The sequence below is a fragment of the Carettochelys insculpta genome, chromosome 1 (genome assembly GCF_033958435.1).
Source record: "Carettochelys insculpta isolate YL-2023 chromosome 1, ASM3395843v1, whole genome shotgun sequence".
In the NCBI taxonomy this organism is placed as follows: Eukaryota; Metazoa; Chordata; order Testudines; family Carettochelyidae; genus Carettochelys; species Carettochelys insculpta.
In genome coordinates this window covers 188,351,056-188,423,144 of record NC_134137.1, presented here as the reverse complement: position 1 = coordinate 188,423,144, position 72,089 = coordinate 188,351,056, and the positions used below count along the sequence as shown (strand labels likewise).

Sequence of the window (72,089 nt, the reverse complement as noted above, 5' to 3'; positions counted from 1 at the left end):
TGCCTGGCTTCGAAGATGGTGTCACCAGGAAGGCTTTGGCTTCCTTGACCACGGGATGCTATTCCAGGAAGTACTCTGGGCAGAGATGATGTTCACCTTTTGAGGAGGCGAAAGACCATATTTGGACACAGACTGGCTAACCTGGTGAGGAGGGCTTTAAACTAGGTTTGACAGGGGTAGGGGAGCAAAGCCCACAGGTAAGTGGAGAACATGGAAACCTGGGTGATGGGTCAGAAATGGGAGGCAGCATGGGCAACAATGTCAGAGAAAAGAGGGTCAGGGCAAAACAGGGAGGCAACATCAAATCAATATCTTGGAAGCCTATATACAAATGCAAGAAGTATGGGTAGTAAGCAGAAAGAACTGGAAGTAAATAAATATAACTATGACATCGTTGGTGTCACAGAAACTTGGTGGGATAATACACATGATTGGAATGTTGGTATTGAAGGGTACAGCATGCTTAGGAAGGACAGACAGGGAAGAAAGGGGGGAGGTGTTGCCTTGTATATTAAAAATTTACACACTTGGACTGAGGTGGAGATGGACATAGGAGATGGATGTGTTGAGAGTCTCTGGGTTAGACTAAGAGGGGTAAAAAACAAGGGTGGTGTCCTGCTAGGTATCTACCACAGGCCACCTAGCCAGGTGGATGAGGCTTTTTTTAAACAATTAACAAAGTCAAGCAGGGCCCCAGATTTGTTGGTGATGGGGGACTTCAGCTAACCAGATATATGTTGGGAAACTAATACAGCGGGGCACAGACTGTCCAGTAATTTTTGGATTGTATTGGAGACAATTTTTTATTCCAAAAGGTTGAAAAAGCTACCAGGGGGAAGCTGTTTTAGATTTGATTTTAACAAATAGGGAGGAATTGGTAGAGAACTTGAAGGTGGAAGGAAGCTTGGGTGAAAGTGATCATGAAATCATAGAGTTCACAATCCTAAGGAAGGGTGGAAGGGAAAACAGCAAAATAGAGATAATGGATTTCAGGAGGGCAGATTTTGGTAAACTTAGACAGCTGGAAGGTAAGGTCCCATGGGAAGCAAAACTGAGGGGAAAAACAGCTGAGGAGAGTTGGCAGTTTTTCAAAGGGACATTATTAATGGCCCAAAAGCAAGCTATCCCACTGTGTAGGAAAGATAGAAAATATGGGAAAAGACCGCCTTGACTTAACCAGGAGATCTTGCATGATCTCAAAATAAAAAAGGAATCGCATAAAAATGGAAACAAGGACAAATTACAAAGGATGAATATAGACAAACAACACAAGAATACAGGAGAAAGATTAGAAAGGCTAAGGCACAAAATGAGCTCAAACTAGCTACAGGCATAAAGGGAAACAAGAAGGCTTTTTATAAATATATTAGAAACAAGAGGAAGACCAGGGGCAGGGTAGGGCCATTGCTCAGTGACGAGGGAGAAACAGTGACAGGGAACTTGGAAATGGCAGAGATGCTTAAAAACTTTTTTTCGGTCTTCACTGAGAAGTCTGATGAAGGAATGCCCCAACATAGTGAATGCTAGTGGGAAAGAGGTAGGGGTAGAAGTTGAAATAAAGAAAGAACAAGGTAAAAATCACTTAGGAAAATTAGATGTCTGCAAGTCACCAGGGCCCGGTGAAATGCACCCTAGAATACTCAAAGAGCTGATAGAAGAGGTATCTGAGCCTTTATCTATCATCTTTGGAAAATCATGGGAGACAGGAGAGATTCCAGAAGACTGGAAAAGGGCAAATATAGTGCCCATCTATAAAAGGGGAATATGAATAACCCAGGAAACTACAGGCCAGTCAGCTTAACTTCAGTGCCAGGAAAGATAATGGAGCAGGTAATTAAAGAAATCATCTGCAAGCACTTGGAAGGTGGTAAGGTAATAGGAAACAGCCAGCATGGCTTTGTAAAGAATAAATTTTGTCAAACTAATCTGATAGCTTTCTTTGATAGGATAACGAGCCTTGTGTATAGGGGAGAAGCGGTAGATGTGGTATACCTAGGCTTTAGTAAAGCATTTGATATGGTCTCTCATGATATTCTTATAAAAAAACTAGTCAAATACAATTTAGATGAGGCTACTATAAGGTGGGTGCATAACTGGCTGGATAAACGTACCCAGAGAGTAGTTCTTAATGGTTCTCAATACGGCTGGAAAAGTATAACAAGTGGGGTTCCGCAGGGGTCTGTGTTAGGACCGGTTCTGTTCAATGTCTTCATCAATGATTTAGATATTGGCATAGAAAGTGCGCTTATTGAGTTTGCAGATGATACCAAGTTGGGAGGGGTAGCAACTGCTTTGGAGGATAGGGTCATAATTCAAAATGATCTGGATAAATTGGAGATATGGTATGAGGTAAACAGGATGAAGTTTAATAAGGACAAATGCAAAGTGCTCCACTTGGGAAGGAACAATCACTTTCACACATACAGAATGGGGAGAACTGTCTAGGAATGACTACAGCAGAAAGGGATCTAGGGATTATAGCGGACCACAAGCTAAATATGAGTCAACGGTGTGATGCTGTTGCAAAAAAAGCAAACGTGATTCTGGGATGTATTAACAGGTGTGTTGTGAACAAGACATGAGAAGTCATTCTTCTGCTCTACTCTGCGCTGGTTAGGCCTTAGCTGGAGTATTGTGTCCAGTTCTGGGAACCAAGTTCAAAAAAGATGTGGAGAAACTAGAGATGATCCAGAAAAGAGTGACAAGAATGATTAAATGTCTAGAGAATGTGACCTATGAAAAAAGGTTGAAATAATTGGGCTTCTTTAGTTTGGAAAAGAGAAGATTGAGGGGAGATATGATAGCGGTTTTCAGGTATCTAAAAGGGAGTCTTAAGGAGGAAGGAGAAAACTTGTTCTTCTTAGCCTCTGAGGATAGAACAAGAGGCAACGGGCTTAAACTGCAACAAGGGAGGTTTAGGTTGGACATTAGGAAAAAGTTCCTAACTGTCAGGGAGGTCAAACAGTGGAATAAATTGCCGAGGGAGGTTGTGGAATCTCCATCGCTGGAGATATTTAAGAACAGGTTAGATAGATGTCTATCAGGGATGGTTTAGATAGTACTTGGTCCTGCCATTGGGGCAGGGGGCTGGACTCGATGTCCTCTCAAGGTCCGTTCCAGTCCTAATGTTCTATGATTCTATGATTCTATGTGGGTGTAGCATAGTTTTATAAAGAGCAGTAAAATATTCTTTATCTTATTTTCTATTCCTTTTTAAATAATTCCTAACATCCTATTGCTTTTTTGACTGCCGCTGCACACTGTTCGGATGTTCTCAGAGAACTATCCACAATAACCCCAAGGTCTCTTTCCTGATTAGTGGTAACTAAATTAGCCCCTCCTCATATTGAATGCAAGCTAGGGGTTATTTTTTCCAATGTGCATTAACTTACACTTATCCACATTAAATTTCATTTGCCACTTTGTTGCTGTTGCTTTGCTCTCTTCTTGTTTCACTATTTCTTCCTCCATAGGAATTCTCTGGAGAGGTACGATTTTTTGTAACTGAGCGACATTTTTTTCTCTTAAGGTATACTGCCTCTTTATCTTTATTTGTGTGAAACAACAGTGATGTTCAATGGCAAAGAAGGAAGATTTAGCATCCTTCATATGTCTCTGGGGACAAACCCCTGCCCCTTTCTCCAGTTAAATAGTTTCTCTTACATTCATATCAGCTATTGATGACTGACTCACTGACTACTATTCAAGGTCTTTGCATCTTTCATGAATTTATTTTAAAGCAAAAGAATGTAGAATGTATTGAAATGAAACAAGAGGTATGTAGTGTTCGTTGAAAAGTGTCACCAACTTAGAACAACAAATAGATTTAAAATGGCATAGCAGAAGTCACTGACAAATCTGAATGGTTCAAGAAGTGTTTCTCAATCCTACCAGGTTTATTCAAAGTCAAAACTTTACAGATACAGAAAGAATACAAAATTATTGATAACCATGGTAAGTAGTGTGTGTGTGTGTGTGTGTGCGCGCGTGCACACGCACACATGTGCTGAATGTAATTTACAGTAGCAGTGTTGCTTGGTGTTCCCTGTGAGCTGAGTGCTTTGGTGGGCACCCAGGACATATTCAATTGCTGTTCAGCTGATCAGAGCACCCAAAACCACCCAAGCTACATCTACCCGAGAAGCATATGTCGACAGTAACGTGTCAGAGTAGTGTCAACAGAAACTCTGTCGACAGAGTGCATCTACACACAAAAGCAAATTGACAGAGCAGTCTGCTCTGCAGACAGAGAGCAGCCAGACTGCCCGCCCTCTGACAACAGGTGTGTCTACATTACACTTCTGTCAATAGAACTCTGTCGACAGTGTTATGCCTCAGATTTTCAAGGGATAACTCAGTCAAGGCAGAAGCAGAGTTCTGTCGAGACTGTCGATGGAAGGCTTTACTCTTGTAGACACTCCCTGAGTTTTGTCAACAGACATGGCCTTCTGAACTCTCCAGTGTAGACACAGCCACAGTGGGCAGCATGTGTTTCTATTCATGGTGCACATCCACACATGACTTCATGCACATAACAAAATTTATTCTGCCCATGAATGAGAACAATTAGAGGGAACCATAGTGTTGCTGCTTTAGAGTAAATGAATTGGGGGGTGGGAGAATTTGATATTTTCCTATAGGCAAAGCAGAACAGCATTTTAGAAGTTGATGAATAACTGTGGACATTCTGGCAGCTGGGTTGAGGACAGCTGTGCCTTCAGGAATTGGATCCATAATAGGTGATTAGTAAATGTTCTGCTAAAGCTATCAATGGTGAAATAGTTCAGTGCTATTAGAGTCGCCCATTGAAATCAGTTCAGAAAATTCAATTTAGAAAATTGCTTAATAGGATCTATGCTGTCTTTCTTTGTAGTTCAATAAAAAAAATACAGGGAACACTATGCTAGATCAGACCTAAGGTCCATGTTGTCCTAGCATATTAAATCCGACATTTTGTGCAAGTTTTCAATGTACAGGATTGGATATTTTATCTGACAATATTCAAACACATCTTCTTATGTCACCACTACTTTTGTATTTATGCATATTTTAAGTGGTGTGTGTGGGGAGTTTATACTTTTTCAGGGCTCTCTCTTTATATGCATAGGTGAGGGGAGAAGCCACAAAATTTTGTGTGTATGGACCAGTCCACACATCAGTAGTGTATTGTCAAAGAGCAATTGCAAGTGTTTCATAAAAGTCAGTTTTTCCCCTCTAAAAATCCACCATGTGCCCTTTGTCCCACTTCCAAAATATGTCCTGAAATAGCACTCATAGTCAGAGAAGACTGAAGGGAAGCCAGTTTCAGGAAATCAGCTATGTCTGTATCAGAATTATCAACATGAGCAGCAAGTGTTCTGAATGTCCCCCTATTGTGTGCCATGAACAAAACAGTCTGTCACTATGAACTACTTCTCTGTAGCAGATGAATCAAGTGCAGAGTCTGTGTTGACTTGCACAGTTAGTAACATTTTATGAGCAGTGAAAAAGGAATTCCCTCTGTCCGTGTCTCATTTTAAATTTATGCTCAGCTGTACAGTTGTCCGAAATCTGCTGCGGCTTTCAATCATCACTTTGCATTTATGGATCTTTTTATAAATGAATATTCAAGCTGAGTGAATCATGCAGAATACTGAGTTAGTATTCATTGGGATTCTTAAGTGCATTAATGTCAGCCATTTTGTGATCTTTTACTTTGTCTTGCCATCATACATTTGAGTGATAGCTATTTAATAATATGACTGTTAATGGAAAACAAAGTTCAAAGTCAAACACACTTGGATTTGTGGAAGCCAAAGTTTTAAATTCACATACATTCAAACCAAAAGTGCTTGAGCTCTCTCGTAACTAGGGAACACAATGGGTGTCTTCTAGCTGTCCAAGGAACACAGTAAGAATTTTGAACATGTATGCTCAAACCACAGAATAAAAAATTCAAATTAATATTAAGAACTCTCAAATGAAACTTCAAGGAAATTTGAGTGGCTATCCCCCAAGCAGAAGCAGAGGCTTCATTTGCCAAAATAAGTTATTATGGGCAAATTATTCATTCATCTCTAATGAACACAATGCACCAATTTAACTGCACAGAGAACTCATGGAAAATACAGCTAACTGTTTTGTGCATAAATTAAATACAGTGACTAGCCCCATATAATTAGACACAAGAGCTCTTCTGTTTGGGATCCATTTTTTAAAAAAAAAAGCTTTTGGATAAAACTATTTTACTACTTGACTTACAATTATAGTTCAGTGCCTTGATACTGCCTTGCTTGGAAACAGACTCTTACTTGATCGTGGGTCTTAATCTCGCTTGAGTAGCCTGCTCTCCTATATTGCATAGGTCAATCATAATTTTCCCCCTGGGCTATAAAATCTTTTTTAAATCAGAGTAGATAGACATTATTTAATAAATGTGAGCCTTGGAAATTTACCACTGGAAAACATTTTGCTGGGGACATTTTAAATAGTCTTGGACATGCTTTCTCTCAAATCATCATAAGGGAAGCAATGGCTTCATGCAGATTCTGGTGGATAAATCAATTTCATGGCTTTTTGAGGACAGAAGCAGAGGGCTTATTCAGAGTCTGTGTTGTGCTGAGGCATAGGACAGAACTAATTTCAGATAATAAAAAATACTGTTCCTAAAGTTATATGAAATTATTGGACTGCAGTATTTCTAAATCTAGAAATTATATGGTCTCTGTTAGAGTCCCATCAGAGTGTTTCACAATCTAATGGATTTATTCCCATAACACTGCAGTAGGAAGGGAGTGCTATGACTTTCATCTTACGCATTGGGAATTGAGGCACAAAGAGGCCAAATAACTTGTGTTTGGTCATGAAGGACGTCTGAGGGGCAGAAGGGAAATGAACCCAAGTTTTTAGCCTTTCTCAAGAGCACCCTAACCATTAGTTAATTATTTCGTCACAATTATGTCCTTTGTCTCTGTTCTGTGTTTGTATGTTCTATCTGTTATGGATATTAATTAAGCGAATTCATCATGCAGTTTCATTCTGTTGTGCAGCAGTCTCCCATGGGGTATTTTAATTTCATTCTATCTGTGTTCAAAGGACTTGATCACTCCCTTCTGAAGGAAACCATCTCAGAGGGTGTTAAAGGGAAGGAATCTTTGCAAGCTTCTCACCAAATGTTCTCTCCACTTGTTCTCTTGGGTGGAAAGAGTTCTCTCAACCTAACAAACTGGGACTGGGGCCAGCTCTGAAAAAACCTACCATTTGAAGAATCTTTGGTATCTGTACAGAGAACGTGTGATTGCAGAGTCATCCCCAAACCAATCCCTTTGTCTCATAAAAACCAGAATGATGTAAGAGGGCTTTAACAGCACTAATTTTGACAGAGGGGGGGAATTCCCCAGTGTAGAGCACTGTGAAGATCCCAAGTAACACTGTTAACCACAGGGAAGCCCAGGAAAGCTTCCATAATTTAGGCCCAAAAGACAGAGCGAGAAAGACTTGTGGTATCTCTCTTGTCTTAAAAGAGGCTCAGAATTAACAGAGCATGCAGGTAGTTTAGGAGTCTAACAAAGAGTCTCGCTCTCTGTTTCCCCTGCCCCATCATCACTCTCTGAGTTCACAGCAGTGGAGAGAAATGGCAGAAAGTTATTATAATATCAGAAGAACCCATATGGTGATGCTAGGTGTAGGGCTGTTCTTAAGATTTATAAGGCCTTAAGCAGTAGTATTACACTTGTATCTATATGCCAGATACTGGGGCAGGGATGATTTTTTAGATATGTGATTTTTATAATTTTTAGTTACACAGTAATGAAATAGTTTAAAATTGGTTTTAAAAACAAGGACCTCTCAACGCGGTATGTTTAGAAATGGACAGAGGTTGGCAAATGCCTGTTAAGTGGTTTTATTACCCCTTTGAAAGGCTCTTTTGTGGGTTCTGCTAATAGCTCTGTCAGGCTTCTTCACTTTTAAGTCAATTAGATCTTCTCTGGAGGAGGCAGAGCCACAGAACATGGAGAGGAAGGTAGAGGGAGCTGGACACTAAAGCTGAGTCCACACTTGCAAGTACTTTTGGAAGATCCCTCCCTGCCCAGGAACTCCAGGACCTCCACTCAGAGCCCTCAGAAAAGGGTGCTCTCCTGGATGGAAGCAGAACTGAGGGATGTTCTGGAGCTCTGGAAAGAGCAGGTGGTCCTGAAAGATATGAGGACCAAGCAGCGCAATGTGGCAGCATTCCCCCAACTGTCCAAAGTTCTGGCCACCCAAAGACATGCTGCCTGCACCCCTGACCATGTACGGAGTAAGGTGAAGGAGCTGTGGCAAGTGTACACCTGGGCCCGGGACTCTACCTCCCATTCAGGGGCAGGTCCCGCAACCAGCCCTTACTACAGGGAGCACTGCAGCCACCTGGGGCCCAGGGACATTACCCCCTCCACCATTCCTCCTGGACACCATGACAGCTGATCTGCGCCCTAGGGATGAGGAGCCCAGAACTGACGAACACCCCATGCACTTGGAGCCAGAACTGGCCATCGAGGTCTCTAGTAATGAGGAGAACCTGGTGACTGGGTTCCCATCCCAGTTGTTGAGCTGGGCAACAGCCAGGTGGACATTGCAGAATCTTGGTGAGGGACCCTCCAGTAAGTACATGGTGGGGCACACACCTTGCAACCCCATCCGTGGCATTTCCTGCTCCACTCTTTCGAAAGAGTGCCTGTGGCTGTGTAGGAACTCCCTTTCAAAAGATCGGATTGCAGGCACCACCCACTTTTTGTGTGTAGCCACGCTCTTTTGAAAGGCATTCTATAGGATGGCGCCATTGGAAAATTGCCTTTTGAAAACACACTGTAGTGTAGAGGTAGCTTAAGATCCAGTGGTGCTCTATGCAACAGCATATTCCATGTATGGGTAAGGGTAGTTCTGGTGGGGATTGAATGTGTGGGTCTTCCCCTGGCCCATTGTTTACCCTTTCCTTCTCCTATATGGATCACAGAACAGTGGAGAACACTCTACTTATTCTGCCACTTGCACAGCATTTCCATCTTCCACCAGAGTCCCACTTCCCAGCTAGACTGGGGGAGCATGTGGGGTTCCTCCTGACTCTATGCATGGTGCTTCAATAATAATCTAAGTATTTGCATGTCTGGGTCTTAAAAAAGCTGTAACTGTACTTTTATTATATTATTTTAATGCATGTGCTCTTTCAGCTGTCATTTAACAAAATAGAATTAATTCATATTTTATTAAGAGACAATAATTTCCTTATTAAAGCTTAAAGGAGTTACTTAGGTGAAGCCAAGTATTATCTCATTGACTTACTGGGTTACAATAAAGCTCTCTCAGATTATCTCTCTCTCTCTCTCTCTCTCTCTCTCTCTCTCTGCACATCTCAGTTGTATTAATTCTCAAGCACTGGCAGGTCTCGTCCTTGCTCAGATTCTCTTTTCTTCTTTGAAGAGATCATTATTCTTCCATAGAGGTCACTCCCTTGCATCCCAGAGGGAATTCACCCAAAGAGAAGGTGATCTCTCTGGCCACCATGGCGATCAAAGGTCAGGAACACACCTCTGCAGCACACCTACTAGCCATGAGTTCACAGAGTCACAAAAAAGCCTTAGCATGGAGCCATCAGGAGATCTAGGACCTCATTGCTGTGTAAGTGTGTGTGTGTGGGGGTGGAGAATGTAATCTTTTGCAGCTCAAAACCAGCAAAATAAATGCCAATATTTATGCAAAGCATTGCAAGGCATGATTTAGAAAGGGTACAGCAGGGATGCTCAGCAGTGCCACGTTAAAATCAAGGAGCTCAGTCAGAATTACCAAAAGAGTAAAGAAGCTCATGATTGGTCTGGGACATCTCCCCAGAAATGCCGCTATTTTGATTAGCTGCATGTTTTTCTGGGACAGACCCAACTTCTTCCCCAACAAAAAGCATGGACTCTTCAGTACTTGTTGCTTGGCCGGATGATGAAGTGGAGTCTGAGGTGGTGGATGAGGAAGAGTTGGGCAACAGGGGGTGCCATCCAGTGCAGAAGCTGATCCTGCAAGCCAGGACATGTTTCCTACATTGGAACCTGTCCCCTCATTTCAAGAAGGTTCAGAGGTAAATCAGGGTGCTGGAGAGGGCACTTCTGATGAGTGTGCTTTTTTTTCTACTGACAATAGTATGGTGTAGTTGTTGAGGGATACGTCTATGCCTGTTCCCCTTAGAACAGCCTGTGAATATTTCTGATGATGGAGTACTGATCCTGTCTGGACATTTCACTGAAGACCTTAGACAGGCACTTTTGGATTCTCCTTATGAGGTTTTGAGGAAACCTGACTTAATCCTGGTTCCACGGTAAAACACCTTGCCATACCAAGCCACCAGTAAGTAATCTGGCATCATGGCACCATAGAGCATTCTTGCATATTTTCCAGCCTTGTACCCAGACAGAGGAAGCATGCTTTCCTTATCCCTTTTTCTTATTCTGGGGATGCTGATGTCTCCTTTGGCAACCTAGAGCACGTGGGAAATTTCATGTCACTGCAGTGACTTCTAAAGATTTTTTTTTTTACCTGTGACCCTTTGCAGAGCAAAACTCATGCAGCTTCACTGGCTTTTAAATCATGGCGCAGCAAGCTACCTGCCCCTTCCCTGAAGGCTGAAGAGCAATTAGACCCTGACCTGTTTCACATGCTTACCTGCAGAGGCTTCTAGTGATTATTTTTTTAAGTCCTCACACTGCCTGCTTTAAAATCTTTAAGACTTTAAGAAGCCGACATGGCAGCCCTCCACTCCCCGCTGGGCTGTCAGACAGTTGGACACATGGCACAATCTCCTCCTCCCCCAGCCTCCCCAGTGCTCAGTGCCATGGCCGAAGGGGCACATCCACATTATTTTTTTCTCATGAACCAAAGAGCGGTTACTATTGTTTTCAAGGTAAACATTAGCTGCAGAAGAGCTTGAATCATGCTGCCTGGATTCATGCTTTTTTCATCCTTAAGAGTCCACAAAGTGAAATTGCCGTAGTCGTATGTTCTTCCATAGAAAGAGACAACCATTCATTCTGTCAGTATGCTCATTGTTCTGAGTAATGATAAAAATGTTGCTATTGACAATACCCTTAATATTTCAACATGTATTTGTAATACAGCCTGCAAACAGGAGTCAGAAGATTTGTGGCCCCCTTCCCCCTGAAGTGAAAATACCCTAAATATGCAGGAGGAAGAACTGCCATCAGGAGCTCATAGCAGATTTTTTGAAGTGCCAGGAAAAGAAAGGTTGGAATTCTCTCAGGGAAGACAGGACATGAGAGATTGCAGGAGAATCATGATGGGCAATCGGACTAAAATGCATGCTTCAGTTCTGTCCTTGATGACCAGGAAGTTGGAGACAATGGAAACAATGCTAGAAAGAGCAAACTCTACACCCCCTGTGTGATGCATGCCTCATTCATGCCTCACTTTTTGTATTCAGTCCCCATCCTTGGTGCAGGATCTATAGCCCCCGCCCAGTTCAGGCCCCCTCATTTCAAATTTCCCTCCATGCATTCAGTCCCCTCCCCTTGTCAGGGTTCTGCATCCCCTGTCAAATCTATGCCCCTTCTTTCAAACTTCCTCCCTCCACATATTCAGCCCCCTCCCCTCATTGGGGCCCCAGAACAACAGGGAGAAGGTCATAAAGATCCCTACACTCTACTGACAGAGAATCGCCCACCAGCATAAGTTGAACATTCAAGCAACCATAACTTTATTATGCTTTGGTTTTCCCTATAACCACTGTTGGAGCTGAAAGGTTTTATTCTCTTTTATTCTCTTTTAAACTTTAATTTTTAAACTTAACAAGATAGCAATGTAAGGTAACATATTAACACATGTAACACTTATTGACTTAATTGATTAAGTTCTTTAATGGAATATATGCCTCCTGTTTTAGAGTTTAGTGAATTTAGTAAGTAAGTAAGAGACAGTTTGGTATTGTGTCTATGTTTGTGAGTATATAGGATTATTTTGAAAGCTGAAGCCTTAATTGTTTGATTTACAATGCCTTTGCTGTGCTTTTCTCTGAGAGTCCTTGTAAGAATTGTTTACGCATGAAAGTGGTGCGTCTGTGTTGAGATAAAGGTGTGAAGGTTATACCCAGAGCCAGATGGTCAAGGAAGGAGGTTGAAGCATGGGTGAAGACAGACTTCTCGACATCAGAGAATGACCATCAGTGCATACCCTGGTCAAGAAGCGATTGGATTGGTCGATTGACAATTCTAAAGTATGGAGCAGGAACCCCTAAGGACAATTGATTACAGGATGAGCCTTTTGGAGACGTTTTGAGAACGATTGGTGTCAAAAGATAACACACCAGTCACAGACTGACACAGCAAACCTCAACGGACGAAAGGATTATAAAAGCAGGCTGTTTTGCCTTGGGACTTTGGGTTCATCTTGCCACCAACTCCAGGAGAGTATCAGATTGTGACTGACAAGGCCCTTCTCCCACTCTGTGATCAGTTTAGCTGGCCACTAGATTGATCCGGGCTCTGGATTGGTAACCATAACATTGTTTGGTGAGGCTGTGCACATGATGTATGTGTGTGGTATGAGTAACTGAGGAGCATGTGCTACTGTTAAATTCTCAATAAATGAAGTGTACTGACTTTTCCCCTATAAATGATCTTGTGTGCTTTGTTTAAAGCATAACACCACCACTGTGCCATAAGGACCCTGTAAATAAAAATAATGTATGTTAGAAAAAGAAAATTTCATTTATTTGTTAACATGCTTCAGAGTTGCGTGCAGTGGTGATGGTTGTTATGCAGTTGGAGGCAGTTTCATAAAGGGCAAAGAAAGAGCATGGCTACAGTTAAACTGACCCGAACTGCTGGCAGCAGTATGCAAATGAGCAGTCTCAAAAATGCAAATGGGCAGTTATTTGCATATTTTCTCACCAGCAGAACTGCTGCCAGCAGAAAAAAAGCAGTGTACATGTGATTCTGCTGGCGAACCCCCACCTTTGATGGAAGCCTTTTATGTATGGAAAAAAATCATTCATAAGAGGCAGGGGGATATTTTGCCATCAAAACCACATTCACGCTGCTGTTTCTGCCAACAGCAGTCTCTGCTAGCAAGCAAATATGCAAATGAGTGGCTATTTGCATTTTCAAGACCATCCATTTGCATACTACTGCTGGCTGTTTGGGTCAATGTAACCGTAGTCATGCTGTTTCCCTGCCCTTTATGAAACTGCCTGCAACTGCATGACAGTGCTAATTAGGTCTCAGTTGAAGTATTATGTCCAGTTGTGGGCACCACATTTCAAGAAAGATATGGAGATATTGGAGAAGGTCCAGAGAACATGAGCTGAGGGAAGACTGAAAGAACTGGGCTTCTTCTGTTTAGAGAACATAAGACTTAGAGGGGACATGATGGCAATTTTCTAATACCTAAAAAAGAATTACAAGGAGGAGGGAGAAAAAATGTTCTCCTTGATCTCTGGGGATAGGACATGGAGCAATGGGCTTAAACTATAGCAAAGGAAGTTTAGGTTGGACATTAGGAAAATCTTCCTAATGGTCAGGTTGGTGAAACACTGGAATAAATTACCTAGGGAAGTTGGGGAATCTCCATCACTGAAGATATATAAGAGGAGGTTAGACAGACATATGTTGGGGGTGGTTTAGATGGTGCTTGGTCCTGCCATGGGGGCAGTGGACTGGACTGGATGACCTCTCAAGGTCCCTTCAGTTCTAGTGTTCTATGATTTCCATTTTGTTTGTTGGAAGCCAAGGTGTACTTTCCTTTAAAGGGATTTATAGATTAATCATTGGGTTTGCCCGCATGACTTGGAATGCAGAACTGTAGTTTAGATTATTAGTTCTTTAGGAAATCTCAGCTCAATGTGTTTGTTTGCTGATGAGTTTTTGATTGAGACCAGTGAAGGAATATGGTCCATTAAAATTACAGATATACTGGGTTAGTTTATGGATTTTATTTTTGCCTTTCTCGGCCATTGCTGTGTTTTTATGAACCTCCAGATGTTAAGATTATTAACAGGAAGTAACCTATCTATTGGTTCTGTGTTCCTACAGTGTTCAGGTTTTTTAGGTATGTTTTAGAGCTGGGCAAGGAAAAGCTTTCTGTTGCAATAAATATTTTTTGTGATTTCAGGGAGGTGTGTGTGTGTGTGTGTGTGTTCCATAAGGGAATGAAAACATAATTCTTAAATGTATTTTGTAAAGTGGTGTTGCCTATACTTTAGATGGTATAATTAATTGTACAGATTAATTATGAATTCCCAGTTATCATTTTGAGGGTTGACAGTGTCTTGTCCCAGGATCAGCTCACTATTTAAATATTTTACATTTTGGACCTCCAATGTGCACCACTTGAAAACTCACACTAAAGGAACATCTGTATATATTTACAAGTATAAGTTATTAATGCATTTAGCACATTTACAAATACCCTGATCAAACAAGATAGATAGACAACATATATCCACACTTGCAAATACTCACACTATCCCTTGCTGAACTGCCTGACGTGTTATCCATCATCGTCCTAATCACCATCATTTTCCCCCTCATCACCAGTGGACAACATTTTCACATTTCCTAAGGACTACATCATCTTCTTCTATTGCCCCTAGGCTGGGATGCCACTTTTATAGTATGCTGCGTTGATACTATGTTTGATGCATATCCAGTAGGGCTACGTCTACGCTTGCATTCCTTTTTCGAAAGAGGCATGCAAGTGAGGGAAATTGAGAATTCAAATGAGGTGAAAATTTACATAGCTGGTGCCTCATTTGCATATTATTTCAAAAGAGCTTCTTTTGAAAGAAGAAAAGTAGTGTAGACGCAGCTTTTTCGAAAGTAAACCCCATCTTCAAAAGAACCCTTCCTTCCTTTTTTTATGGGAAGAAGTGATCTTTCAAAGATGGGGTTTACTTTCAAAAGAGTCACATCTACACGGCTTTTCTTCTTTTGAAAGAAGAATATGCAAATGAGGCACCAGATATGTAAATATGCACCTCATTTGCATTTTGATTTTCCTCATTTGCATGCCACTTTCGAAAGAGGAATGAAAATGTAGACAGAGCCTGGATAATGTTTTCCTTTTCCCATATTTGTATTTCTTCACCTTAATAATAGTGAAGTGTCTTTTTTTCCTATAGTTCAGTGTATGATTGATGTCATCTTATTAGCATATATGTCAATTTGTTAACCTTTTGTGGTTAGGCTTCACATTTGTTGTTTCTGTCCTAACTTATTTTCAGTTTGGTCTTAAATGATTATTTCAGGTTATTCCAAGCTGTGGTATACCCTTTAAGTTTAAAAGGAAGGTAGTTATGCTACCTGCTTTAACACATCAGAAGTGGACTTCAGGCTTTAGCTCATCATAGCCTATTTAGTTGAACATTCCTGAACATACATAACCCAACTCTGCTACTTGGTTGAAAGGTCCCAGATATTTTTATGCTAAAATTTGCCTTAGCACAACGTACAAGATATGGCTTGTAAGTCCCTTGTATTACAGCCAAACCAATTTATTATAATAGGTTACAATGGTTTTTTACGACAAAAACATAAGGAAAAAAAGAAATCTCTAAGAAATGATATATCTATAGGCAAGCAAGCAGGTTAGCCCTATAGTCTACATGAGGCAGAACACCACTCTCAATAAACTAATAGCCTAGAGGTCAGGGCACTCTTCTGGCAGGTGGGAGATCCGGTTCAAGACCCTGTCTCACATCCCAGGTGAATGCTCTAATCAAAAGGAACTAGGATGTACTATTCTCCATATCTATTGTCAGAGCTGTCGCTCTTCATATAAATGAATAGAAAGTTAAGTTGAGATGGAACCTAGGTCTGCCTCTGGGAAAGCAGCTCAATTTCTCTCCCCTTCCCCCTGCCTCTGGTTTTGATTAGAAATTTTCTGGTCCAGAGTAACCTTTTCCTTTTTTGAAACTCTTAGGTTTATGTGAAAAGTTTTGTGTCTAGTAGTCATTTTCTGATTCCCCTCTATCCCTGCAATAAGAATGTGAGTAATGTCTGTTTTTAGAAATTTGGGGCAATATTCTTCGGTACAGTGCTCAGTACAAAAATGCTGACTTACAGCAGGAGAGGCTTTATTTAGCAGGACCAAATTTCTCTTTTGTGTCACTCATTTGAGTGAGGAGACAGACCAGTGATGTATTTAACCCATTGTACTTGTGCTCCATGATTATATTTTGCTCAAGTACTTGAAGGCCTTTCACCCCCTTCAGAATTAATTATTTAATCTCCATTTGTAAGAACTATATATAGAGAGTTTTGCATTGAACTTTTTCCCACAATTACTGTTGCACAATAACACCTGAGCTAGAAATGGCGTTTTTGAGAAGTAGCAGATATTTTCTTTGCCTGTGAGTCTTTGTCATGATTGAGAAAAAGGAGAGTATCTGGAATTTATTAGCACAATATCATTTGCTACTAATGGCATTTAAATAAACAAAAAATGTCCTTTATCACACTGTACCAGCACCTATTGTTTTACTTGACTCTTCAGCCCTGCTGGGCCAGCTGCTCAACAATTGTGTAAACATATAAAATCCCATTTCAGTAAGTATTCTCCAGAAAAAAAAATTAACAAATAAACAAATAAATACATAAACAAATAAATAAATACAAGTCCTGTGGTACTGATGGAGCACACCATCCTTGAAGTGGGGCTAAAAGAGTTAACCTTAGTCACCTAACAGAGGAGGGTCTGTCCCCTCAGCTCTGCTGGGTAATTTCCAGCTGGAGGCCAGGTATAAAGACCAGTAGAGAAGCTCAAAAGGTCGTGCGGGTGGAAAGACAGAACAGGTCGTGCGGGTGGCGGAGTGGTACTATATGTGAAGGATAATATAGAATCAAATGAAGTAAAAATCCTAAATCCTAAAGGAATCAAAATGTTCCATAGAATCATTATGGATAACAATTCATTCCTCTAATATGAATATGGCATTAGGAATATATTACCGACCACCTAACCAGGACAGTGATAGTGATGCTGAAATGTTAAGGGAGATTAGAGAGGCTATCAAAATAAAAAACACAGTAATAATAGGAGATTTCAATTATCCCCATATTGATTGGGTACATGTCACCTCAGGACGGGATTCAGAGATTAAATTTCTTGATGCCTTAAATGACTGCTTCTTGGAGCAGCTAGTACAGGAACCCACAAGGGGAGAGTCGATTCTCGATCTAGTCTTGACTGGAACGCAGGATCTGGTCCAAGAGGTAACTGTTACTGGACCGCTTGGAAATAGTGACCACAATATAATAACTTTTAATATTCCTGTGTTGGGAAGAACACCGCAGCGGTCAAACACTCTGGCATTTAATTTCAAAAAGGGGAATTACACTAAAATGAGGAAGCTAGTTAAACAGAAACTAAAAGGTAGAGTAATTAAACTAAAATCCCTGGAAGCTGCATGGAAACTGTTTAAAGACACCATACTAGAGGCCCAACTTAAATGTATACCCCAAATAAAAAAACACAGTAAGAGACCTAACAAAGAACCACCATGGCTAAACAGCCATGTTAAAAAGGCAGTGAGAGAGAAAAGGGCAGCTTTTAAAAAGTGGAAGTCAAATCCTAGTGAGGAAAATAGAAAGGAACATAAACACTCCCAAATTAACTGTCATAATGTAGTAAGAAAAGCCAAAAAAGAGTTTGAGGAACAGCTAGCCAAAAATTCAAAAAACAATAGTAAAATGTTTTTTAAATACATTAGAAGCAGGAAGCCTGCTAAAAAAGCAGTGGGGCCCTTGGATGATAAAGATATAAAAGGAGTGATCAAGGAAGACAGTGCCATTGCGGAGCGATTAAATGATTTCTTTGCTTCAGTCTTCACGGCTGAAGATGTTACAGAGGTTCCTAAATCTGAGCCAGCCTTTTTAGGCGACAAATCTGAGGAACTCACTCAGATTGAAGTGACATTAGAGGAGGTTTTGGAATTAATTGATAAGCTGAATAGTAACAAGTCTCCAGGACCAGATGGCATTCACCCAAGGGTTCTGAAAGAACTCAAATGTGAAATTGCGGAGTTATTAACAGTGGTTTGTAACCTATCCTTTAAATCCACTTTGGTACCAAATGACTGGAAGACGGCCAATATAACACCAATATTTAAAAAAGGCTCTAGAGGAGATCCTGGCAATTATAGACCGATAAGTTTAACATCAGTACCAGGTAAATTAGTAGAAACACTAGTAAAGAGTAAAATTGCAAGGCACATAGAAGAGCACGAATTGTTGGGCAAAAGTCAGCATGGTTTCTGCAGAGGGAAGTCGTGTCTGTCTAATCTATTAGAATTCTTTGAAGGGGTTAATAAACATGCGGACAAGGGGCACCCAGTGGACATAATATACCTAGATTTCCAGAAAGCCTTTGACACGGTCCCACACCAAAGGCTTTTATGTAAATTAGGTGGTCATGGGATAGGAGGAAAGGTCCTTTCATGGTTCGGGAATTGGTTAAAAGACAGAAAACAAAGGGTTGGAATAAATGGTAAATTTTCACAATGGAGGGGGGTAACTAGTGGTGTTCCCCAGGGCTCAGTCCTGGGACCGATCCTGTTCAACTTGTTCATCAATGATCTAGAAAATGAGGTAAGCAGTGAGGTGGCAAAGTTTGCAGATGACACCAAGTTGTTCAGGACAGTCAAAAGCAAAAGGGATTGTGAAGAACTACAAAAAGATCTCAGCAAACTGAGTGATTGGGCAGCAAAATGGCAAATGAAATTTAATGTGGGTAAGTGTAAGGTAATGCATGTTGGAAAAAATAACCCAAATTACACGTACTACATGATGGGGTCAAATTTAGCTACGACAGATCAGGAAAGGGATCTTGGAGTTATAGTGGATAGTTCTCTGAAGACATCCACGCAGTGTGCAGCTGCAGTTAGTAAGGCAAATAGGATGTTAGGAATTATTAAAAAAGGGATCGATAATAAGACAAAAGATATCATACTTCCCCTATATAAAACTATGGTACGCCCACATCTCGAGTACTGCGTGCAGATGTGGTCTCCTCACCTCAAAAAAGATATATTGGCATTAGAAAAGGTTCAGAAAAGGGCGACTAAGATGATTAGGGGCTTGGAAAGGGTCCCATATGGGGAGAGGCTAGAGAGACTGGGACTTTTCAGTTTGGAAAAGAGGCGATTGAGGGGCGATATGATAGAGGTATATAAAATCATGAATGGTGTGGAGAAAGTGAATATAGAAAAATTATTTACCTTTTCCCATAATACAAGAACTAGGGGACACCAAATGAAATTGATGGGTAGTAGGTTCAAAACTAATAAAAGGAAATTTTTCTTCACACAGCGCACAGTCAACCTGTGGAACTCCTTGCCCGAGGAGGCTGTGAAGGCCAGGACTCTATTAGGGTTTAAAAAAGAGCTTGATAAATTTTTGCAGGTCAGGTCCATAAATGGCTATTAGCCAGGGATAAAGTATGGTGCCCTAGCCTTCATAACAAGGGCAGGAGATGGATGGCAGGAGATAAATCACTTGTCTTCTGTTCTCCTTCTCTGGGGCACATGGCATTGGCCACCGTCGGCAGATGGGATGCTGGGCTTGATGGACCTTTGGTCTGACCCAGTATGGCCATTCTTATGTTCTTATGTTCTTATGTTTCTAATCTTGTAGATAATCAATATATGCTTTCTAAGAGAGCGTAATTTTACTTCTACCTTTTCTTCCAAAACAAAGATTTTCAGCTCAGTACTGAAATCTCAGTGGGGTTTTGACTACTTGTAATAACCTGCCCCAGGATATTTAATGTCAAGACTGACAAATTGTCATAACTCAAGGATTGCTCTTTTTATTTGTTTCACTGGCTGTGGAGATACCCCAAGAGCACGGACTGGTAGGAGTGGCTGGTGCTTGGTGAGTGGGACAATGACCGCTGGCTCCGGAACTTCCAAATGAGCTGGCAGACATTCCTGGAGCTCTGCCAGTGGCTCACCCCTGCCTTACGGCACCAGGACACCCCCATGCGATGTGCCCTCACCATAGAGAAACGGGTTGGCATTGCTGTCTGGAAGCTGGCCACTCCAGACAGCTACCGATCCGTAGGGCAGCAGTTCGGCGTGGGCAAGGCCACTGTCGGGGCTGTGCTCATGGAGGAAAGAGGACCCACGGGGGGAGGGGAGCCCAGGGGGGAGCCTGGGAGGGGAGCCCTGGGGGGGGGCGGGGGGAGCCCGGGGTGAGAGCCAGACACACCCTGCACACCCCTCACCGGTGCTCTCTCATGTTCTTCCCCTGCAGGTCTTCCACGCAATCAATGCCCTGCTCCTCCACAGGCTCGTGCGGCTTCGGGACCGAGATGCTGCCATTGTGGGGTTTGTCAGCCTGGGCTTCCCAATTTGCTTTGGGGCTCTGGATGGGACCCATATCCCCATCCATGCCCCAGAGCACAGCAGAGGACGCTTCCTCAATAGGAAGGGATACCATTCCGTGGTCCTCCAGGCCTTGGTGGACAGCCAGGGCTACCTCTTGGACATTAATGTTGGCTGGCCTGGCAGCACCCATGAAGCCTGGGTGTTCAGAAATTCGGGCCTGTGCCGCCGGCTGGAGGCAGGGACCTACATCCCCCAGCGGGAGATCCCTCTGGGGGACACCACCATGCCCCTCTGCCTCATCGCAGACGCGGCTTACCCCCTCTGGCCCTGGCTCATGCACCCTTACATGGGCCATGTCACAGCCAGCCAGGAGCGGTTCAACGTGCACTTGAACCATGTGCGCCAGGTGGTCGAGCGCACTTTTGGCCACCTCAAAGGGCACTGGAGGTGTCTCCTCACCCACCTGAATGCAGGCCTCACCAACATCCCCCAGGTTGTGGGAGCGTGCAGTGCACTCCACAACCTGGTGGAGAGAAAGGGAGAGGCCTTCTTCCAGGGCTGGGCTGCGGAGGCTGGCAGGGCCAATGTCCAGCCACCCGCTGCCCCCAGTTGCCAGGTTGACCCTGAGTGGATCCGGGTCCCATTTTGACCAGGCTGCGGGGTGAACGCTGGCAGGGCCAACTGCTGGTGAGCCACCCACTGCACCCCCCATCCTCCACAACACTCCCTGCTCCCATGCCCACACCACAGAGAACCCGAGAGCACACCCCTCCACACTTCTGTGCAATAAATTGAATTTTTTTAAACAAAACCCTGCAACATTGTGTTAATTATTAACAGAAGAAGAAGGGGGGAACTATGTACACGGGGAGGCAGGTACAAAACAGGGGTAGAACAAAAACTATTTACAAAGATGGGGGGAATATGTCCAAAGGAGGGGGCTTTGGGGGGCAACGTCCTCGGCCACGCACCCCTATTGTCCTGTGCCTGGTGTTGGGGGGCACGACCCATGTCTTGGCTGGAGGCCCGGTTGAGGCTGCGTGGGGGCCGGGAGAACCAGCAGATAGGGCTGGGCAGAGTCCGGAGGCCCATGGTCCCCCTCAGTGGCAGGCCCCAGGATGGCGGATGGTGGAGGGACGGCAGACGGAGCGGCAGGGGGGGCCAAGTGCTATGCGATGACATTGAAGGTGTGCATGAAGGCCCCCCAAGCCTCCTGGCTCCAGGCCAGCACTCACTTCTGTAGATGGAGCCACCGCTCCTCCACCTGCAGGCGCTGCTCGGACACCTCCAGCTGACACCGGAGGGTGGCGAGCAGCTGGGGGTCTGTGGATGCCCACAGATGGCTCTGCTGCTGTCGGGGTCTTCCTGGGGCTTGTCTGTGCTCTGCCGAGGGGCTGGCCTGGTGGGATGGTCCCACTGGGCTCTCCGGGACCACAGACACCATGCCGGTGCTCTCCGGTCCCTCCAATGGTGCAGCTGTGGAACAGAGGAAGGAAGAAGAGTGGAGACAGCCGTTAGTCTGGGCCCTGACCTGTGGCCCTTGTTCCCCCACCCGTCTGCTGCTGGTTCCCCATCCCCATCCCCTGGAGATGCTGCTGCTCATGATGATGGGTGTCCAACCCGCCCCTGGGGGACCCTAGGTTCTGCTCCCCCCATCCCCAGGGACGGGGCATGGCACTGTCCTGCTGGGGGGCAGGGGATGATGGCCTCTTCTGAGGGACATGTGGCTGCTGTCCTTGGGGCCATGGTCATCTGGGTGTGTGGAGGGCCCTGGTCATGTCTCTTGTCCCCACCCCTTAACCCTGGGGGTGTACACCAGAGGGGTACATACCTGATGGTCTGCTCCCACGGTTGGGGGACACCCATCGGGTGGACGCCCTGCTGGAGCTGCGGGAGGGGAGGTCTATCAGCAGCCCCCCGTTCCTGGATGCCCCCTTCTCCTCCTCCAGTGTCCCAGGGGTGGGCTCCTGGGGGGGCCCCTGGGGTGCAGGGTTGGCCTCCGGCGTGGACTCCGTCTCCAGGACCTGCTGGGGCTCATTGGCCGATGTGTTAAGGGAGGCCGGGGAGGGGGGAAGGAGGTGTACTGGGGGCCCAGGATGGCCCTGAGCTCCCTGTAAAAGGGGCCAGTGGTGGGGGCGGCCCCAGATCGGCTGGCCGTGTCCTGGGCCCAACCCTGCCACAGCTCCTTTACCTTACTCCTGACATGTTCAGGGGTGCAGGCAGGGTGACCCCGGGCAGCCAGGCCCTCGGCCAGCCGAGCGAACGCATCCACATTCCTCCTCTTGCTCCCCATTACCTGGAGCACCTTCTGCTCACCCCAGAGACCCAGCAGGTCCCGGATCTTGGCCTCCGTCCAGGAGGGGCCCTGCTGCCTCTTTCCCCGCTGGCTGGCAGGCTGGGAGCACGAGCTCTCAGCTTCCTGCACAGGAACGCAGGGGGCGGGGAGCTTTAAGAGGCTGCTGCATGTGGCAACCATCGAGCTCAGGGGCTGGAGAGAGCATCTCTCAACCCCTCAGCTGATGGCCGCCATGGAGGACCCTGCTATTTCGATCTTGCGGGATGCGGATCGTCTACACGTGCCCTACTTCGACGTTCAATGTCGAAGTAGGGTGCTATTCCCATCTCCTGATGAGGATAGTGACTTTGACGTCTCACCGCCTTACATCGATTTCAACTTCGAAATAGCGCTTGGCGCGTGTAGACGCAGCAGGCGCTATTTCGAAGTTGGCATGGATACTTCGAAATAGCTGGCTAGTGTAGACGCGGCTACTGTGAGCAGTGATCCTGAGCATACGGATGACAGAAAACAAGTGGATATAAAACAGAGGTGATTCTTAGATAAGATAGTGATTATTTCTCCTCTGCTCTCTTGTTGCTAGCTTTGGCATCTTTTCTGCATGGGCATTCTGATTTCTTTGCTCTGTGATATCTAGAAGCAAAGCTTCCCCTCAGAACTCTGCTGTTAACTGGTTCCTTTATAAACTCAGATGAAATATAAAACATGCCAACACATTTTAAATACATTATGGCTGGCTAGTGTAGGCAGTTGTAACTATTTCACTAGCCGTTTCCAGGGTGTATTCTATACTGATTGGAGTTTGTTACTGCTTCTCGTTCCCTCAAGGCAAATGAGCAAATGGTGCAATGTTTACTTGGAGAACCAATTTAAAACACGTGCCAGATTTCTAAATTCTTTACTTTTGTGTCCTGTAGCACCAATAGCTCATGAGAGAGAGAGAGAGACACTGCTTTGAAATAAAAGGCAAAGTTTATAGACAATACTAACTTTAATGTGTCCAATTTTTTTTCCTTTTGTTGCCTTGCTGGGGGCTGTTAAAAGTCATCTTTGTGTTGTTTCTTCAGAAAGAGAACAGTGCAATGTTAGTTCCTTCTTCTAGGCTTGGTGATAGAATCTATATCATTTTTATTTCTGAGACTTGGTAACAATAGGGTTTGCTATAGGAAATCTAAAACTAAGTGGGAGGTTCTATTTTTTGACTCAATTTAAGTGGTAGAAACACGGTTTTTACTGCTTCTTTATGTGCAATGTGCAAGCATGATTATGGAGGTCTGAATGTGCAGTGGTGTTGTAGCTGTGCATAAGATTGTCTCTCTCACCTATGGAAGCTGGTCAAATAAAGGATATTACTTGACCTGCCCTTTTTCTAGGTGTGAATTTATATATTAGGCATTCATAGATTTGAAAGAGTTCAGTGAAATTTTTGACAACGTAGCTAAGGCCTGCCAAAGGGCAAGGAAGAGAGCAGGAAGAAAAGGGACAACTTGCCTGGGGCCCAGCAATTCAGAAAGACCCAGAGATCCTAGCAACCACTGCCACTGGAGCCCCATGTGGTGCACTCCATTCAGTGGGAAGGGCTATTTGTGAGAGGCTAGGCCAAGCTCAATCCTTTCTAGCCAATGACCTGCCCCTTCTGGGGTAAAGGCTTCTCCATAGCATGTCTTCTGATCTGATTTGCTTAATGAATACTTACTGAGTATGTTGAGGATGAAATGAATCTACCCAGAAGCATGTACTGAGAGCAGTTCTAAACTTTTTAAGACAAGATTTTAATATGCAATGTGTGCGTAATTCTTTCTCTCTCTCTCTATCAATATAATATACAGATGTCATCTTATATTTTATCTTCTACATGTTGACTAATTTCATACACATTAAAAGGAGACTCAAAATGGCTTCAGATTCCTATATCCACCACCATCATCTGCATTTTAAGTGTTCTTTGTGGACTTTGAAATACTGCATTTTAATATCTCATAAACTCAAAAGGTAAAATAGGTCATTGATAAATTATGAAGACTTATGAAATTATTTTTAGACTTAATTTTGTTATCATCTTCCTAATTGAAAAAGAATTGTTTTGAAGGCTTGTGTAGCATTTTTATTACAGAAAAATGACAACACATTTTTTTCAAAAAGTCTGTCACGTGACCCTTTTATGTTTTCAATACAAATACTGGAATTTTGTTTGCATGTAAGCAAATAAAGTGCCAATCACACAGCCCTTACTTGCATGAGTAGTCACTCAGAAGTAAACAGGATCTGGTCATAATATGTTCGGAGTATAAGACTGTCTACATAAAGAAAGTGTCAGTTTCACTATAATTTCACTAGCATAATTAAATTTTAATTGCAATTTCCACCTAAATTAGGAACAGAACTGTTTTATGTCTAAAAAAAGGACATTTTATTCCCGCCAAATACATGACAATTACATTTTAATATTGTTAGCCAATGGTCAGGTGAGATGCCACTATGCCCTTGTATTAATATGAGATTTCAACTGCCAGGGCAGAGCTCACTAGTGACCAGGCTGAGAGCCGCTGAAAAGCAGCTAGGTTCTTTGTTTTTGTGTTTGGGTTTGCACAGTAACAGAAGGAGTCAGGTTACCACTTAATCAATTACTTAGTTTATTTATCTAACAGGTTAATCTCTTACAGTTACAACATTGCTTTATTTGTTTACCTAGCGAGTTAAGCTCTTGTGGTTACAATTGTTACAAGGTTTATACTTTGATTACAAATAGCTAGCATACACTCTAATTCATAGATCTATACTTGTTGAATTTATAGATCTATACTTGTTGAATTCATAGATCTATACTTGTTGAATGTGCGCAAAAAGAAATGAAAAGTAAAATACCTAACAGGTCTTATCCTTACCCCTGCATTACCAACGTGGCTTGGCCAGTTTTCCTCTCAATCCCTTGGGAAGAAGTCTTTTGTCCTTTTTTTCCAAGAGTCGAGCGTCCTTGGGGACCTGGGGAGACCCCCACTCTCCTGTCCGGCAGGAAAGATGATTGGAACTCAAATAGGGGGTCTGCCAGACCCCTCTTTTATACCCATTGGGTCACATAGGCTTCTTCCTTGGTTTAATTGAAGTAAACTGTCTGATACTGTCTCTCACAGGGAGTTCAAGGGTGTAGTTCACACCTGTGAGATAGACAAATGTGAGGACCTGTGAGGGCATTTGTGTCTTAATGGCCTGGAGATTTTTCCTCATGTCCGGGACAAGTGTCCTGGCGAATCAACTGATGCTAATTAGCCAAGGGCAGTCCAAGGCCTGGTTGTTAAGTAGACCTTTGTTCTTAGCTTTGCTCCGGAGCTTCAAAGGCCGAGGCTAAGATAAGCCCATCTGTGCTCTCAGGCATTCCAGAGCTGGGCTATTCCTTTTAACCCTTTCGTGCTCTGAAGCACCTAGAGAAGGCAAAATGGAGTAGAGCAAAATAGGGGGTTCTGTCTGGCTACAAATATCAAATGAATTTGCTGAACATTCACAAAAAATAATTAATTTACAAATCAGAATTAATTAAAATTGATCTCAAGAAATTTAGTATGCTGTCAGTTGTGGACATTTTGTTGATCTTGTTAAAATATGATATTTTAATACTTGGACTGAAAAATCTGAAGAAAATTTTCAATTTCTTGGCAGAAATTTAAAAACTAAAAAATTCAGTTTTGGGGCATAATATGTCTGTATCAAAGCATAACCAGGTGGGCAGATCATACCAAAAATTGGAAAGCTTCAATTAACTGGGTTCCAGCATTCAGTAAAATGGAGGACAAAATTTGAACGAGGATAATAAATGCCTGTCTCAAATGGAGACTATGTGGTGCTCAATGTTGGGCAATGAAGAAGAGACATGAGCAAATGACCCACTCCCCAGAAATGTGAACACTGAGATGGCTGAGTAGTGCTAGCAAACATCACCACATGACAGGAGCTATTTCAGGATACTATGGTATCCCAAAATGGCTGCTTGCATCTATGCAACATGCCTGTTGTCTCAAAACAGTGTTTGAGATAATGGGTGGGCTATTCCAATATCCCTATCACCACATCACAGGAGTAGTACAGGGATACCTCGAAACAGCACTTTATTTTGGAATGTGGTGCCATTTTGACAGTGCCACATGCCAAAATAGCCTGTTTCAAAATTTACTCAAAATAATGTATGCAATTTACATCGCAAAAATCACATAGCTAATTTTAAAGTTAGGGAGCTGTGTTGACATAGTCTTACAATCCTAAAATTGAAAATAATATAAACACCTCAGATTAGATTGTGTGCCCCTATAAATATTTTTTCTCTCGCCACTTCATTTAAACAAACTGTAGCTTAAATGCAAAATAAATGTAGCATTTCTGGGGGATGGGGGAGGAATCGCTATTTCCTTCTCTCCATTCCCTGATTCTGTGTGTGTGCATGTGTCATTGCAAGGATTGTTTGATGTGCATGTAATGTATCTTATCAAAATCATAAAAGAAAGGAAATGATATACTTACCTAACAGTTTGTTATCCCACAGGGTAACAACTTATCACTATCACAGCTGCTGAGCACCACAGACCATAGTCTGCAGCCTTTACTCTGGCTGCACACAGTTACTTATCTGTGTTATCCTTTGGTTATTGTTGCCAACAAGTTTATAGTTTTACTGTTTCAGTTTGAATTTCCTCTACTACTGCTAACTTTATGATTATTTAGTTTGGTTTTCAATTTCTGTGCATGGTGGGAGGCATTTCTAAGCTGAATAAAATTGTGAGAGGAAATCAGTTGTCATTTAATTTTCCACTGCTTACCTATAATTGCAATGAAAATGAAAAATATTCTCCCCACTGATATCTTTATTGACGGAACATTTTCTGTGTCAGCTCCATCAAAAATCTGTGTGCCCTTTGTTAGAAATTGAATTGGATGACTCACATTCAGCATGTTACCAAAGCCATCCTGTTATCAGGTTAGTAATTTGCTTTTCTATGCAGATACAAGTTGTTGGGTCAGGTTAAGAAATTACTGCTGGCAAACTTTTTAAAAGTTTTCAAAATTTCCAAAACTCCCATTTTAGGCTTAGGCTGGTAAGGGACAGATGTTTGAAGATCTGTAGGTACCTAAAAATGCAAATAGGCCCTGAAGTCCCATTGTTTCTCAATGGTAGTTATGTAACCTGCTGAAACATTCTTGAAAATCCAACTTTTAGATGCCTCAGTTATTTAGGTATCTTTGAAAATTTTACTGTGAATCTTGCATTACTCTACTGTGACTGACAATGCTCTTTATATGTTGCTCACTCCAAATTTTGGAATGCAAAAACTGGCATCCCAATAAGGCAGCTTACTAAAATGCCCTTTGTGTCAGTCTCTCTCTTGTTCTAACATTAATATGATATAGATATCCATCTTATTTGTTACCTATCGATAATTTGAAAAACAGACATATTTTAGAAACAGTTTATTTCAGAGGGAGGAGCATACTGTGAACTCAAACAAAACTGATACCAGAAATCTACGCCATGATTTAAAAATAAATATATAAATAATACAACGCATAAAAGTTGCAAATAGCAGCATGAATGTAGCTGGAGCACTATGAAAATTAGTATTCGACTAGAACCAATATTATTCAGGGGGAATTTCACTTTATTGGGATTTGAGTGAAATATACACTTTATCAGTTTTCTGGAATCTAGTCACGCTCTCTTTTTTTTCCCCCCCTTCCTTGACTTAGTGGTATGAGAACGAGGAGAAACAGAATTTCCTCAAAGAGAAATTGCCTCTACGTAGCCTTTTGTGCTGATGAAAATCTCCCTTACTGAGTAACAGAGAAGTAACGATTTTGTTTAGCCCAAATAACCTGCTTTCTAAAATCTTTTTTAACATAGCTCCATGCAGGGATATCTCCTGAAAACGTAGAACTGGGTGGTTGTCTCAAGTCGTCTAGGTCAAAGTTATTAGTCTGACATGTTAATTATGCATACTTTGTGATTTTTTTCTTTCACTAACTTATTTAAAATGCATCCATCTTGTTTCAAAATATGTGTCATGTTGCCATTAGAGAATGCTGATTGGATACCAACTAAGCTTGTTCCACAATCTGCATTTATGTCTTAAAATAAGTGCTTCCTAGCTGCTGTTTAGAATAGTAAGACTTGGCTTATTTTGCTCTTGGAATGCTAGCTTGCCAGATAATTTCAGAACAATCCTTCACTCTCAAATAAACTGGCTCAGAACGAAATTCAGTATCCATATAGAGACAGAGAATAAGTATTACTTCGTTTCAGGAAATAAAGTTGAATTCTTGATGCAAGCTAATATGTGAATGTAACAAAATGGTCTTATAAACAAACAAAACAGAACAATAAATTTGTTAAAGTAAGGGGTTAAGGGGGTAAGGGAAATTTTTGAAGCAGGCCCAGCTTTAGGGCAAGGCAAGCATACTGCCTAGGGCCCCACAAACTTTTTGGCCAGGCTTGTTTGGAAGGGCATGTTTCTATGTTCAGTAAGGTCAATGTGGTGCGACAAATACAGATTAAAAAAAATGAGATTACTCTAGCTTTTCCTGGGAAATTTAGGTTTGTTTTTGTTCTGTTTTGGGGTGTTTTTTTTGGTTTGTTTCATCATTTAAGTATATTGAGATATTCTTCTTTGTGCATAATGATCACACAATGCATTATCACAATATGTTGGAATTGTAAGCTCTTAGGGATGGAACTACCTCATAATATTTCAATACCCAGCACAAAGCATTTGTAATATGCTGGTAAGTATTATTTTTTTCTTATTTTGTATATGGGTAAATGAGGGATAGGCAGTGGGGACATGTAAGGAATCCAAAGTCACACATATATAGATATATAGGCCCACCACCAAAGGAGCCAACCTGGTAAATCTTTTGAAGCAGGAGAGTCCTGATCATTGACTAAATCTAACCTTTTCTGATCTGTTTATGTGGCACAGCCAGAGTCTAAGGTTTCATTTAAATACAAAGTAAATTACTAATGCTTAAGGCTGCAGGAAGCCTTCCAAATATGAACAGAATGTAACCAGTGTAGGCAACCTTGCTGAATGGGATTTCAGAGTCATTAGGCTGCCTAAAATGAGCGTACCTGAGAGCTATGAGTCTACCCCCATTGGCCCTTAATTTCACTGTAGTGGTGTTTACTGGTATTGAAAATGAAATATAATTCCTTATGACTGCTTCAGTGTGCCAGGCACTTATAGAAGCATAGGGCATGCTCAAAGAAAGGGTAAGGGGATAGCAGGGGAATAGCTGATCTATAAACTTTAAGTTTTAATGAAATTGCCTGACCAAAGATGCACAGTATCCTCCTCCACCATGAAAGATTTCCACTGCAGAGGGCACTCCATATAAGGCCTGATACAAAAACTATTGAATCCAGTGGGAATCTTTCCAAAGAGTCAAAGTGATCTGCACAAATGGGAGAAATGATCTGAGGTAAATAGGATGAAATTTAAAAAGATCAATTGCAAAGTACTCCACCTAGGAAGAAACAATCGTTTGGACACATACACAAATGGGAAACTAGTATCTTGGAAAGAATACCATGGAAAAGTATCTAGGGCTCATAATGGACCACAAGATAAATGAGTGAAGAGTGTAACAATTTTGCAAAAAAAAGGCAAATGGATTCTTAGATTCATTAACAAGAGTTTTGTAGGCAAGACACAAGAAGTAATTCTTCCATTTTACTCTGTGCTGATTGGGTTTTAAATGGAGTATTGTGTCCAGTTCTGGGTGCCACATTTCAGGAAATATGTAGACTAATTAGAGAAAGTTCAGAGAAGAGCAACAAAAATGCTTAATGGTCTAGAGGGAACTGGGTTTGTTTAGTCAGGAAAAGAGAAGAGTGAGAGGAGACAAAATAACAGTTTTCAAATATCTAGAAGGTTGTTACAAGAAGAAGGGAGAAAAATATTCTCCTTAGCCTCTGATGGCAGGACAGGGAGCAATAGATTAAAATTGCAGGAAGGTGGGTATAGAATGGACATGAGGAAAGCTTTCTGACTATCAGAGTGGTATGTGCTGAAATAAATTGACTAAGGAAGTTGTGGAATTTCCATCACTGGAGATTTTTAAGAGCAGGTTAAACAAACATAAGTCAGTGATGATCTAGATGGTGCTTGGTCCTGCCGTTAATACAGGGGACTGGACTTGATGATGTCTAGATGTTCCTTCCATTTCTATAATTCTGAGACTCATTGGTCTTTGGATGTAGGCTTGTGAGTAAGTAATAGGGCAGGTATTTGGTTTGAACAAGAGCTATAGTTGCACTTTTGTTTACATCCTTTTTTTTTTTTGAAAAAATCTTTCAGAAAAAGGTGCTCCTCCTCATCTGGGAGAGGAAGAGGGCCACTGGAAAAAGGGCCACATTCTTTCAGTTTCAGATCAGAAGAGTGCATTTTGTGTGTAGATGCTCCATGGTTTCTTTTGGAAAAGCCCCATTTTTTTCCTGAAATACTTCCCAGTGTAGATGCAGCCACATAGTTTGATGGTCATATTTTGCATCTGACCATAGATTGCATGGCACAATAACATCTTATGGATATAGCAGGTATTGAGTAGTCAGAAGTAGGCTAGAAAGGGTCCTGGAGTATGTCTACACTGCAAAGAAAACCAAGGGCACTGCATCCCACTGCAGGTGTCATCTGGCCCAGGTTTGTGCTATGGTGGCAAAAATAACAGTAGCGTGGTTCCAGCTTAGGCTGGAGCTTGCTCTCTGAAACCCAGCAATAGGTAATAACAGCAGGAATCTCTCTTCTGCTATTTTGAGACCTGCTGCCTGATATGTTGTTTGGAGTCACCAAGTTTAAGAAGAAATTGTGTGAATGCACAAAGCTGCAGCAGTTGCAAATTTTTCATTTATTCCATCATGCACTACAAGCTAGAACCAACCAGCATGGCCTGCGCTAACCTTCTAATGATCTCACTCAGTTACTATGCCAGAAGCAAGATCTATCACTATGACAAGCCAATACACAACACTGCCCTAACATTATGAACCTTCATCTCTTGACCAAGACTCTGAGGCTCAGTGTCGTAGGTTTTTGTTTGTAGTGTAGACGTAGCAGTGGAGACTGATGGAGTTAGGCAGCTCTGGGAATAAGTTATTAACTCTGGTTTTGTACTTAATCTTGTTTATATAGTTATTAAAACCATTTCATTGAAACCCAAGACTTCTTTCTTCCTCAAATAATATAAGATAGTTGACTTGTGAAAATTGGAAATTGGATGCCTCTTACTTTGGAATAATTCCTGTTGCCAAACTGATGAACTGACACTTAAATATATAAGATGACTGTTTAAAATGTATTAAAGTTAGCCCAAGACATTTAAGATTAATATTCATGTGCGCACACACAATCTCTAAGTCAGACATAACAATCCCTCCCAAAGGAAAAGAAAATCATCTACTTTTGATAGCCACAAGAAAAAAAAAAAACCATAAAATCAGTTATTTTTTCTTGAGAATTGAAAATTCCATTCTTCTTCATAAGCAGCTTGTAGTTTCTACCATGGTAATAATAAGGGAATTCACTAGTTAAGAGGGACAGAGGTTCATATAAGAAAATATAAAAAGGTTCATTCCTGTTATATTAAGCTGAGTTAACAAAACCCTTGCAAACAGTAGTAAGTTAGAGGTTGCTACCACCATCTGGTTCAAAACTATTAAAGTGACTTTAAATTACATTATTTAAGTTAGTCATTTAATGCAGTCTATAAATATGTATTTACAAGGTATTTTAAGTTACCTATGAAATTAATTTATTCATTGCATTGGAAAAAACTCTGTAATCACCCAGGGAACTACACTGCCTTGATTAATAAGAATGCAAAAAAACAAAAAAAACAAAAAACACCCAAACAATTATACCACAATTATACCAGAGATAAATACAAAACAAACTGTGACCTTGGTTTGATCTACGGGGCCAGGGCCACTTACTTCACACTTGCCACACTCAGGAAGTTCAATTCTTTTGAAAATGAATTTGTGAGAAGTGTAATATTGCTAGTGCATAGTTTATGCATATGATTTGAAATTGTACCAGATGTTTACTTTGGAGGACAGAGTTAGGAAGTCATTATGCATTGGAATCAATAGCATATTAAGCTGGGAGCAGGACATGCTGAGTACAAGCAGTAGGACTGTACTTTAGATATTAACTCTAAGTTTCATTAGAGTGGTTTATGCCAGAACTGAAATTCTGAGGGAATACAAAACGGGAGGAGAATGTAAAACCAAGCAGAAGAATGACAACACAAAAACTTGAATGCTGTAGAATGTAGCCCAAAAATATTTGTTTTTCTCTCAAGCTGTGTACACCCATCTTTATCAAGTAGCCACTACTTCAGCTAGAAGAAGTTTGGGAAAACATGTCTATGTATATCCTTTAGGTCAGTTGTTCGCAAAGTGTGGTCCATGACCGTCTTGCAGGTGGGCCACAGGCTTGGGACTTGCCTCTCACCCTGCAGAGGTGGGTCCACTCTGGTTCTTCAGCCCTGGGCCCCCTTATGTTACAGCTGCATTCCTACGCTTTTATGCTCCAGTTGACCAATATGAATACTTCAGTATTTAAGGTATTTAGAGAGAAACAAATCCATTTTGTCATCATGGATGGTTGGCTTGTGGTTTCCAGATAGGTTGAATGAGGTGGGTTGCAGGACAAAATGTTTGAGTACCATTGCTTTAGATAATAAATGTGAGCACTAGCAGGCCAAGGCAGGTGGAGATTCAATTTTGAAGTCAGAGACCCCAGTTAGAATGCACCTTACTTCTGACCCTCTTTTATTTAATCTCACAGACTTGAAAAAGTTGGTTGATCACAAATGTCACAGAATCATATTGGGATACAATTGTGTCTAGACAGGTGATTTAGGACTTGAGATATTTTGCAATGTGCACTATTTTCCATTTATCTTCATTCAATTAAATTTGCCCTTTTGTTTCCCAGTAAACCAGTATTAAGTGATCCTTGTTTATCTCTTCGCAGTCTGTTTGGGACTTAAATATCTTGAGTGTCTTTTCTCCTGGGCCACACAGTAGCAGACTTAAAAGTAGCTATCCTACAGCAAAAAAATTTCAGGACCAGACTCCAAAGAGAAATTGCTGAGCTACAATTCATCTGCAAATTCGACACCCTCAGCTCAGGATTAAACAAAGACTGTGAATGGCTGGCTAAATACAAAAGCAGCTTCCCCTTCCTTGGTGTTCACACCTCCAGCTCAACTGCTGGTAGTAAGCCTCACCCTTCCTGTCTGAGCTAACCTTGTTATCCCCAGCCTTACTCTGGCTTATTTATACCTGGCCCTGCAGATTTCCATGACCAGCATCTGATGAAGTGAGTCTGTGCTCACGAAAGCTCATGCTCAAAACTTTTCTGTTAGTCTATAAGGTGCCACAGAACCCTTCATTGAGTTTCTTTGTATCATCTGCAAATTTTTCCACGTTACCCTTTATTCCATTTTCCAGATGACTTACAAATATGTTGATAATGACTGATCCCAGAACAAATCTCTGGTGGACACCACTATTTACCTCTCTCAATTCTGAAAAATCACCCTTTGTACCTATCCTTAGTTTCTAATAATTTAACCAGTTACCAGTCCAAGAGAAGACCTTCCCTCTTATCCCATGGCAGCTAACTTTGCTTAAGAGTCCTTGGTGATTGACCTTGATAAAGGATTTCTGAAAAATCTAAGTATGCTACATCCCTTGTCCACATGCTTGTTTGCCCCCTCACAGAATTCTGATAGATTGGTGAGGCATGATTTCCCTTTACAAAACCCATGTTGAGTCTTCTCCTAAAATTTATGTTTATCTAAATCTCTGACAATCTAATTTCAACCAATTTGCTTGGTAATGAAAGAATAAATCATGAATTGCCTCTCCTCTTGTGCATTCCAGGACCAGCTTTTCCAAGAAATCATTATTCAAAGTGGCAAGAAATCTTTGTATTTCATACTGAGGTGACATGTATAAGTCAATATGACCACTGGCTCCTTCCCAGCACTACACATAAGTCTGTCTAGGTGTCTTGAGAGATCCTCAACCTTTGATCCCCTTTGCAAGTCACCTTGTGGTTCTGGTCATTGCAAGCCCCAGGATCTGTTTCCAGTTATTGAATCCCCCATATTTATTACCCTTCTGTCCCTAATAACTAGAGACCCTTAGTGTGAGAGGATACCACAACATCACTTGGAAGGAAGATTCTCAACTATGGGATCATTTTCTTTTGCTCCACTTGGATGTTCTTCCCTGAGACTGTCGTACTACTCAACAACACAGAGGCTGACCACCACTACTCTGTTGATGAGTATCTGCCTGTATTCTTTTTTTACTCCTGAAGCTCCTTTCTTTGTTTTGTTTTTATTAGGGTGGATTTTTTTCCCTTTAAGCTTACTGAATGTTAGTGTATCTAACCCCCTCCATATTCCCCTCTCAAAATTGCCTTGCAAATTACCCTTTTAGTTGTGCTTGTTTGCTAGGAGATAGTACATACTTTCTGTGAAATCACAGTCCTTATGTTTCCTGGTTACAGAAATCACCCCAAAAGGACCAATGAGGGGTTGTACAGAGGCTAGATCACAACTTTACCCCCTTTTTGTGATTCAAGGTCTCTTTACAAGTGCATTTAGTTCCATAGGAGACTCTGGTTTCAAATCTGAATCTCACAGCAAAACTTGCAGAAGCTGCCGCGAACTGAAAAAGTGGAAGCATGACTTATATTATAAACAGCTTTGCTTATATTAAACAGGAAAGAGAACTAAATCTCTTAGATCTATAGATATGCAAAAGCAGGGAAAAAAATCACTTATTTCTCCTTTACACAGGTGCAGGCCAAGCCATTGGAATGGAGCTCAGCACCATGTATCACCCAGTGTCACACTTCAGCACTCCTTGTAATTTCACAGCACACCCAATACAGATAACTCAATTCCCTCTCCTCCTCCAGAACCAGGCACTCCCAGACTCTGTGCCCTGCCACTCTAACTCAATGTTGGCAACTCGCCAGATATGCTGCCACCAATGCTGCTGCCACCACTGTGGCTGCTCCAGACCTGCCACAACCATCACTGCCACGTGCTCCTTCCATCAAGCAGTGGGGAACGTGCAAAGTAGAGGATGGCACTCTTGGAGTGCAGCTCTGAACCACACTAATCACCACACCCATTGAGGAGCACTAGCTTAGAACTCACCGAGAAGGGCACTCTCAAGAGAAAGATTTTACATAACATGCAGAATATGTCCTTGACAGAGGGGATTTCTGAAATGAGATGTTAATTCCATTTTAATTAAATAGCTTAATGTCTACCAAAACCTTTTAAAATTCAGGCAGTACAAATTAAGTGTTTAATGTTATGGCAAAGTGACCTGCCACCCATGACTGAGCAAAAACTTGGAATGATATTTGACTAGTTCCAGAAAACAAGCAGCTTTGTCTGAATGTAAAAGACTATGAAGTGCATTGTGCCAGAAAGAGGAAAGGAATAAGTAGTATGTAAAGGTTATAATTTAAAAAAAAATTGAAAGCAATTGCCCTATCATTAAATCAGAAGATCCAGAACAGGTTGTTTGTACTGGGAAAGTTCTAAGGGGAAAATCACAAAAGAACTCTCATTCTATATTAATATTTATTTAATATTGTGATAGTTCCCAGAGGCTACATCCAGATCAGAGCCTCACTATGTTAGGTACTGTACAAATTTTTAATTAAGAAGTTTGATATCAACATTTACGAAGAAACTCTGTTCAAATACCCTTATGCTGAAAGCATTACGTTCTCAAACAAGAACTCTCTCCTTGAGGAAAATATGACATGGTACACAAAGTGGTGTGACTGCAATATGGAACTGCTTATTTTTAATGTTGCTGAATTTGTTCATGTTTTCTGCTTCCATTCTTCCCCTGTCTGTAATTCTTTACTAAGCATATTGTCTTGCAACCTTCCTTGCAAGACAACTTTGGCTGGCTCATTGGCCACCCTTGGTCTTTACAGGCAGAGGACAATTAATAGTAAGATCATAATAGCTCATTTTCAAGTTATGATATTGCAGGCTACTGAAACTGGGAAGTGCTAACAGCATTCCTTTGGAATCTAGAATTCAGCATTTTCCAGTGGTGGATATCATTACTGTCTATTTTTGCTGGTCAGTGGTGCTGACAGGTACTGTGGGCCCTAGGGCAAGGCAGAAGTGGAGTCCAGCTCCAGGCCTGGGTGTGATGGGGCTAAGGGCAGTCAGCCTTCAGCACCATGCGCACAGTAGCTCTGGCCTCTCCCCACTTCCTGATAGCTACATGCAGCTACAGCAACACTGCCTCAGCATTTCAATGGGACTGGGACTATGGCTGTCACTGCCACCAAAGTAGTGACAGCTGTGGCCAGAGCTCTGGACACACTTGAAACATCAGGCCCGCAGGCAATTGCGTTATTTGTGTCCCTCTCCCAACCCCTCCATCAGTGGCCCTGCTGCTGGTTCACAACATGTGATACCATGAAATGACCACTGAATCATTAAAACAGGCAAAATTACATGTTTATCAAGTTATTTATGAAACAGGATGCTTTCAGCTACTTGCCTCCTCTTCTGTGAGATACTTGTAGCTCTGATGTCTACAGGAGTTCGGTGGCTGATCTGAACGGAAAAAAAGATAATTTCCTTAGTTTCTGAAAACATCATAGCTCTTTGTTGTCTCAATGGCAGTAACTAAGTGCAAGGCTTGCACTTTTGTATTAGGCATGAAATTTTAAAATGCTTATGAATGTTAAGCTTATGTAGAGAACTAAATTCTGGAGGAATGAGTCCCCCAGAAAATAGCAAAATATTTGAATATGATTCTAGGGGGAAAATGTAATGAAGTACATAGATCAGTAATAGGTGCATGTGATAAGATTCACAATTGTTAGTCACATTAGTGTTTCTTTTATAGAATCAATTTCCCCAGGGTTTTGCAACTAGACTATTAAAAATAAAATCACTCCTGACTAAAAATCCACATACAAGCTCTCAGCCTAAGGAGTGTATTCAGTAAATTATGTGGATATGAAAACATAGAACGTATACTGGTAAGGATTGTTCTTGTCTTCCACTAGCTCCTATACAACATCAGTTTACAAACAGCTGGGTCTTACAGCTTGTGGCACTTGGAGTGGGTTAGAGAAGGGAGGGAGTTCTGTTTAACTGAGCATAGTCATAGTAATTCTTGACATTTATTTTTATTGTACATGTTCTAAATGCATTCTTTCCTGAAGCATTGTGCAATTACATTCTATAAGGTAATTAAGTAGCTGTCGTTAAACTTCAGATAAACCAACTCTTGTATCAGATCACTACTAGAATCAACAATTGTTGTTTATTTAAAGGACATACTGAGCATAATCATTCTTGAAATGTATCACTATTTTCATAATGACAATAATAAAAAGGGAAATTTCACCACAAATGTGTAGTAACCATCTTAGAACATAAACGTGTAACGAGCATCAAAGACATTTATAAAGAATGAGCTCAGTCTATGATGCTTTCATGAAAACTGTCATCCTTGTTATAGTATGAATATTCATATTCCTTTCAATCACCTTCATGATGTTGATCATTCAATGCCCCATCTTTTCCTTTACAGAGGAGACGGAAGGTATTTCATTTAACCTTCATCCATGTGATACTCTGTATTTAAAGATTAATTATATAAGTTATATATGGAGTACTCCTTTTCTTGCTGGAATCTTTTGACTTAATCAGATGCATTTTGAAGGATATTTTAGGCAATTTTTTGTGATCCTACATAGCTCAGAAATGGCTGACTTTATCATTTGAAAGTTCTTAGGCTGATTGTCCTTACTCAGTAAAGGGACGTTTCATTTTCATTTACCCCACCCTTCTTGAATTGCACTGTGCACTCCAGTGATAGTAGTTAAGACTGGCTAGATCTGGTTTAAAGTTTCCATTTTGATTCTGAATTTTGTGATGATTTCTGGTTCATGTTGATTTCAGACAGAGCCTCAGGCCAGTGATTCCCAACCTAGGGTCTGTGATGGTATTGCAGGTGGTCTGTGAAAAAAAGAAAAGAGAAATAAAAATGAACATAGAAAATAAGTTTTAAATAAATTGCAAAGTTACCATTATTTTTCAATTAAATATCTTTCAATAATGTTACTAATTGCTGTCTGAAAATCTATATTGTGGTTTCCTTTTTCATTTAATGTAGTGTATGTAGCAGCTAGAAAGCTAGAATTGGCTTTGATGGGGACCTGTGAATGATTTGGGGTGTGATTGGGTGGTCTGCAAACAGGACCACTCAATAAAAAGGCTGGAGACCACTGCCTTAGTCTGAAGCCAACTGGCAGGAGCACAGATGTATATCTTGAACAATCCGTTCCTCGGTATGTGCATGAAGGCTTGACAATTCTTTGTTTATAAAATAATATTAGAAGTCGTATATCTGAGAGGTGTATTATGTCCTCTATTATTTTTATAATTGCTATTGCTACAGTATAGATCTATGAAAAAAGAATGAATAGCAAAAGCCAAATTATATTCTCTGTAAGAACCTCAAGAAAACATTGGTTCTCAAACATGTCATTTTATTTATTAAATATATAGCAATCATATAATTAGTAGTAATATGCTGGACATAGTTACAAGTTATTATGCATACTCTCCTGCTTACCTGGAAATTATTATATTTTGTAATATCACAGTGAGAATAATAACATCCAAATGTTACAGGATTATGGTTAAATATGTAATAGCTAATCTTTAAAAAGTCAATCAGTGTGTTTGCATTAAATATTTTCTCATAAATTTAATCTTATTGTAACAATGTCTTTTTAGATTGCTCCAGACTGAGACTTGATGTAAGCAAATGTAACCCTGTTGACTTGCACACAGCTGGATCCATAAGTTTCATTGTGAATTCCATTTTTTCAATTTTAAGTAAGTGATGATTCTCAGTGGAACAGAAACTTCAAAAGAAAAGGACAACCTCCATGTGCAAAAATAGTTTCATTCAGTACCAAACTGAATTCTGAAATGAGAAACTTCTGTGGATGGTCTGCTGCTTCAGCCAAACGTCTGCCACTTTGGCATTCAAAATCTGATGCTCTTGGTAAACCTGGAAAATACCTTTCTGATGATTAATATCCCTCCAGCAGTAGAAGATGCCCTCAACTAAAAACAAAGAAAAGTTAGCTGAAAACTGAGGGGAAAGAACATGTCTTGCTCTGTAGAGTGAAGCTTGCTGGAGAACAATAAGTAAGTCTGCCTAGAGGCAGAAATAATTTGCAAAGCTTTGGCAGGGGAGTTGTAAGGAAGATCTGCTCTAAGAAGTGAGAAATCATATAGTACTGCTAGTTGGAAACATGGATAAATACTGGTGAAATTGTGCACACCCTCCCAAAAGAATCCCTTTGCTTTGTTGCAGAATATAGTTCCTGTGGGGGAGCAAAGAGAACCTGCACCAGCAAGTGCTCATTCACCCCTCCCAGCAGTAGTTCTGACATGTCTGGTCAGGTAGGCAGTGAGGAAGGTTAAGTTTAACAGGGGTCTGGGGGTGACTGGGCCCCTCAGGGACCTTAGTCCCAGAGGGTGAGTGGGGAGGACAACAATCACATTTGCCTTTCCCCTCTCCTGCATAGGGCAGCCAGGTCTGGGTCATGTTGAGCTTTGCAAATGTCTCCTGGCTTCAGGAAACTCAGGGCTGCTGGGTGGGGTAAGGAGTTGAAGCTTCAGAGTAAATGATACAGAGGGGTCTGGATGCATAGACATTGGTCAGAATGGCAGACCAGCTCCCTGTACAGTGACCCCACCCGCATACTTAGAACCCCACTCCATAAGCCTCTGCTGCATCAGGAGCGTCCTTACATGGAGACCCCCCCACCAAATCTCCCAGTCTTCCACCCCTGCTGACTCAGATCACCTGCATCAGGAACATCCCATAGGTGCACACCCACCCCATTGAGCCCTAACCAGCTGTACCCTGATTCCCTCCCACTAAGCCACACCCCTTCACACACAGACTGATCCCTAACCACATTCGCCGCACCTCCCCACCCCTTGCAGAGTCTCAGTCCCCCTGCAATGAGCACCTAGGAACAGATTTTAAACCCCCACACACACATCCAGACTCCCCACCATGCTGCCCACACCCAGAATGCACCGCACAGAATGCCATTACTCTTGAGGGAATTCTGCACTGAAAAATCTACTGATATAAATTCTGCTAACTTCCACATATTTTAATTTTTAAAATCTGATAAAACCACATCAGTAATATAAGCACACCATTTTCAAGTATTTTGGAAATTTATTTCAAAATGTCAGCATATAATTGAAAATGATGCGATTATATTGTGTTATTTTGAAATGCAATTTTTGGGGAATATTTCAAATTCTGGCACAGAATATTTCATTTGCGATGTAGAAATCTCTCAGTACAGCATACAGCTAGAAAGCAAATAGTTGGCTACTTAAGGGAAAAGCAGGTTATGTGGTCCAAATTTGATTTTTTAATTGTTTCAAAATATATCCATTTTGACTAAGTGAACAGTACAGAGGTTTGTTGACAGAAGTTACTGTCAGAAGAGATCTTCCAACAAAACTTCTGTCAACAGATTGTGGCCAGACAGCAAAGTGGATTGAAAAAGCAATCCATTGTGTCGAGAGAGCAGCCAAACTGCCCAGCTGCTCTCTCAACACAACAGCCAACCAGAAGCACAGCAGACAGGGCTGCTGGGTGACCTGGAAGATATGTCTGTCAACAGAAGCCCCTCTAAGAGTGCAAGTAGATTTTTTGTTAACAGATTCTGTTGAGAAAGGCATTCTGCCTCGTGGGAGGGAGAGGCAGAAGGATGTTGACAAAAGTGCCACGTTCTGTCGATTTACTGTTGACAAAACTCTCTAATGTAGACATAGCTTTTGTGACCAACTCTATGTTATCACTCTAGGAGGTAGTTTATAGGGTTTGGGGAATGAGGGAAAACAGACATTGTAGACAATTCTAAGTGTTCAAAAATTCAGAACTGGGCCCCTCAAAATCTGGCTATTGTTTGCCAGAAACTGGGGTGGATAATTTGATTATGGCCTTGTGTGTTCATTCACTCTGAAGAATCTGGCACTGGCCACTGTTGGAAGACAAGATCCTAGGCAAAGTAGACCATTGTTCTGACCCGGTATGGTAATCCTTATGTTCTAATTTGGTTTTTATAGAATAAAAATTTAGAGCATGGGTGTGAAACTTCTCCACTGAAACTTTTAGACCGACTATTCAAACACTGAGTAAAATGTAAACAAACTTGGAGGTCAAATATTGCATTTTTGTAATTATAAGGGTCAAAAATATGTTTAGATAGTAAGATAAAACATGCCACATTCATTCAGATCACTAAAGTAACTGTGTACAATTTTTTAAAATTTGCATTACCAGCTCTCCCTTGTTACTGTCATTGATCATCAGGAATTTATCCTTCAGAAATGTGAAAGTGACTATTTTTTTTTCCTATGGAAATGTACTGAGATTAATCAGTTTGAACAGCTGTTCCTGGATCACATTTTATAATTATGCCAAGAAATATTTAATGTAAATATTATAAGGATCTTGTATTTGTTGGGAAAAGGAAACACACTTGCAAGTGTGGTGGTTGTATTGAGGGATTAGATGATTTTGGTGGGAATTTAGTAAAAAGTTGACAGAATATCCCATTTTTGATACATTCCATGTCCTGTTTACTAAATAATACAGAAAAGATATACTTTTCAAATAGTATAAAAATAAATTAATTTATCAAAATTAGCACCAAGTCTTTGTATTGCACATTACTGGCAGAATGTGACATCACTTCCTGTGAAACAGTGATATAGTAAAACATCCACACTCCTTCTAATGAAATGGAGAAGTATTAGAAAGAGGATGGGTATTTAGAAATTTGGTCACATTTTAGTGTATTCAGAGAAAGAAGCTTCCTCACCTTGCAAGCCAGAATTTTTATTCAAGTCCTTAGAATATTAATCTGATCATGAACAGTAAGTAATACATGATGTAGCAAGACAACATTTTATTGTATCTTTGTCTTAATATACTTTTTAAATTGAGGTGTACAGATATGATGGTAATGGAGCCCACATAATTACTTTAGATACTCATCATCCATCTATTCTGTCATTTTGGAGCTTGTAGTGAGTCAGTATGGCCTCCCGCAGACTCAGAGGCAGACGAGGCTGCGCAGAGGCCCTGGTGGGCGGGCCTGGAGCTTGGATACCAGAGGCCTGCCCCTCAGAGGGCGGAGCCCAGGGCTAGAAGAGCCCAGGGCGAGGCGCAGGGCTCATTAAAGGCTGGGCCTCCGGGCAGGGAGGAGGCGCCTGCACGGGCTCCCCGGCACCAAGGGCAGAGGGCCTGTCACCACCCGGCCAGGCTGGAGGAGCAAGCCCCCAGAGGCCCTGGACAACCCTGGATCCAGATGCCCCAGGGGGACTACCCGGATTTCCCAGACCTGCCAGGACCTTCACGCCAGTGGAGATGCCCCGCCTTGGAAGAAGCCCCAGGAGTGGTCTGCCCCCAAGTCCTGGGGGACCCCTACAGCCCTCAGGCCCAGGATCGCCTCGGGTCCCCCGTGCTACCGCCGCCCAACTATCCCAATGACATTGAGATGGGCGACTGGCCAGAGCCCCCGAAGGTGGACGACCTGGAGGAAACCAACCTAGAGGGACCCCCTGACCAGGTGGACTGGGACCTTCCACCAGCAGAGGTAGAGGTAGGAAGTGGCCCGGGGAACAACGCTCCCGAACCCATGGCAATGTCTTGCGGCCTGGATCCCCACTGCCATGGTCGTGTGTGAGCGACCCCCAGGGCCCCGGGCCAGGTCGCAGTGGAGTGGGAGGGCCTGCCACCCCCTACCCGCTCCTTGACCGGGCCAGCCTGCGCTGCGCCTGTGCTTAACCCCTTATGCTGGTGCCCCGCCCCAAACTGAGGGCTGGGCCTGGGCTAACCCCCCTGTGAACTGCTGCCCGCCCTGGACTGAGGGCTGGGCTGGAATTGGATTACTATTGTGAACTGCTGCCCCACCCTGGACTGAGGGCTGGGCCGGTACTGTACTGCAACTGCGAACGGCTACCCCGCCCTGAATTGAGGGCTGGGCCGGCCGTCTCTATCATATTGCTACTGAAGACTGCTGCCCCGCCCTAGACTGAGGGCTGGGCCTGTATTGTATTGTGGCAGTGAACTGCTGACCGCCCCGAACTGAGTGCAGGGCTGGTGTTCTAACCCCCTTTTTGGTTGCCGCCCGCCCTAGGCCAAGGGCTGGGCGTCACAGGACTCTTTACAGAGCTACTTTCAAATTTCACCATTTTTTTCATCAGAGGAAACAACATTTTGTCCTTTATTATTATTACAATATGTTATGAGACATTGTAAGATTCAGGCAAATCAGGGGAGAAACTAAGAAACTAGTTTGAGTTATTACTCTGTGCAGAATTTGATTAAAGTGTCAGCAGTTAAACTAAGTAAATGATGTAACATGTTATGAATCCTCTTTGTGATTGTTGTCAGGATTTTTTAACATCCCTGGACATAATCATCCCCGTGGGCCAGGGATTACATGCCTTTGGCTGTGTAAAATCAGTGCAGACACGTGAAGTTCTAAAGTGTCACAGGCTGCCATTTAGCAGCATTACCAACGGTCACTTTTTGACAGTTAGCTCCCCTGGTAACCTGAACTCATGAATAATTCATAATCAGGTATTTGAATTGAAGGCCTCTGATTGGGCGAAGGTAAGACCTTCCAGAAATTTCCATGCCCAGGAGGACCTAATTGAAAACCACACCTGCATGGTGATTGGATCATGAATATTCAAATAGAATCATGAATTATTAATGAGAACAGTAAATATAAGTGAGGCTCGCCTGCCATTCTGCGGCCCTTGGGGACACAGACAAGGACTCTGTGCCCCAGCACAGAGGAGTGTTGGCTGCTATAGCATCCACTGAACCCTGAGGCTAGCCTTAAAGGCAAAAGAGCAGAAATCACTGAGAGCTGATTAGAAATCCCTGAGACACCGCCACACCACTGCGGCTCCAGTGCTCCCAAGCCGCACCACCAGCGAGCAGCAAGCGGCCTCAGTGGGGAAGTGACTGGGTGGCGAACTGGCCTGCCGCAAGGCAGGTACTGTGTACCCAGTCACAGAACTCTGAGGCCGCCATCACACCTCCAGCGGCACCACCCCACCTGCGGTGCTGCCATTTTGGCAACCCACCGATTGAAACAACCCACCGGACATGACTTTCTGTACCGAATATGACTTACTGAAATTACATCAAACTACTGGGCACGTAATTTATCTAACTGAACTGACATTTAACTGTACTAGTCTGGGACACTGGGACCCCCATTGGGGGAGTAGGGGTCACACCTCTGCTGTGCCTTTTCCCGATGGGGGAGGGGCAGTGTCTGGGGGCCTGACCCTCAGGGCCAGGCCTACAACCCCAGGCTGAATATTTATTATACAAAAAGCACATTTAATTAATGGTTGTTTATTGTTAATTTTCATTAGATAAGTATAGATTTAATTAACAGTTAAGATAATCAGGTGAAGGCAAGTCCTCCCTTATCCCTTTTACCGTCAATTCCCCAAATGTTATTGTAAAACAAGGACTCTGAAATCCTGTTTTACCTCCCCGGCTTCACTGGCCTGGAGAGAGGCAGCTGCCCCCAGGACCAAACTATATAGCTGGACAACCGTGAGGCCGCGGCGGCCAAAAAGAGTCACAGCCTAAGGGCCCACGGGGTCAAAGCATATTCAGGGCGGGTCAGCACCCCGCCCCCGGGAGGAGGTGAGGGACAGCATTCTCAACCTCCCCTATTAAGAAGCCTCATGGGGATTGTTAAACCCTTTTCCCTATATTCCTTTACTTACCTAACTTGCTTGCTTTCCGGAACAATAAAGATAAAACTCAACATAAGACAGCATATGGGAACAATGTATCCTGTAAGTTTTTAGGCATAGTTAATTTTAGTATAGTCACTGTTTAAGTTTGTTCGTGTAGTTCAATAAATGTTAGATACTTTGTTTTAACCAAACCCTTGTCCTGGTCTCGTCCTCTGCGTCAGCCACTTCCCTCTAGGTGGCTAAAGTGGGGTCCGTGGTGTACCGGGGTGGCGCTCTCCTGCCTGGGGGTTGCAGCAGGGTTCTGCTTGGGTCCTGGGATCTGTGAACAGGAGGTTCACGCCCTCCTTGTTGAGGGACTCATTTAAATATCTATATCAACCACCTGTCCGTCAAAAGAGTCTCGTCAATTGTGTCTCAAAATAATATATTAAATAACATTAATTATGTGCTCCTTCACTCATTATTATTATGTATTGTTTATACTGCAGTGATGCATAATAGACTCATACAGCAGTGCTGACAGCCATCGTGGGCCCCCGGGTAAGGTGGAAGGGGGACCCGGCTCCATGCCATGGAATGGGTGCAGACAAGAGCAGAATGGGTGGGGTCAAGGCCAATTAACATTCAGCGCTGCCAAGACACAGGCACTGCCTCCTTGCAACGCTCCATCACAGCTGTGCACAGCCAGAAAAGCATTGCTGCAGCATTTCAAAGGGGCCTGGAGCAGCAGCTGGATTTCTGGGCAGCGGCTGGATTTCTGGGCCTCTTTGAAATGCTGGGCCCGGGGCAACTGTTCCCTTTGCCTTCCTCCCCACGTCGGTGGGTCTGAACATATCCAAGATCAGGGTCCCATTCTACTCACATGTTTCTGTGGATACTGTTACTGTAACCAGAAGTTAACTATATTTCCTGTTTTATAGCAACTAAATTTTATGTACCTGACTTAATTTTTAATTAGTGGATTACAGAGCAAGATTAGGGATTCTGTGATTGCAAGTCTGTGTCCATGAAAACATTAAGGAGCAAAACAGACTCTCCAGTAACCAAGACTTTCAGTACAGAAAATTATAGCATGACTGACGCAAGCTTGTTTAACTGCAGCATAATGCTATTGACAATATACTTATTTAGATATTACTGAAACCCCCAAAATATGCTCAGCACATTTGCCAATTAATCTTTCTATCCAAAAAAATACTTGGCTCATGTATAGTTTAGCAGTGTTGCATATTTTTTCCTAGACTTTGTCAAGCAGAAATCAGGGCTAATATTCATAAAATGAAGGAACATTTTCTGAAAGAAGTAATTAGGACTGTGCAGTTAGGTGAATGTTTGTGTGTCTGTGTGTGCATGTGGCAGGGTCTTTGAAAAGGAAACCCTACCCCTGTTACTTCAAAGTTTGACATTATTTTCTACTTTATACAATGCAGACATCAGATGGAGGAGGAACAAGGAGGATTTTTGGTGCTAAATTAAAGACAGTTGAAAGGCATGCCTCTTTCCAGGAGTGATGATGTATAATTAGTGCCAATCACTGTGAGGAACAACAATTAAGTAGTGTAAACAGCAGCCTAAAGGGGAAAAAATGATTTTCTGTGTACTATTTTCATACAGAGAAAATATCTTTAAATTCAAGTGTTATTTAAAAAAAAATTTTGATGATGATGACTCATATGGTATTTCAATGCATATTTAAAAAAAAACAATGAGAAGATCTGTCTAGCAGTGAAACTGGTATTCTAGCATTTTCTTTATAAACTTTTTCTGACCTCATGTTGTTTCCTTAGTTTGTGTCTTGTCTTTTGGATAGTCTTTCTGAGGAAAAAGTCAGAAAATGGTCATTTGTTAATAGCAACACTGTAGCAAAATGAATATTAAAATAACCTTTTGAATTGTATACAGTGGCATGGGCATTTCCTATTATTAGAATATTATTGTCTTTTTGCTGTTGATATATTGTTCTTTTGAAATAAAATTATTTACAGGAATGCTATTTGTGGTATGGTACCCATGCAAATAAGTGTCGTAGAAGTAAGCAAGTGTATTTCTGGTAGAAGTAACATTGCAAGGATTGTGGCTGTAAGCTACCAAAAGTGTTGAATAACATGATGCACAAAAATGTTGTACAGTCTCACCGTCAGTCAGTAGTGTAACAATCAAACGCAGCCCTTCTCTATTCCCAATGACAAAATCAGTTTCCTGTTGTGAAATACAGAAATAATATTGAACATGAATCTCTAGTTAATGTAGGAATAACAGTAAACTTCTGATAAGTACTAAGTCAGAGGTAGATGCTTTGTGCTGGACCTATATATGCATAATTTTCAAGTGCTTTACAATGAATGGTGGTATATGTGTTACTGTAGCAAATGTAATGTTTTACACTATTATGAAGGAAGTTTAAAATGGTGATGTTCACACCTGCATCTGCACTCACTTTAAGGGTCAGACTTGAAACTGAATCAGGGATAACAGTTAGGTTTGGAATCAGTGATATGAAAATCGTGTGAGCTGTTGTCATGGGTTGCTAGTTGCATCTGAAAGAGGGTCACAAAACAACTCTTTTCTGATGTTCAATTCAACATGAAACCTAAAACAGAAGTGTAGGCTTGGATTCAAGGATACAAAACAAATGTCTCACAACCCTCTTTATGTTTCGAAAAGCTTCAAGTTTCAGTTTCAAGTTTCTGATTGTGTTCTGACTGTGAGTATATTTAATGGAAATTGTTTAGAGAAATAAAAATCTACAGTGTTTTACATAATTTTTTGTGGGCAGTGTGTTCTTTGGTAACTTATTGACCTCTTACTGGCTTGCTTCAGAACAAAATGTTACAGCAAATAGCTCAGTGCATCGCTAATTATTAGGAATTCCTAAAAAATAAGGTAAATTTTGCTAAAGTCTTTTCGTTTTTGAAATTTGTCATTCTTGATTTTTTGTTCTTTTGTGAGTGGCAGAAAATATTCCTTGCCATACCCCAAAAATTAGACAACAGCTCAGTGGTGGGACTTGGATTAGAATAGCCCAGTGGTTAGGGCATTTGCTTGGGACGTAGGGAACTAATTTCTACAGAAATTCAACTCTTTTTCTGCCTCCAGTAGAAAATTCATCTTGACCAATAAAAAGATTCCAGAACAAAGTTAACTCTTACATTTCTGAGTAGAAAAAATCCCAGCCAATTCTTCTGATTACGAATAACTATCTGAACACTGTGTACATAGGAAAATAATTTTACAGTATGTGGACTGCCTTGCATTATACATTACTGGATACTACACATTAGTTTATTCTTTTCCCCATCAAGCATGTTCCCTTTGTTTTTTGTCTTAATTTTTGCTTGTTTACTCTTTTTTATATTTCTTAATAGAACTTCTCGGTGTCCAAAGAACTTATAGCTGTGTTAATGACTATGCCATTTTTTCATATTTTAATTATTTGTGCTTATTTTCCTAAGTAAAAAAGGTCCCCGGAACACAACCCCATTTCCATTAATTATTATGGAGAAATTGGGCTCACCATTTTGCTTTAGATTGCATTTTTCAAGCACACAACTTTATCCCTTCCTCCCATTCTGCTTGTACCTTCCCAATAATCCAGACAAACAGTTGGTGTAGTGCTGTGCTCATGGGCTTTATGGTGCTCTGAGAAGTTGAGGTAGTGTGCCATTAGGTCTGGCAGCACACACATTCTTCAGTTTCTTTATAACGGTGTGAACCTTTGCCAGTATATATGTATCTACGCAAGTTTCATGGTGTGAGATCTTTGGCTAATGCATACAGATCTGGACATTAGTGTCTTCAGGATGGTCACTTCCACAGAGAATATTTGTTCCTTCTTTGCAAGACTATTTTTTGGGTTTTACTACCAGCCTTGTTTATCCACGTGGATGCTGTGCAAAGTCCTGTTTTGACTTTAAGTTGACTGAATACCTTTGAATGCTGTTCATAACTGATTGGATCTTACTGCCTTTTCTCCCTCTTTTGCCATGTTCTCAAAATAAAATTCACTGTTCACTTTTGCTCTCACTAGGAAATTACCTTGTAAACCTTTACCCTTGGTAAACTCATAGCATTGTCTGTCTTCAGTCTTCTTTTGCAAATATGAAAGGACTCTGCACATGTCCCAGGATAACAGTTGTAACATTTTGCTTCTGGAATTGCATCTGGAGCATTTTTGGTCCTCATGCATATTACTATGCAGGCTAATTCTATGTCATCCAACAGGGCCCTGAGTGCATCAAATATGTTTTTCACTGTGACCAAGGACTTGAATTTTCACTTATATATTGCATCTTATGCCATGTCAGGTGAATTCTTATGTTAAAATTGGAGCAGTTGCCACTTTAGTAATAAGGAAACTATGGCCAGTATTTACCAGTTTCTGAACTTCTAAAGACCAGGTATGACCTTGCTATACTGTGATTCTTGACCAATGAACTACCCATCTTCCTTCATCTGGCTGCCCTTAGATATTCAGTTTTCTCATCAGAGTTCTAACATGCCTAAATCAATTGCCAGTGCTGGTAAAGTTGTGATAAGCACAAAGGGAGAATAATATCACAAAGATGCCACTTACTGTTCAGAAGAAAATGGGGCTTCAGAATACTTTTGAAGACAGTTTTTGGACATTTGAGTGCTGCATTCATAACCCAGAGTGTAACAAATTCATTTTGTGGCAGAACAGATTGCCATTGCCACTGCAAGCTGCTAATAGAATTCATCTTTATTAGCATCTCGAGCTTCCTCAGTCAATACATGGGATACAGTGATGGATGACTGCCCTATAGAGATGCTTCAGCCTGGCATATACTACAGATTGGAACACAAAGGCTCTTTCACTTTAGAGGAACTCCTGGGCTGGGTCTACAGTATAGGCTTTTGTTGACAGAAGTTACTGTTGGGACATATTGCCCAACAGAACCTCCGTCGACAGAATGCCTCTACACCCAATAGAGGCTTGTTTTGTTCACACACTCTGTCAACAGAGCATCCACACACCTCAACCCCTCTGTCAACATAGCTGGTCATGGTGACCTGGAAGCCAGGGTCACATGGATGCCAAGCCCTTCCTGGAGCAACAGCCCTACTCGCCCTTAAGGGGCACCCCCTCGACCATGTTCCCTGTTCGTGCTGAGGCTTGCATACCTCTTGGAGGGACCACAAAGCTAGTGAAGGGCTCCCTGTCTTCCTGACAGAGATTTTGACCTCTCCACGGAGCCATGCTGCCATACTAGCCCCCGGGCTGGACTTGGCTGCACACATTGCTGCTGCATCCCCACTGTCCTTCTCCTCCTCCAATGGAGGGATAAGCCTGACACCTCTCCTGAGGAAAACAGCATCCTAACTGCTGCGTTGAGTCACTGGCACCTGTGCCCATGGCTTATCAGGTGTGTCTGGTGACACACCTCAGACTGGTGGGACCATCTGGTGATGGGTAAGTGGGACAAACAACACTGGCTCCAGAATCTCTGTATGCAGAAGGATACCTTTCTGGAGCTGTGTGCCTGGCTTACTCCCACCCTTTGCCAAGGAGGACATCCACCTGTGGCCTGCCATCCCCCTGGTGAATAGGGTTGCCATCACTATCTGGAAGCTGGCTACCCCTGACAGCTACCAATCCACTGGGAATCAGTTTGGCATGGGGAAAACCACTGTCAGTGCTGTCATCATGCAGGTAAGGCACTCCTGGGCTTCAGGGAGCAGGGGCAGAGGTGCAAGGGAGGAAATGGGAAGGGAGGAACCCCATCCCTAGGGGGCTGTGCTGTCCCACCAGTATGCAACTCTGCTGCATAGGGAAGCTCAAAGGGCTTGGTTTTGATGAGGTGGAGTTCCCCAATTGTTTTGGGGCTGTCAATGGGATCCATGTCCCCATCTGTGCCCCAGACCAAAGTGCAGCACCATCTGTCAACAGAAAGGGATACCACTCTACCATGATGGTCGAACACTGTGGACATTTTGTTGACACCTATGTAAGGTGTGCTGGTTAGGCATGTGACATCAGGGTGTTCTGCAGCTCTTGCCTCTTCTGGAGGATGGAGGCAAGCACCTTTGTCTCCTGCTGGGGGTTGGCCAATGGGGACATGGCCATGCCTCTGTGTATGGTAGGGGACACCAGCTATCCCTCGTGCCCTGGTTCATGCGACCCTATACTGGACACCTGGATCCCACCCAAGAACTCTTTAATGCATGCCTCAGCCAGGCCTGCATGCACATGGAGTGTGCATTTGGCTGTCTAAAGGCTTGCTTTCAATGTTTACTGACACACCTTGATGTGGGGGATGGTAGAGTACACTGAATTGTGGGGGCATACTGCGGCCTCCACAACCTTCTGGAGTGAAAAGGGGAGGTCCTGCTTCCACCGGGGTCCCACCCACTGGCTGCATCTATTAGGAGCTGGGTGCAGCACCAATCAGCCAGGCCCAGCATGATGGGCTGCAGATGTGTGAGGCTCTGAGGGAGTGATTTGGTAATAACTTTCCCCCACAGAGGGACAACCCCTGCAGGGGTTTCAGGTCTGCTTCCACACCCGATCCCCAAGTGTGTCCCATCACATTGCAACAACAAGGGACATGGAGGTTGTGAACAAATAAATTGTAAATTTTAACAGATGAACATGTATGCAGAGACCCATGAACCTTAATTATTTACAATGTGCAGTGGGGCCGAACTATGTACAATGTGGTTGGGCCTTGGGACTGGGGTAGCAGACCTCAGTCTAAGGAGGGGGTGGGGGGACATGACCCCAAGGGAGTGGGACACTAAGCAGCCCCAGGCATGGGATCCCTTCCCTGCACAGGTTTGCAGTACCCATCAGGGTGAGGTTGGGGCTGGTGGCACAGGGAGGTATGTCTGGGGAGAGCCTGTGTCAGGGTCAGGCTCTGCTGTGGGGGGTATGCGGGCAGGGGGGTCAGGATCAGTGGAGGGAGGGGGGCCCTGGGTATGTGGCCAAAGACAGGATCCATTGGGTGAGGTCCAGAATGGCCTAGAGAAGGGCAGCAGGAGCAAGAGGAGTGCAAGCAGTGGTTGGAGCAGGGGAGCAGTGGCAGGGGACATGGGGGAAGAGGAAGGGAGGATTGGGATGGTAGGGAGAGTAGGGGCAGCAGGCATGGGTGGCTGAGCCAGCTGGTCCAACTAGATAGCAGTGGTGGTGTGTAGGTGGAACATCAGCTGGTCCCATGTCCTCACCTGTCTCTCACAGTCCATTGCCCACTGCACATCATCAGCCCACAGCTGCTTTTGCATTATATCAGAGACCCACCTGAAGCCTCCCTATTCCTTCTCTGCCTAGAAATGGGACCTCTGTCCATGGGGCTGCCTGCACCACCGTGGAGCTGCACTGCATCCCAGTGCCAGTAGACCTAAGGGCAAGCTCAGCTCTGGCTCTGCTTCCTCCCGGCAACTGTCTGGACCTGATGGAGAGATGGGGCCAGCCTGGTCCTCTCATGGTCCAGCTGGAAGAGAGACAAGGAGGAGAGACAGAATGTCCTTCCCTCCACACAGACCCTGGGGCCCTCCACCTACACACCCATGCAGCTTGAGGTTCTGTCCACAGGTTCAGGTGCTGCCTGTGTCCTGCAGGCATGGCTGCAAGTGGAGGGTCACAAGACCTAGTGGTGTGTCTGGGGTCAGGCCCTTGTCCATGTGGCTGGCCCACCTGCAGCTGTATTAGGGGCAGTCAGCCTTCCATGAAGGGTCCTGGGAACTTTTCAGCCTCTGGCGAGGCTGGAGGCAGGCCGGTGCCCATGCCCTGCAGCTGCATGGACAGACTGGCTGGAACATGGTGCCTTGCATGCATGTGCAGGTGCCTGGTTCATGGGGTTCAGGTTCATACCTATTTGGTTATAAGAATAAGGGGATTTTGAAGTGTTGTGGGGCCCTTTCGAAAAGAACCCATGTACCCAAGCCACATGAGGTTGAAAGCGGCACATTTGAAGTGCTGCAACTGCCATTATGCTAATGAGGCACTGCATATTCATGGCATCACATCATTAGCATATTTTGATTAGGTTCATTATCATGCCCCTTTCAAAGTTCTGGTGCTAGCGTAGACATAGCCAGGAAGTGTTCAGATTCCCAAGGCATTCTGTTGACAGTAAATTGACAAAACACAGAATTTTTTGTTGACAGCCATATCCCACTCACCATTAGGCACAATGCCTCTGTCAACAGAAAACTGATCTGGACATTCTGGGCTCTGTCGATAGGCAGGGCTTCCGGGATGCCGGCAGCCCTGTCTGCTGTGCTTCTGGTTGGCCATTATCTTCTGACAAAATCTTCTGTTGTAAAATTGATGTAATCTAGACATAGCCAAAATGATCACCAGTAGATCCTTCCTTTCAAGTGGTGGTGGAAGAATATGCATAAGTACTGAGAGTGACAGACACAGACTGATTCTGAATCATGTGAAATGAGGTAGAACTGGTTTTTAAATTTAATATATGTGCTTTACTTGGGTGAGGGGTGTATACGTAACAGCAGTCTCAGGAAATTCCTCGCACGTGGTGGCTGCCCGGACTTAATTTTGCCTAGTTACTTACTTACCCCGACAATGAGGAATATTTTTGTGCTGTTTTTGTGTAGTCTGGGGCATGGTGTAAGCATAAAGAGCCAAAAGTTTCCTTCCTGTGTTATTATATTTCAGTCTCCTAAAGATAATGTCCTCAGTGGTTGGTGAAGGCAGGGAGGAGAAGGCAGCTGCAGAGGAGGAGATCCAGTCTGGTAAGACATCATGTACTCCTGAGCACTCGAATCAACTTTTTTTCTTAATCTCCTTCTGACAGTTCTGCTCCTACGTACTACACTGAAGTTTGCTAAAACAGAGGATGATTGGATGGAACTTTTTCAACATCATGTTTTTATTTCTCTAGTACTATTCAGCTTTGTCAAGGACAAAACTTTACAGAGCAATTTTCTCCTATAGCTCATGGGTAACGAACATCTCTGTGTAATTTAAAACTTGAAATTCAGGATAATGTGCAGCTATTGCATGAACATCAAAGCTGAGAACAAACACTTCAAAGATGTGTAAAATGAGTTCAGATATGAGAGTATTAGAAGATAGGCTTGACTTATGGTGGTCTGATCACAGATTGATAGGTAAGAGAGGTTTGCACATGAAGTAACACTTGCTCCAGCTCCACCCACAAGGCAGGACTCAAATATTGTTCCTTATCCCTGAGCAGATTGACTTTTAAGAAAAAGAACCGAACATGCATATAACAAATTTCACAGACACTTTTAATGATTTCCCTCCCCTTTCCCTGTTATTAAATTTACTGGGTTGATAGCTCATTCTCCTGGCTGGAGATTTTGTCAGCCAACATAGCAGATTACATAAGAAACATTGTTCTGCTCCTATGTCTGACTACAGCTGACAGGGGTTCTTAGTTGTGGAGCCTGTAGAACAGGGAACTGGACTGAGAGTCTGGAGCTGCAGGTTCTATTCCCAGTTCTCCCCCTGTCTTGCTCTATGAACTTGGGAAAACCCACTCACCTCTCTGTGCCTTTTCTTCCTTTCACACATTGGCCGTGTCTACACTAGCCAAAAACTTCAAAATGGCCATTCAAATGACCATTTCGAAGTTTACTAATGAAGCGCTGAAATACATACAGCTCCTGGGAATAAGGGGACTTCGAAGTAGGCGGGGTCCTTTCGAAAAGGAGCCCCGTCGGGATGAGCCGTGGGGCAGTGAGGCGCATCAATTTCGAAGCGCCGCTGCCGCCCGCATGCTAATGAAGCGCTGAATATGCATTTCAGCGCTTCATTAGTAAACTTTGAAATGGCCATTTGCGTGGCCATTTCGAAGTTTGGGGCTAGTGTAGACATAGCCATTGTCTGTCATATCTGTTTATATTGTGAGCTTCACTCTCATTCCATGTTTGCATTGTGACTTACATAAGAGAGTCCCAGCCTTGGATGGAGCACTGAGGCAGCACTGCAAGATAAGTAATAAATAAAATGCTTTACTGGAACTCAGAAGAGCTAAGACACAATTCCGGTCTCTACTGTAGTCTTATTGTATGTCCTTAAGTAAATCATGCAGGGCCACAATCCCCTCTAGTGTTCTAATACAGACAATAAATAATTGTATGCAAAGCCAAGAAGATGCAGACTGTCAGAGCTGTGTGATTATCTAAAATGACCTTTTAAACCTTTGAACATAGACAGCATGATTTGTAAGATGGCCTTGCATGCAGTGACTGGTTGAATGCTATTGTATGCATTGTCTCTATGGAAGCAGATCCTTTCTGCAAGGATGTTGCTCCCCAAGCAGTAAATTATTGACAATATCTGTTTTTCAAGGAAAAACTTATTTTTTTTATTTTCTTGTCAAGAGATTTGTTTTTCTTTTGTTATAGTTAAGACCATATTTTATCTCTTACTCTGACAAAGTATGATGGTCTTGGTGCAAAATCTGTCTGTATCTGCTTAATCACAAGTGTAAACTTTTGTTCTCACAAAAGGACTTCAGTGCTAAAGAGAAAAGTGGGTTTTGTACTGGTCCTCAGAAGATGCAAGAATTTTCACCTTTTGTGATTCTGTTTATTTGATTAGCAACATGTTACCTGAAAGATGTAGAGAAAATGGAAGGTGTAGAGGAAAGGGTGAAATGGGGTCCTTTGATGACTGGAAGGACTGATTGATTAAGAAAATAGCAAAAAGAAATAGGTCCAAAGTTAGAAAGTGATAATTCAGAAAGGCCTGCCATTAATAACTACCAAGGATGGTTATAAAGAGGTGGGCAAGGGGTGGCAGTATTGGGAATAATGGGAAGTATTTAAGTCCTTTTTTTAAAGAAGGTTTTTAAAGTGTAGTAGAAATTATATTGCCAAGTACAGTCTAGCACCGGTGAACACTTATTCTAAGTGTCCTAGGCCTTGATCTTACAGTACTGACTTCCCGTGATAGTCAACCATTTCTGTAATATAACGGTTAAGAAAAAAAATGGAACTCAGACTTCTCCATTAGGAAAACATCAAATTCTCACTTATTTATTCAGTATAGTTTGCAAAACACTTACTTTCAGAAGAGAAGAGAAAAAATAGACATCTGTGCAACACTCAAGTGTCAAGGCATAGCCTCAAAGTTGTAGTTTGTTATTTTTAAATGAAGTGTGCATATGTATTTTTGTGTGGGCTGTACAAGAGTCAGCAGTTAAGAGAAAGATTCCCACAAAAGAAAGTATCATTTGCCGGTGAGATGACAAGAATGAAAACAGGAAGTACAAATATTAAATACTGTTATGTAATATTTCTCATATAACAGGAATACGAAGTGTGCCAAATTCAGCAACTTAATGTCTAGGAACCACTTCATCTCACAAAAGCAGAGTTAAATCAGCTAAAATGCTAAACAAATCTGAGAGGGGATTTTCAAACACTTTTCCTAGGCCTAACTTGGCTCCAATGTAGTCACTGTAAGTTGCATAGCAGACTTTAATATAAGTTGAGTTAGGCCCATGCTGAGCACTTTTGAATCCAATCCTTAAAATTTAACAGTCCATATCAAATAGAGAAAAGATCCTTTATTACTTCAGTTTCCCTATGAAGAAATTATTTGAACTTAGGAAACAAAATCTATGAACCATGAATTTGTTATCTCACCCCACACTTGAGCTCTTTAACTTGAGTTTTATCTGGCAACCACTACAGTCAGTGGGAGAGCTTCCATCTGCTTTAATGCTATAAGATCCAGTCATAGTATTTTGCCTGAGTTAGAGCTCATTTTTGTGAACACTTATGCATGAATGTAATAGGATACTTACATGCGAGTAGTTGCAGGATGGCAGTCTTGGGTTCTATATTTTTGGCTGACAGGTGCCTGGCCAGTAGAGCTGGCTGGGAATTTGTTTGCAAAATGTGTATCTGCACATAATTTTTGGGCTCTCTCAAACACGTGGGTTCATGGATCTCAGGTTAGCATTCTAAAAATGGCTGTGTAGAAAGCAGTTTGAAGTTCTCCCTTGGGCTCTGAACCCTGAAGAGGGGAAAGGATGGTAAAGTTTTTTCATTCACAGCTCTACTGGTCATTTTAGTTGATGTTAATGGATACAATACTAAACTGATTAGAAAAAGCTGGGAACTAAATGTCATCGGACATGTTTTCTGCAGCAGAAAGCACAGAGCTGGTGCTTCACCATGTATGCAATCATTAATGACAGTTGTATATAAACAACCTTTTTCAATGACTTTGCTACAGTCCTATTCACATCATTGAATGGACTTTCTTACGGCATTCATCACCATTCTGTCTGAGGCTCCACGGATATTAACCAATGTATCTTCAAATTCTCCTGTGAAACAGGAAAGTGGCATTAAAATTAATAGATAGAGAAATGAGATGCTGAAGGTCTAATTCAGTACAGGTTTTATGTGTCAATCAATGTTCCCTCTAATCTTTTCTACCCATGTGCAGAATAAATTTTTATATTCAGGAAGGCATCAGTCAATGCGCACCACCAGGAGAAACAAAAACCTGGCTGTGGGCACTCTGCCAATCAGGTGGGTGGTAATCAAAGCACTTCTGAGTGGCTGCATATACCTTTTGCTAAATATTAAAGAACCTTAAGCTTCCCATTGGCATCTGCCCATTGTCTCTTGTCTTAGACTCACATGGAGTCTTTCCATGACTGGGGCTCCAAGGTATAAATAGAAATAAAAATAACAACTTCCCAGCCCTCATGCAAAAATAAAACAGACTATCACTTCCCCACACAGTGTCTTGTTTGCTCTTTTAAGGAAGAAACTAATTTTGAAAGTAATGACGAAATAAATTTGCTATTTGCCCATTGCACCTCAGGTCATTATTTTTCTGCTCAGAACTCTGTTCTCTCACAGCAACATCGAAAATTCACCTTAGACCCACTTTGCAAAGTCTTGGACTGAAAAATGGTAACTGGTCACTTCACGCAGCTTTGTCACTGATATTCACCAGTATTGATCAAGTAGCTTTGGTTTTGCATTATCAAATTGAACATGTTATCTTTTATGTACTATACATCTTTCCTACCAGCCAAGTGCCTCCCAATCTTATGGACATTTGAGCTGGTTTCTTCTCTTTGATGTGTAGGGAGACGTTATTTTGGCACCGCAAAGTCTGACCGCTCACCCCTATGTTCTGTTTGCGACCAAACTGTGTACCTCAAGAGCAAACAGAAAATAATGATTACTTTCGCTCTTGCCCTCACTCCTATTTTAACTTTTCCAATATTCTGAGGCAGTGGTAGTAGTATTCTCCCTTCTTGGTGTTTCTCCCCCAGCCTGGGTCACTTAACATCTCAGGCTGTGGCCACACTAGCCCCTTCTTTTGGAAGGGCAATGGTAATATGGCACTTTGGAATATGCTAATGAAGTGTTTCCTGGAATATCCAACACATCATTAGCATAATGGCAGCTGCACTTGCTTCAAAACTGCTGATTTTGAAACACACACCACCCATGTAGCTGGGGGCCTTTCAAAATGGCCCCCTGATTTCAAAAGCCCCTTCTTCCCATCTGATTTTGGGAAGAAGGGGCTTTCAGGGGGGTCATTTCAAAAGGTCCCTGCCTACATGGGCTACATGTGTTTTGAAACCAGCACTTTCGAAGCACTCATGGCTGCCATTATGCTAATGAGGCGTTGCATCTTGTGGCAGTGCCTCGTTGGCATATTCCAAAGAGCCACGTTACCATAGCCCTTCCAAAAGGAGGGGCTATTGTGGCCACAGCTTCAGTGTTCAACACCTATCAAAGCCTTGGCTGCAGTGTCTCCCTGCCAATTTCTCTGTCCCATACAGGCATGGTAGATCAGCCAAGAAAGCACAGACTCAAATCCAAGTTCTGCTGGATAAGTGAGTCAGCCTTTCCAGGCTTGGCAAACAGCACCCAGCGTTGCTTCCCTAATGGCATTAAGTCCTGAGGCCAAAGAGAGACAGGTGTGAAGGGTCCCCCACCCATCAAGGTGCAGAGTAGGGAAAGGCTCCAAAAGTGAAATAATGTCTGTTATGCATTTATTGTTCTTGAGACATCTAATTATCAACATACCTGTTGCGGTCAGCTGAAACGTAAAATCACTAAGCCCTTTTCAATGACTTTGCTAAGCTCAACCATTTTTCCAGGACTAGACCAACCCTATGAGTGTAAAAATTGCCGGTCACATTTGGTGCAAATCACCTATCCTACACAGTGAAAGAATAGTATAAGGCAGATGCAGTAGTTTTCACAAAATATTTATGAATAGAAGTTTCCCTTTTTACCTGACTAATAGAAGTATCAAGGAGCAATTATGTTAATTTTAGCTGCAGGTGCTTGAGAAGTTTTGCTAACCTCCTTAAAAGGTCTCTGGATATAAACACTCTAAACATAAGACTCCTCTGAACAGGTGTCAGACACTGAGTGCCCCCTTGATTCCTATCATCCTTCTGTTTAATTACTTTCTTCACAGATAATCATTCAGGCATAAATTGAATGATATTTCTCCTCCCTGGTAGCGTCTGTTGGGCTACTGCAGAGAGCATGTTTTACAACTCAATGGCCATCCTCATGAGGTTTGGTGGACAACACAGAGGCAGATGAAATGAACTTGTTACTCACCATGTTTTATGTTCTGTGGTCAAGCATGCTTTACTCACTCCATGGTTCTGATGTTTATTTGAGGGATCAGAGTCAATCAAATCAAAGTGAAAAACATGACACATGGCTAAATTACTCATCTCACAGCATGCATTGTTTTTCTCATTTGAGATTTCCTGAAGTCATGATTAAAAGAGAGGGAAAGAGAATGCAAAGGGCAAGTGGATGATCTTCTATTGTGTGTCTCCCTCAGGAACTTCATTAAGACCCTTGTGTTTTTCCTCTAGGCTGTGCCTGCTATTGGAGAGTAAATCCTCATGCATAAGTCCCTCGTCTGTGAGTAATCATATTAATGATCTTGATAAATATATAACTCAATAATTAATGTGTGTGTGTTGCACAGACGCAAAAATGTTTGGGCTTCTAGGCATGTATGTAAAAATATTGAAATAATTATGTGTGTGTGTGTGTGTGTGTGTATATATATATATATATATATATATATAAAAAAATCACCATTCAGCTGACGCTTTAAAGAGCTTACTAAATATTTTGAAATAAATCTGCCTCAGACCCCTTTACCACTAAAATTCTGACCCATTTACTGACTCATACCCTGTGGTCCACCAAGAAAGAATCTATTTCATGGAACCAAGAATTTGCAGCCTCATACTGCATTCACTGGATTTTCACTCTATAGCCTTGATGCTGCTCTTAGTACCATGTTTCTTGACCGTTTGTCTCTGAAAAAGACATGTGCCCCACAGTTTATATCCAGTGGGGGAAAGAGCCTGCCTTACCATGTTCTGGGGATGTGTTTTAATCTCTAGGGCTACAGCTACACTGTGCTTTAAACTCAAAATAAGATATGCAGCTTGTACTACGGAAATTGTGTATCCTATTTCAAGTTTATTTTGAAATAATCCATTTCAGCATTTGGGACTGTCTACATTGTATCAAATGTTAAAATACTGCACTATCTTGAGGCATCCCTTACTCCTCTGGCAATGAGTTGTTTAGGGATGCCAAAATAGTGTACCCATTATTTCAAAAAAAAATTTGAAATAACAGGTGTGTTATGATACTCCCTGCATTTCCAGGTACTCAATGAGACCTGGGTACCCATCTCTGAAACCACTCTATAGTGACTATCTCTTACAAAGGCCTGCTTTGTTTTACACTTCCCACCAAATATCAACTCTCTTGAATATGCTGAGGTGTCTGACACCTTCTTGGCTTCTTTCAGCATTTGGCTTTTTCTCTCTCTCCTTCACCTTCCTCCATCAGCATTCCCTTTGTTTCTTCTTTCATGTAAACATCACCTCCCCACAACTTTCCTTTGTAACTGGCTTCCTTCCTCTTTACCCTTTTCAGTTTTACTCCAGGGTCTCCTCTTCCTCACAAGGTCCCACTACTGTCCTTGGTGATTCTAATGTCCATGTTGATGTCCCTTACACAGTTTTAAAATATCTGCACTCATACCTCCTCTTTTTGGTACACTCCAGACATTCCTAGTCAGATCTCGAGCCTTCAGCCATCATCTGTCTTTCGGCAGAGACCCAGGTCCTACTCCCTTGTTACTGAGGGGTTTCTTAAGCTGAATGCTCTGCTCCCATACAGTGTCATGCTCCTAACAAGCCAGTTTGCCTAAAGGCCAAGACTTGTGTGTTGTTCTCTTTCTGAAATCTATAAACAGCGTGTGGCCTGGAATTTCATAGGGGCCCAGAGCTCCACCCATCACTGCAGCCAAAGCTCTTTGAAACACCATGAAGTCCTGTGCGCCCCTCCGCAGGCAGATCAGAAGGAGCGGGGGTGGGGAGGGCACCAGGTCTGAACCTGCCCCTTTTACCATTTGTCTTATTCTTTCCAGGGCAGAGAACCAGGCTCCTTCCTACCTTGCCCCTGCACCCACAGTGCTTATCAACACCACTGTGTGGGAGTACCTATAAGTCACTACAAAATTCTCCTTCAGCAGCGTACATATATTTTAAGGATGAAAGCTTCACATAGAAAGCCCATAGAACAATAATAGTTCCTAAAAGCTTACTAAATATACCAGAAATTACCCAACATATTAAAAAATCTGCTAGAGACAGCTATTGCAAAGCCAAGGAATTCAATGTAACATCCCTCAAAAAGGTCATGCTAAAGAGAATAGTCATGCTGCCCCACACTCCAGGCACTGAGATGGCTGTAATAGTAGGACTTCTTAAAGTGTTGTAACAGGCACCTTTTTGTGTTTCTTGGCAACGCTACTCTAGTAGTGCAGCTGCCCCTCTGCTTAGAATGTCTCTGCCTCTGTAAAAACATATTTAAATCCTTTGAACTAATATTCCATTGATCACAGTGACTTATTTTTGGTTGCAAGCAGGCCAAGCAATGACACTATATTTGTACAATCTACAAAAGAACAGATTCTGGAGATGGTGTGCAGATAGCAGAAGGTATAATTATTGGCTTAGTACTGCATTTTGTCCAATATTTATAGCAAACAGTGAGCGTTAGGTTATACTGAGATTTCAAATGTGAGAATGAACGAAAGCAACATAAATAATTCAAAAATTCCTGGAAAGGAAGAGGAAATGGGACATATCATGGAAGTAATTGAATAATTTAAGTAATATCAAATGCAGCAATTCATGCTTTGGGCTGTAATTGTTATTGATATCATTATAATTTGGAATGATAATGATAGGTAACAGAAACTGCAGTGGATTATAATTCTCAGAGGCCCATACAGTTATAAACATTTCCTGCATAAATCAGATAATTTAAAAATATTGACAGGTAAACGAAGTTTGTGAAAAGTAGCAATGAATTAGATGAAGGATGGCGTTGCAAGACAGAAGCTATACTTACTATTGAAACAATTAGTGCTTTAGCATACCACTGAAAGTTGCATCTCCAAGAGTAATGGATAAATTATTTTAATAGGGGCAAGAGATATGCTACAGGGCAAATACAGTAAACACAATCCAACTTTATTTTTAGTTGATGTTTGCAAAATGCTGATAAAGTACTCAGTGGTAAATAAATGCCTAGGGGAAAAGTTAGATTATTTTCAAAAAAAGACATTTTTTCCCCTGTGCTTAAGATTCTTGAGCATCCCTAGATGGTCTCGATCTCCTGGAGGCATTGTAGTACAAGCATGCATAATATCTCCTGGAAAGCAGGAAGAGCATGGTTGGAGTTAGATTTTGAAAGGGCATAACATTTGTTCTCTTCTAGTGAGAATCCATATTTATTGATAGGCTTGGCCATATTTGATTTTTATGTTTTTATAATTTTGATGCCTAAGATTAGTATTTTTTAATATTTTTTTTCCTTTTTAAGAGATTGAGATTTCATAGTTGTAGAAAAATATGGGTGTTCAGACTGTAATTAAGGACAGTAGATGTTGAGATTTGAAAAGTTAAAGGTTCCTCACTCTTAGAATACACATTGTCACATGTCAACATATACAAAGTAAATATCCATAAATCAAACTGTAATATGTTCTCAAGTAGCCTTTTTCTCACTCTGTCTGTGGAGCTTGATTATTATTGATAGAAATATATTTCATTGGTTTGTATGCAATATAGTGAAAGTTTTGGTAAATGTCAGTTAAAAATCAATCAAGTGCTTCCAAGCCAGCCACGTCCTGGTCATCCAAGAGTCCAGTCAATCAACAAGTCAGGGTGTGACAGGTTACCCCAAGTCAGGCCTAATGGAAGCAGCCACTCTAGTCTTTATGGATATACTCAGCAGTCTGATAGTTCTGAGAGACTGCGCCTGTAACAGTCTGCTCCTGCCTCTGGTCCAGTTACAACCAGTTTCCCATATGTCTTAATGCTTCTCCACACTCCTTTGGTTAGGTAAGAAAAACAGCCAAATGATAGCTTCCCCTATAGTAATTGGACTTAGGGCAAGGGAAGAAAATCACTATAATTCTGCATGACGTCTGCAGAGGGAAAGTAAGCTAGTGAACGATCCCTCATGCTCTTTCCTTCCTTCGTGCACCCCAAGGGGTCCCAGCACAAACTTGAGGTTAACACAAAGAAAAACTAAAGATGTGTTGACTGGAGCATCACCAAAAAAACACTGCATAATATATATGTTCAATCAGAGCAAGTGACATGTACAAAGTGTTTTTTCTCTTCAGCTTCCATTTAAACAAGTCAGAAAGTGACAGTTGAATTAGAAGATACACAGAAAATACATGTTTAATTTGAACTCGCTCACATTTCTAGTTTATGGATGAGAGCTACATCTGACAATGAAAAACATAAAAATCCCACTGCAGGCTTTATGACAGAGATTTTTATTATGTCCAGAGGATGATTTCGTAACACTTTTTTGTTGCTATAATTCTAGGGTGTTCATAATTTATTTGTTTTCCATAACCTCTCAGATGTTCTGTATTATTCCAACAAATTGTCAGAACAAGGAACAAGAATTATTCAGAACAAATTTCATTGCCTCTGGATTTACAGTACAAAGAATCTGGCTATTATGCAGCAGTCTATCTGTCAAGCTGTAAATCTCCTTGCTATTTTTGAAAATAGACATAATTAATTTTAAAGTTAGTCTGGAAAAGAGAAGAGAACAAAAGCAAAATGCAACTCTCCCCACATAACCAAAAGTCTTATTCGGAGATGGGCCCAAGCCACCTGGTCTGGATTTTCTTTTTTCATGTCTGAACTTCTGTAAAGCTTTTTGCAAGTTGGTGGAAGGAAGGATGTTTATAACCATGTTTTTGATTTAGCTCATTTAAAGACAGTGCATCTGATTCACTGCTGTTTTGCACCTAGTGTGTCACCTACACTTACTGAAGTGGGTGTAAAAGACTTACTAATTAAAATGGTCAACTTTTGCACATTCACTTTGCACAGGTATAAATGACCACACTGGAAAGGGTGCCATTTCTGGAGGGTAGGGGGCAGCAGCTCTGAGTTCTGGGATGCTACTTGCTCTTCTTTCCATTCCCCTGACTGTTAGGGAATGAGAGGAAAATACATGGCTTGTGTTCATGCCTCTCATTCCCGACCAGTGAGGGAATGGGGCAGAGGAGTAAGTCATGGAATCTGTGCACTTTTCCCTCACTCCCCAGTAGTCAGGGGACCAGAAGAAAGAGTGAGTGGTGTTCCAGTATACATGGCTGCTTCCCCCCCAGCCCCAACTCCCAAAATGGTGTCCTTGTACACAAGGTGCTAAGAGTTGGAGAAGCTGATCCAGAGATCCATCTCCAGGTTTGGCTATGAGCACAGAAACAAATACCTTAAAGTGTCACATCTTGTAACATTTGATTTGGGGTCAAACCCATGCCTAATAATTTCTTTCATAGGATGAGACTCTTCCCTGTATGTTTAATGAAGATTTGAAATAAGATCAAGTAATTTTGGGGCATTGGGTTATTCCAAAATATCCCAGAACCTATAGCTGCAAGACTGACTGATACTAATAATGCTTTGGATTGAAAAATAAGGCACCCAGTTGTGTGACGGATACTTGAGAAGGATAACTGAAGGCACTCAGACGAAGAAGGGAATGCAGGAGAAGACCACTCCAATAAGCAGTCATGCTCCAAGATTCAATGGCATCTCAAACTATTATTGTTAAAGAAATGTGAGCCAGATGAAACTGGTAGATACATATTTAGAGGAGGATGACTCAGCAGGGACTGGCATGTCAATGCACGAGCTGTACTGATTTTCCTTGTAAATGACATCTACTGGGTAGTGTGTGTCCTTGTGTTCAGAGCAGGAAGCAGGTGAGTGGCTGGAGCTGGGGCTTCTCTGAAATTCTGCGTTCTTTGTGAGCTTGAACACCTCACTAGCTTTCTTACAAAGATTTTTGGAGACAGTCTTGGAATCTGAGAATACTTTCTCTATTTCTTATACATTTTTAGCGAAGTCATCAAAACAGCTTCATGAGCTGATATAATTAGTTCTACTGGGCGTAAAACTGGTGTTTAACTTATCTCATAACATAGTCTCCTTCCTTTAGACGAGCCTTGAGTCAAATTTATTGACATTTGTCCTCGGGGTGAAGTCTTCACAAGAAGAACTAGACTTCATGGGCGAGCTCTCCTGAAGCACAGAAGAAAATAGGTGAAATCATCTCTGAAACCATGCCCTGCTGCTGTAAGAAGTATGGTGTTTAAAAACAGAGACTGCACATGCACACTTTGGAACACATTTGGACCCTACAGTATCTCAAGTGCTCATCCAGACTCAGCTCCTCCTAGGTTGAAAATTATTGAGGTAACAATGATGCTGACATCTGGCAAAGTGGGTTTGGGAGGACATCAGTGGTTAGAACACTGGTCTTGTAAATTTAGTATTTTTGAATTTTATTTATGGTGGGGCCTCAGATGTATTCCATGATAATGGCCTTCAAGTACCTAGGAGAAGATTAGATAAACATCAGTCTGGGTTAGTGTAAAAGGTGGTCGCTCCTTCTGTGATTGCAGGGGACTGCACTTTATGATTCTTGAGGTCTGATTCTGTTTTAGGGCTTTAAACTAGGTTCAATAAGGGCAGGTGACTAACGCTCACATGTAAGTGAAAATCATGGAGAACTGGGAGATAAGTGAGAAATTGTAGGGAGCATGGGCTAAAATAGCAAAGATAAAGGAGGGACAAGGCAGAACTGGAGGTTAAAATAAAATCAATATCTAAGTTATAAGTAAACAAATGCAAGAAGTAGGAAGAATAAGGAGGAAGAAATTGAAATGCTAGTGAAGAAATACAATCTATGACATAGTTATTATCACAGAGACTTGGTGGGAAAATGCACTATTGGAATATTGATATAGAAGAGTAAAGTTTGGTTATGAAGGGCAGAGTGTGAGAAAAACAGGTATTGCCTTATATATTAAAAATGTGTATACTTGGACTGAGGCTGTGATGGACATGGTAGGCAAACTTGTTGACAGTCCCTGGATAAGGTTAAAAGAGATGAAAGCCATGGGAGATATTATGATCAGGATGTACTAGGGACCACCTAACCAAGAAGAACAGGTGGATGAGACTTTTTTTAAACAAATAAAAAGATCATATAAAGCACAGAACTTGGTGGTGATGGTGACTTCAACTATCCAGACTGCCGCTGGGAAAAGAACACAGTGAGGCACAGATTATCCAATAAGTTCTTGGAATGTATTGGTGACATTATTTTTATTACTGAAGGTACAGAAATCTACTGGAGGAATTTTTTCAATTTGATTTTAACAAATAGGGAGAGACTGGTTGAGAATTTGAAAGCGGCAGGGTATCCCCGGCAACCTCTACCACCAGCCACTTGGGCTGGGAGTAGCGCCCCAGCCCATATTCCTTTTACCCTTTTTCCTTCACCCTAATTTACTAACCTAGCTTTTTGTTTTCTGGCAAAATAAACATAATTATATAGGTGATTCTCATGGAATGTGTATTAATAATTGTAAGTTAAGCATAGTTAAGTTAATAGTTATATGAATTGGTTTATGTGCATGTTCTATTGTTGTTGTTGTGTCTTTACTTGCTGCTGTTTTTGTTAATAAATCGTTTACCAGTTGCACCTTTTAATCTGTGCCTACGCCTCACTTCCTGTTCCAGCTACTGCCTGTCAGGGGAGAATTAGGGTGGACCTTTACATGCGTTCGCACTGCTCCCATTGACAGGTGTGCTCTTTCCTGCTCGGTGGGGTGGTTGGGTCTGGACCACTCTGAGAACTGAGGGTCCCAGCGCCCGGCTCACCCGCACGATATTTCGGCCACTGGGCGGGGAGAAACCACCAGTTTGTGCAGCAGAGCAAAGAGTAAACACAAGGGCTGTGGCTGCACTTGGCCAAAATTTCAAAATGGCCATGCAAATGATTATTTTGAAGATTACTAATGAGTCACTCAACTGAATATTCAGGCCTCATTAGCATTAGGACGCTTCCAACTGCGGTGCTTCAAAAGCACTGCTTTCAAATGCGCAGCTCAGTGCAGCCACATGTGGGTCCTTTTGAAAAGAACCCCACACATTTCGAAATCCCCTTATTCCCTTCAGCTGAGGGGAATAAAGTAATTTTGAAATGTGCAAGGTCCTTTTGAAAAGGACCCCATGTCGCCGCGCCAAGCCATGCGCATTCAAAAGCGGCGCTTTCAGAGTGCCGCGGTTGGAAGCATCCTAATGCTAATGAGGCGCTGAATATTCAGTTCAGCGCCTCATTAGTAATCTTTGAAATGGCCATCGAAATTTTGACCAAGTGTGGCCACAGCCAAGGGGAGGAGTAGGGTGGACCTTTTACATGCCAAGGAGTGTCTACACACAAAACACATTCTTTTGAAAATAATTTGAAAGACTGCATTCCTCCTTTTGAAAGCACTCTCCACTCCCATTTCATGAAGAATGCCTTCTTTGAAAGGCTTCTTTTGAAAGAAAGCATCTATAGATGTGCCGCAGAGCCCTTCTTTTGAAAGAGGAGTCCCCTCATGATATTGGATTTTTCAGTCTCTGGCTTGTTCTTTTGAAAGAGCAGGGGCTGCATGGATGTTCTGTATTGAAAAACTGGATCAGTCTTTTGATCTGCTTTTATGCATGCGGACTTTCAAAAGGAGGTTTATTACAAGATATCTTCTGGAAGATTTCTGCACTGTAGATGTAGCCAAGGAGTATGTATGTAGTCCCCATAACTATCAGTTTCCAGAGACTCCAGAACGTACATGTTGGGGGGTCTCTCTGGTGATTGCTTTCTGACCTGTCCTAAGAACAAGAGAAAAATGAATGCTACAGAAGAAGCACTGTCACGTCAATGAAAAATTAGCATTTTTTCTATGCAAAGTAAATTTTCCACTGAAGAAATTTATAATTCATAATACATTAACTGCAAAAAGTTATTTGTGACACTGTCACATGCCTCACCTTTATGTATGCATACTTGTTTACTATGCATATAGATGCTGTCCTCTGACATAAAGAATGGAAGAAGAACTCTTGAGCATAGCTTGTTTTATCAATCATCGTTGTTTGTTGATCTAAAACAGTGGAGCACATTTTGTTGCTACGTGACTGGCAGAAGTTTTCCACGCATAACAACGGGAGATTTCGCCTTATAGTTATAGATGGCATATTTAGAACATGGAAACAGCTGATGCATCGTTTCCTCAAAATGATGGTAAAAGTCTCACTTGTCTAATGTAATGGATTGAAAGAGTTCTGTGCAAGTGCTGTTGTAAAAATATTCATTAGCATTGATGGGGAGTGTTACACAGAATAGCAGACTCTCTCTGTAAAGCCTTATAAGGATTCACAGCAAAGAAGGTACGCCAGGAACAGCGTTCCAAGACATCAGCAGTGTTCAGTTGTCTTGTGGCTCAGGATTATCACAGATGCACTCAGCAAGTTAGGGACAACTATGATTGATTTCTGAGTACAGACTGAAATGCTGTGGTAGTGCTTAACTGAGAAAAGAGTACACATGACATTTTAATTTCTTGCTCAAGACTGCCCAACCTTTTACTCAAGCACAAGTGTTGAGTCACACTGGCATAGCTCTACTTACACATATGTAAGGAACAGAGAGATGCTGAGGGAAACTCTTTGTAGATCACTTGCACACCTGTGTAACATCCTGAACAAATGTTCCTGCTAACACACTCTAAGCATAAAGGCGACTGGCTAGCATGCCTGGTGGTGGCAGTCTCAAGAGACGGAGTGTAGTGGATTATGAACAGGGCTAGGGATTTACTCCTGCAAACATGCTAGCATTTTGACATAAGGTATGCTGGGAGCATCAGATATATATTCTAGTGGTCCTTACCCTGTGGGGCACTGTGCATCTTATCAGAAGTAAGAATGCCTTCAACTTCCTGAAGTTATTGGGAGTTCTGGGTGTTCATGCCCTTCACAGGGTCATGATGCTGCAGCCTGTTCTCTGAAGAACTTGAAATTAAATGAGCTTCCCCATAGATGAAAGAGTCAACCAGCATAGATTGGCTTGCAGGATTGGTACATTAGGGGTAGCTGATGATATCTTCCAGCAAGACTCTCCCAGATCATTCTTCCTGCATCTATTCCTCAATATACACACACTGAATGTCTCAAGCCATAAGCACTTAGTCCCTGCACCTTTACACCCTCTGTGTGCACTTTGGCAAAAGGTTGCAGTTTGGTAAGTAAGATTCAGAAAGCTGAAAAGGAAAATAGCCAAGGAAAAATGCTGGAGATGTGAGGGCTGGGCTTATGATTAACATTTCTTACAGCAACTTGCACATAGAGATTTGTATCTGTGACGATACGTGTAAATCTGAGACTGAATATGAGTACAGTGAAGTGCAGTTTTTCTAACAATGTGCACACAGGCTTCAAGTTGCTAGTTAAAACACTGATTTGCCAAATGCAAAAATTAGGACTAGCACTGTATATGTGGCATGTGTTATTTTTTTCTAGATGTAATACTTGATTGTTGAACAATTTGTCTCTTTTAAACTACATATGCAGAATTAAAATAGAGGCAGAGTAATTCTATTTTGTGACAGAGAGATCAAAGTTTTCGTTCGTTTGGAGAAGTCTGTGTGAAGAATTGACCGACTATGCAGAGAAAGGAAGAATCTTCAGTAAGTCTTCATGAAAAATAAGCCGCAAAAACAAGATGATATACTGAACAGCTCTGAATGCTGCTGTAATAAACAGAATCCACTATAATAATGAATAAATAAATAGTAATAATCGAAATATAATAAATAAAAGAGAGCATTTTACATTTATTTAATATACATTAACATTTATTTACTCGAACACTAACTTTAGAAATATTCTCTCTTCAGAATTCAGCTTTCTAACTGACTAGCAGTCCTGTAACAATTTAAAGACAAAGAATTTTATTTATTAGGTAATCAGCATCTGTATATAAGACAAAGGTGCTACAGAACTGCTTGTTTTTGTTTTTGTTTTGTTTTTTATGACTGTACAGACTAACCCTTCTGTCACTTAATTGGAGTTTAGACAATTTATTGGCGTTTTGAAGTGGATTATGAAGATGAGCACATTGGAGACCAGAATTTGTACTGGTTGTTTGCCTGGAAGTCATGGTCAGTGGAGCCAACAATCTTGCTGGGCCCCTGAACAGGTGGTGGTATTGGGTGTGGGCAGCTCCGCACTCCTCGAAGGGGCAGAGCTGAGGACAGCCAGCCCACAGTGCTGCGCGGATCATGATGTTCCACTTTACACCACCCCTGGTCAGGCAGCCCTCAGAGTCATTCAGACTGCTCTGTGTGGTGTTCTGGCAGCAATTTAAAGGGATCAGACCTCCAAGCATTGCTGCTTCTGCAGTTGCAGCATCAAGGAGCTCTGGAGGCTCTTGAAATGTGAGGCCATGGGGCAACTGCCTCCTTTGTAATCCCCACTCCCCATTGGTGGGCCTGGTCACAGTTAAGTTATTTCCTCTCTAAAAATTAACTTTTGTGGTAATATTAATAATAGACTTATACTGATACAAAGTATAAGTTCTTTTCTACTGTATTGTAAATAAATTGAATTCCTCTGAATCATGGTTGTTTCCGCCTCCTTAAATAAAGATCATACATAAACTTCTGAGTCCGACAAGTCTACATCTTATTTGACCACTGACAGGGCAAAATCCTAGCACAATGTCACAGGTCAAGTTTAACCTACTTTTAGTGATACAGTTTCATAAGCAAAAGGATCTCTGCACCTGAACTAACAAATGGATTGTTATATAGAGTCTATTGAAGGACTACGTTGCCGTCAAAATAATATGCATTCTTGACGTCATGGAATACTTACTTAGGGAAAACTGTAAAAATAATTTGTTGTCAAAAATGACCCTGACAAATGTCCATTTATTATTTCCCAGCATAAACATGAGACTCTCCACATTTCTACCTACCTACCTTTCACCAATTGCAAACTATAGAAAAGTGGATTATAGTACTCCATAGTTGAAGGTGGAAAGGGATATATCTAATGCTGTGGTTGGTTACTGAGAACCAGATCCTTCAAGCTCTTAATTCACAAAGCTCCTATCGATAGCAGTGGGCATTCA

At 41.9% G+C, this 72,089-nt stretch overlaps 1 long non-coding RNA gene across 2 annotated transcripts; it reads right to left on the bottom strand.

Moving 5' to 3' along the window:
- Positions 1–36,354: 36,354 nt before the first annotated feature.
- On the bottom strand, positions 36,355–57,821 carry LOC142014606 (uncharacterized). Of its 2 annotated transcripts, XR_012645993.1 has the most exons (5): positions 57,762–57,821; positions 57,296–57,507; positions 38,497–38,705; positions 38,234–38,321; positions 36,355–37,289 (listed from the first exon to the last, which is right to left on the bottom strand). It is a non-coding gene; the product is annotated as an uncharacterized LOC142014606 (long non-coding RNA). The 2 variants fall into 2 exon arrangements; XR_012645992.1 differs by having other exon boundaries at positions 38,234–38,705.
- Between the last annotated feature and the right edge of the window lie 14,268 nt (positions 57,822–72,089).